Below are 60,948 nucleotides of genomic sequence, written 5' to 3' on the forward strand. Positions count from 1 at the left end.
TAACCACTAGCAGCTATGGAGTAATACTCTATGGAGTATTCTTGCTTTGCCTGCTTTCTACACATCCATGAGCACGTACACATAAGTTTGAATCCACATCCTGCCACCAGTTATTAACTGAGAGCTAAGGAGCCAGGAGAGGCAGTGAAGAAGACAACAGCAAGCTAGCAAAAATGTGAATAAATAATGTATTTTTGAAACTACAAAAAAAATTGATTTAGAAAGAAGGAAACATTTTCAACACTGATCTAACTTTCTGAGATCTGGGAATGCGGCGGCATTTCTACAACAAAATTCATTGTTTTAAAAACACAAGCAGTCAGCAATAAACTGAAACTTGTTGCTCTTTGTCTGAGTTAATTATTTGGATTTGATGCCACGATCATCTGTTATTAACAACCATCACATCCAAAGTGTATTTATAAACCACTTCATCTCTCTGTGTTATTTCTCAGTTTTTTGTGCCATGCCTTCCTCCTCTTGCTGCCACACTACAAAGTCAATATTCTGTCTTGGCTTTCATTTAGACAGCCTTATCCCTATAGTATACATCCCGTAACAAAGACCCGACAATCCATACGTTTCATTTGTCAATGCATTCTACTGGCCACAGTGGATGCATGAAGTATCCCACAAATAAGTTAAGTCACTTCAGAAACAAATGATCAAACTATTATGATTATGTTTTAAAAGTTTAAAAAGTACCTAAGATGAGTAAATGATCATCATCCGTACACTAATAACATTATGATTGTTGAAACTTTTGTAGCTACTAGTCTAAAGTCCAGTGTTTCATTAACCCATTCATCCCCCCCACTGGCTCACCTGAAGTTTACCTGATTCCGAGCTGGCTGCTTTTGCTCCTTGCTTCGCTTCAGAGCAATTACTATTGTAAGTATTGTGTTAATGTAGCTAATAAAAACAATAGCCAACACACAAAAAAATAAACTAAGGCTGCAATCCTAGAACAATGCAACTGGCACTTAAAACCTTTTCCCATCAGTACTTTCTCATTATGAAGACACATTAGTGTCTTGGTGATTCAAGTCTAAACAACATAATCCCATTAAGTAATTATTTTTTGATCACGCAAGCAGTGATTGACATGGATGCTTTAACACTGCATTGCACATGTGAAAAAAGGATCCAGAAGGCCAAATACACACACGCAAACAGCAGATTGCTCGAGGCTGTGGGTCCGGTATCTGACAGGTTGTGGGAGGATCAAAGTTCAGATTTTGAATGCACTGTGAAGGGAAAGAACAGAAAGAATAGAGGGAGTCAGGGAAGAGTAGATAGAGAGACAAAGCATTGATAAAGCCTCATCAGGATTTATACTAGCAGGAAATGAGGAGGTTTACAGAACAGCGTGGGCGAGAATGCGACTGAGTTTAGCAGAGGAGAGGCAAGACAGATGAAAATAAGATATTGTAATAATAGAGGAGAGTTTGGACTATATTAACTCATACTGAGGTGGAAAACTGAGGTCCCCTACGCCCACCCTCCAACTACCCCCTTGCTCGCCTCCCTGTTCTTCATGGGAAGGAAAGCAGGATGTCTTTCATCCAGTTCAGCCAAAGGATCAAAGCCAAAAGGCTAGTCTGCTGAAACTGACCTCAATTTGCACTGCTGCACACTCCGCACTCTCCAACATACACAATCCTATAGCTCTCATTATATCCGCAACACCACCTCCCGCTGAACTACATACATGCTATTTCCCTTCCTGTATGCCACAGCACCTTATCCACTTAACACAGGAAATCTCTCAGTCCCTCCAATCCAATAATAGTACAATTTATAGCTGCCGCATTATCACTACGAAATATTACCTCCAGTAGCTATTTATGCAGTTTTTTACCATATATAACCTGTTACAAACTCTGATTATCAGATACGTGCTGTGCTAACATATAACTTGCATCTGTGGTGGTTAAACAACCTGTTCACAATAGCGTCACCCTGCTGCAGACGTCAAAGCGCAGCCTGTGTTTAGCTTCCTCTGTGTCTTCTTTCTCACTGTTTTCACTACAAACAGCCACTCTACTTCAACCACACACACACACACACACACACACACACACACACACACACACACACACACACACACACACACACACACACACACACACACACAAACTGTTCATCCTGAAAACAAAATGATGGCACTTGTAAACTTTATATATATATTGACATTACATTGCATGCAAAAAATCTCCCTGAATTATTATTTAATGTCGAGTGGACAGCAGTTGTTCTCATACAGCAGTTTAAGAACGACATTCAGTAATGAGTGACTGTTTGAGACTTTGTTGACACTACATCAAAGGTGGCTCTTAGCTTTGTGTAACTATTCCACTGTTTAACTATATTTTCTTTTTACATCTGTTTTAAAGTTATTTTCATTTCATTGTGCCTGATTTATTATTATTTATCATTTCTTTTCCCATTTTTTACCCTTTATTCTACCACCCTCTATCTCGAGAACAGACTTTATTTTTCCATCCAGTTGAAATCGCTTTTTGTTCCTTTAACTGAATTTTTGAAAGGAAAATACTGATGTTGTTATAGATTGCTGTATTGAATACTATTAAAAATAGAATTAAATCGGTTATTTTGATATTAAAAATGGTCAATTTGTGAATTGTCAAATTTTGCTCCATAAATATTTCTTGATTTAAACAGATAGTTTTCAGATAGCTTTACTGAATCATTTGAATGAACAGCTTCTTACAGCTGTTTAACTTTTAACATCTGAAAGAGGTTCTTCATGAAACTAATATAATTGTGCTATATTATGGCTTAGGTACCAATAAAAACAGTTTCTATATATCATTGAATTCAGAAGGAATGTAGAACATAGAAAACATTTTTGCTAGAATTTTATTTTAAATATTCAACGCTGCTGTTACTTAATGTTTTCATTTTGTTCACACCTAAATTTATTCTAACTGTAATCTAAGGCAGTTGTGTTGCTTTATATGTTTATACAGACAGGTTGGTAACACTGCAGTCACTGTTCTTATACCTCACAACAAAGCTTTTCTCGCATTTGTCCACCTTCACTTCTTTCTGAAGGAGCTCCCCAGTGATGAGGCCAAGTTCTGAAATGACATTCTTGGGCGCCCCCTACTGAGTTGCAGCTGCATTTTTTTTCTCTGCATAAAATATATGAAACGCACAGATAGAGGAAAAATCTTGAGGTCACAATGAAGCAGCCTGCCAAGCCCTGGATGCTCACTGTCGTTGATTTAGCAGCGGAAATGAAGACATGTTATGAAATCATAGTTATGTGAGCCAACATGCTACACAATAAGTCCAGTTAATATTCACTGAGGCCAATGCAGTTCGTCCTCAGGGTGTTAAGACTTTACAGAAGGATCCATGGGATAGAAAGCCCATGTGTGGCATTAGAGGGCTCATTCAAGTTAAAACCCCCTCTTCCTTTCACATAGGGGAGCATAAGATTTAAGTTTATTCTCAGCGTTTTCTCCTGCGGTATTTTTAATCCACTATGCGTCCTTTAATTGCCTAATTTCTTTAATATCTTGAAGTAGGTCCCATACTGCTCCAAATACTCTCTGGAATTATTGACGTGCTCAGTTCTTTATGTTTTACAACATTTTTAAAAATCTTTCATGCTGTCAGTATTTCAAATTTGGGTCACTTATTAATTTACACTGGTTTTTACTAGAGGAAATACACTTGCAGGTCTCCTTTTTTCCCCAAAAGAAGGTTTAAAAATATCTAAAATGATACAGTAAAACACATGTTGATGCTTAAACTGAACAAGGTTGAGTGAGAATATTTAAGTCTTTAAAAAGAAATGCTTTGCAATAAGATATCATTTTACATTTGAATTAATAGCTACAATAAAACCCCGCCGAAGGATAAAAAGATGGCAGCATTAAACTGTATAAATATTCAAATTAAAACATCTGACCTACAACAGCAGAAAGCAGAGCTTGAGCACATGACATCAGCCTGCTAACTGTATGATTTTTTAGAATGTCCTCTTGATTGCAATTGGCATTGGCCCATCCTGCACACAAATAACCCCGAGCTGTAACCAAGTCCACCTGTTCGTAAACACAAACAGTTATGAACGCACTCCAGCCAGTCACATCTCATCAGAAACAGAACACACAGTGCAGCATGCATCGACGGCTTCAGCTTGCCCCCGTGGATGAAAGCTGTTTCCCCTCAGCGCTGTGATGCTCATACGAGGGGCCGGTGTACAACAGTAAAAAAACAAAAACAAAAAAAAACAACCAAAAGAGGTGGTATTACACAACAAACTATTTGTGAAGTAAATGTTTCTAATTTGTTTTTACCATCCATGAGGATTTTTAATTTTATTCTTGTAGGCTCCCCCCAGTTCTCAGAGCTGATCTGGGCTGTGCCCCCAGAGACACAGTAGCCTGTTGTCTGGCCTGGGGGGAAGGGGGGGTTGAAGGAGCGTTGTTATGAGAAGGCAAGGAACATGTTATGTTAACCTGGGTGGTAAAAGCCCAAGCATATTTGGGAAAATGCGCCTTTATACCTTCTCACACCCATCGTTTTCGGCCAAATTCCCCCGTAGTCTTTATGTCTTGGTTCCAAATGACTAAAACTAATATTCTCTGACTTTCCTCTTATGGTATTTAGCCATAGCTATCCTGCAATCATATTTAATTTGGTAGCTAATGACAAAATCATCAGAAATTTATTTCCAAAGAAACAATTGCCCTGCATGGATAGTGACAAGGTCTTGCTGAGGAAATGTACCCCAAGCCTATCAGTGAACGTTTCTGAACTCATCACAAATGTCTTTAATAACATAATAGCATTCATAACATTAACAGGGCCAAAAGTAGAGTGCCCACTAGTGATGACCCGTTTAAGGTGATGGAACAGAAATCATTAGCCGTGCAGTCATTGACAGTGTTGAGCAGTGCGTCAGCACTCAGACTGAAAGGCTCTCTGTTCCCCTCAAATCTCATTTTTGTATTGTGTTCATCTGGATGCTTTTCCAAGCTAAGCCTGGCACAGGCCTGGATTTCCGGAGACCAAAATGTGAGCCCAGGGAACTGGACTCCTTCAGAAAAAGGGGGGGAGATAGAGCACTACTCAGAAGCCAAACAAACCCAGAAATCAGAAGTTTATTTAAAATCCCCTGTCTTATATTAACAGCGGTGCTACAGGCTAGTGATTAGCCACACATGGGTCAGGGGTTCCAAAACCTCACTTAATTTCCTTTGGAATACATATTTTATGTTTATTTTGAGATCCATAATACGGGCACGGGTTGGACTCATATATGCTCATTAAAAACATATTATTGGTATTTAATGCTATGAAACAGACTAAAAAGTAGCTTTGGGACAGATAGAAGACTTTTTTGTTTGTTCAGTTGTTTTTTTTAGGAAGCAAATGGAATTGCATGTACTGTAGATACTATACCATAGTATAGTATCTACAGTATAGTAGCACAGGTTATTGTAATGTCAGCACCAAGCATATGATCTCTGCAGTAATCTTTGACATTGAGGGATTCACACTTGTTTGATGTCATACAGTTTAAATGCCCTGCGCAGGAAGGAAGTGCTCACCCACTGGCCGTCTGTTCCATCTTCAGGAGCTCTATGGGAGGGCGGGAGGATTTCAGTGCAATATTTACAGTGACCTTTTCCTCTCACTGGCCAGGGGCCCATGGGAAAAAACTGGAGAAGACAAACAATGAACAATAGGGTTCGGGGATGAGCAATGGTGCCAGCGCAGCATGTGCCATTGCGAGATGTAGATTACAGAAGGTTAGGGGGTCAAAGCAAGGATGAGGGCACCAAACCCTCAGGAGCACACCTGCTCAGAAAGCCTGCACTATTTAAAAACGCAACATGCAATCGCATGTTCCTCACTAAATAAATCATTTTGAATGGAGAGTATATTTCTTTGGCACTTTGGGATATAGATGAGAAGATCAATACGACTGATATATTCCCAGATGGGAAACAGCTAGTCTGACATCTGAGCCAGACTAGCTGTTTCCCCGCTCTTTCCAGTTGTTATGCTGGGCACACACCACCACATGCTGGCATGACCTTCATCTTTAACAGGCAGACAGGACAGTGGTCTTCTCATTTTATCACTGAGAAGCAAAAGTTTATTCCCCAAGATTGTGAAATATTCCTTCAACTAAACATTTGGTGCAAAATTGTGAGTATATTAATATACGTATTAATTAATATGTACAAATGCACAACATTTATATTACAAAACATATATAATATCTGTTCAATAACACAATAAAATAAAATATGTGATATATACTGCCACTTATTTCTGTATTCAGCGGGTGATATGTGTGATATACTGCCAGTGTAGTCATTCATTGGCAAAGACTGTACCACTGAGACTGAGATCAAAATCTTCCACCATCATTGCTTTAAGTAGATGTTTATGTAGACAAACAGCCTCTGTGTTACATCAGCATCTGTGCAAACTCCCCAGTCACAGTTTGATCCCTCAATTATCAGATTAGTCAGTCTAATTGGACAATATGCTTTCCCTGGGGATTGGGCCTTGCCTTATCACAGAAATTATTTCTGCCCTGCACAATTTGGTGAGATAAATGTAATGCCATCAGTGTTCTAGTGTGTGCCTGGGTGGTCTCTGTTGCATTTCTAATGATGCTGCGCCTTTCCCAGAACAAGTGGAAATACCTCAATGATGCACCGTGAAAAGAGAGATGAGGAAAGGAGCAAAGCTCCCAATGGGCTTCAAAATTCTCACACAATGGACAACCAACACTTCAGAAGAGCAGGCTGGTTTTATTGCTGCATGGAGACTTAGATCCACCCTGGATACATGATTACATTAAAACCTTGGTCAGCAAAATTTTGTGTGTGTGTGTGTGTGTGTGTGTGTGTGTGTGTGTGTGTGTGTGCGCATGTAATATAACTGCCTTAAGTTTTCACAGGTAATTAGGATATCTGCTGAGAGACTAAAGTGGCTTCTATAAAGATTTTAATAAATCTGTATGATCACGCTGTTTTCTTACATTTATCCTTTATCGGTTCGTTTATCGATTTTATTTATATAGCACATTTAATTACAACAGCAACGTTGACCAAAGTGCTGTACAGAAATTCAAAATAACTAGTACCAAAGAACTTTATTTATTTATTCATTTAATTTTAACATTTAAAAGGCCTGAAGTGTATAAAACAAAACATTAAACTTACTATGTTACAGAAGCTTGTTTGAAGTTATGGAGATCGCTGAGTTAAACACATTTATAGTCAAAAATATAAATGTGCATTTACAAAGTGATTCGTTTTATTTTGAAGGCTGCATGAAAAACGGAAGACCGGAAATAGTTAAATGATACAGGAAACACCGCAGAAGGCAAGCGACTGTAAGTTAAATATTTCCCTTTATATCTTCTACTTTTTCTACCCCAAATAGCTTGCTATAATTGCCATGTCCTTTTGAAATCTAAGCCCTTTTTATGGTCATGACGAACGAGAATGACAGCCTCTAACTCCAATATCATTCTAGCATAACAAATCCGGTTAATGGCAAACGCTAGCATAAGCTAACTGCAGCTGTCAAATTTCTCAGTAAAGCTTGTATTCTTTTCTGTAACAAAACGAAAGAGCTATTTAATTATTGCAGCAGTTGGCTTTAACGTGTCTGACGAAAAAAAAACGGGGAAATGGCTTATTTGTGTCATTCTGCAGTGTTAGCGACATTACGATTAGCTGTACCAAACTCCGTTAAAATTTCTGTCTTATTAAAGTAAATTTGGTGTTGCGTTGTGTATGTAGCGATACACGTAGTGATGAAACTTCTTACTAGTAATCATTGACTTCTGGTAAATTCGGGAAGCTGATACTACGTTAATAGCGATAAAAAATCATCTTCTTGTCTTGCTTAGCTGTGACCCCTCCTTTGTTTTGTTTACTTTTCGATTAGTGCTGAATAACAGCTGGGTTGTTCATAAAGCAGATGTATTATTAAAACGAAAACCTATGTGATGTTGAAAGCACTAATAGGCACTTCATTTACCAGATGCTGTAATCCACAGCGCTATATTCAACGGGTGCTATTCTCTGCAAATATAGAAATGCTTCATGAAGATTTCATTCACAAACCTCCTTCTTTCTTACGTCGACCCCACCTTGCAACTAATCTCTTGGGTTTTTGTTTTATAAATAAATACATAAAATCTGCAGTAGTGACTCATCGGCAGGTGGTATGATTACTCCTAATTGCCTTTGAAGTAGTAAGAAGTGATTGCTAGTGTGATAAAATTACACTTAAAAACACCTTAGTGGCACTTGGAGTACAAAAAAGAAAAAACGTGGAGAGTGAAAAAAAGAAATAAAGTGATCACACTCAGTTACCTCATGTGACAGAGAAAGGCACTGACTGGAAAACAAACTGATAAGACTAAACATTGGTATATTTCAAATTAGGTAACTTGACTTGTTTTTGAGAATTAATTTGGTATGAGTGTTACGTTTTCTCAGAATGCTCATTCAGTTCATGTGAGAATCATATTCCCTCATTGCCCCTGCATGAATGGCACACTTATCTTGGATGGTTATGAGGTATAATTACATGGTAATGTGGCGCATCAAAGATAATCACTTCTTGTGGTTGAAGCTACTGTTAGTTCTGATTTAGGTCAGTGGACCTGTGAGGCTTTTCTGTCTAGTTAATGATTATTTATTATTGATTTGTGTACTCATTACAGCTTTTATATTTGAGAAGGTGAAATCAGTGAATTTTTGTTTGTTTCCTGAAATAGACCACAAACACACTAATTCTCGCTGAGTGGATTGTAAGATGAACTGATTTAAGTGGTTGTATTATGAAAGCACATCTTGAATTTCAACAGCTAAGCAATTGCAACAATTTGACCCTTAACAGGAAAACACATTGTTTTACTACAAGGCTGTAGTGCTGAAAATTCTCAACACTCTGGTCTGAATCAGTGCAGGATGTAACTGACCTACGATATGTTTAGTGTTTATTCCTAATGCTGCTCGTCTGTCACACTTCAGTTGCACTACAAAGTTACAAAGTGAAAAATCACGTTGTTCAGAATCACTTTTCTCATTCGCCTCAAGAATCCTTAGCATAATGCTGCCTCAATGATGAGCATTGCTTCTTTTTGTTTTCTAAATATTCTAACCAGTCTGTGTTAGTCAAAGATCAAGAAAGTGCATTTCAACATTTCAAGCTGTGGCTGCACATACAATCACTCCTAGTATATGTAAACAGTGAGATACAACTTAATATACATAAAGACCTCCCAGATATTATGTAAACGCTCATTAAGTTTAGTGTTTTCAGACAGAACATAGTTTAAGCCTCTGTAATCCTTTTTCTTGTGTGCTTTTTAATGTTGTTACACATACTTTCTTTAAATAGCTCTATCCCAGGGAAGCAGTTCTTTACGATGTGTGTTAGTTTAACTGATTGATTGTATGAAAGAGTGAATGAGAGCAAGTTGATTGACAAGTCAACAGCAGACTGGTGCCGTGTCATAGAAATAAGATGTCGATCATTCGAGTTGAGGTCCACGGTAGCAATTGTACAGTTAGAGCCTACAGAGCTCTGTGTATCACTTCTCTTTCTTTAGTCCAGAGTCAGCATTGGTGACAGGGGAAGGTGGGGGGTGGCTACACTGATCCATTTCCTGTCCCCTCCTGGGGCTCTAATTGAAAAATTTGGGTGGCCCTGTTGTTTGTTTTGGTGGAATGTGGTAGGCTGCGGTTTTTTTTTTTTTTCTTTTTCTCTTTAGAATTTCCTGAGTGACGCTGCTCCGTAGACCTCGGGGTGAATCAAGTGATGGGGGCTGGGCTAGACTTTGTTTGTAGTGGCACTTTTTGCTTACCCCTTTTTGCTTTCTGCCCCACCTGGCATTACCCAGCCTACACACAGAGCTTGCTGGGCCACTGGTCTTCACTCTGGGGTTTCTGTGACCTTGTCAGATCTAGACAGGCAATGGGGCTGTGGCCCCGTGAAAACAAACATGACATAAGTTCTGTCAACTCTTTTTTTTTTTTAATAATTTTTTTTACGCATTTTAATACAAAATGAATAGGTCAATGATTATTTGTTAACTTGGTAATCAATTTTGTTGCCTGCAACTAGAGCTGGGCGATATGAGATTTTTTTTCATATCACGATATGTTTTTTTCCTTTCAGGCAATAACGATATCTATCACGATATAAGCCAAATAACTATATTTGTAAGATTTAAATGTGCCGTTGCTCACAAGTAAAATGTGAAATAATCAGCAGCTTGTTTTTATTTAAATATTTATTTCCCATAATAAGTTCAACAGGGTAGATGTACTTAAGGAACATGAGACTTTTTCAGATAAATAAAGGCAAATATTGCAAACTACACAAAAGGCAGCCGCTAAAGCGTTTAAGTTTCAAAATAGAACAAACGAAACAGACTACTAAATTGTCAATTCCACTTAGAAACAAAATATTAATTCTAAAAATAAATCTTAGTTTGTTTTACAGAAGAACAGACAAAACTGACTAACTTTTGTCAATATCAAATAAACTGAGAACTAAAAGGAAATTCTCAATCTCTCCTTGTTGTATAGCTTAGCTTTTCAAACAGTTTTAACAGTTACTTTAGTCTGACAAAAGCCGAATGACGAATTAGCGCTTCCAGTCAGAGACCGAGGCTACGTCCACACGTACACGGGTATTTTTGAAAACGGAGATTTTCCGTTTTCGTTTTAAAAAATAATCCCGTCCACACATAAAGGCAGAAATGAAGGAAAACGCTGCTATGAACATGCCAAAGCAGCAGGTGGCGCTAGATTCCTAACCGTGCAGAAATGTTGGCCAATCAGAAGTTCAGAAGTCTAGAAGCCTCGGTGGGAAAAAGTAAACAAAGCTGGGGCATAGAAGCAGAACAGAGTCGTATGTGTGGAGGGACAGTAACTGTGTGTATATGTAAGCATTTAAACACTGCAGAGAGTAGAATTAACAGTAACAGTATTGTAGAAATTCATTTCACTGTGATCTTCATCTACTGTTATACTGCCACTGTTGCTTGTTCCTGTGACTGTACCAGCAGCTATTTATCCTCCTCAGCAGGCTTGAGCCAGCACATGTCACCACTATAATGGTCCATCTGGTTTCTACCGTTCGTAGCACAATCAAGCTGCCAAGCCTGACCGGCAGCGACAGAAACCCACAGTCAGTTTAAACATACACGAGGGCTGTGAGCCATGCACAGTTTAGCATCATCACTGGCAGGCAGTGTTCATTTCCTTAGAGCTGTACACGAGAGAACATTGACCTCTTTTAACGTCCTTTATGCCAGCACGTGTTCAGTCTGCTTCTAAATTTTTGTAAAAGAATGATTTTAGAAAAATCTTTCCTCTCTGGACTTCAGTTTAATTACTTAGCAAAGTCTGTGCTCCATTTATTATGTGAGCGTGTTCACCGTGACCTGGTGAGGACATTCTTATTTGTCGTTATTAGTCATAATAGATGTAATAGCCATTACATCACCAGCACTCAAGTCACCCACAGATTACAGATTTAAGTAAGTAAGCTAGATGGATTTAGGGACCGAAACAATAACGTGGCGCACAGTGTGACGTCAAAAAATGCGCACACCTTTGACGCTGCGTGCAAACGCATAGAAAAATCTGCGTTTTCAAAAATACCCGGGTACGTGTGGACGTAGCGCATGCACCAGTTTATTGTATTTCCAGACTTGCTTTCGGCACAATTTACAGTGCACGCTACTCTGTTTTTTGTCAGACTTGAAATAGCCGAAATACCTTCACACTACGGAACTTCTATGGCTCTTCCGTTCGACAATCTCTCCGGCATTGGAACCATCATCTGTTTTCTCTTCGGTAACCTTCGGTCACGCTCGGTTGATTTTTCTAGTCGGCACACTCATTTCCTCCATTACCCGGGCGGTACGGTGGCTGGCTGCTTCCCAAACAAATACACATGTGCGGCTTGGCACTTGTGCTGTACGTAACAAGTCACGTGACGTGACGCTGCGGCTGTGATTGGTTCGGCTCTGCTCTACATAATTTGGATTGGCTGTTCTTTTTTTTTTCTTTTTTTCTTTTTAAGAGGACAAGAGCAGCGAGGTCTATCGCGATAGTTTAATTTTTCTATCGAGAAAAAGTTATATCGCGATACATATCGTTATCGTTCTATCGCCCAGCTCTACCTGCAACTTTTTATTTGGACTTTAATATATATTAGCTCTATGCTGATTGTTTGAGATTTTAATTTATTTTAGACTGAAATGATATAAACTCTTCTTAAACATCATATGAGACTGCAACAGAGGTGAGTAACATTATTCTCTAGAAGGCAGATAAAATCCCAAAGGCTCTCTTATTGGAGAAGTGAACTGAAACCTGTTTACAGGTTACAATTGTATCATAAAAAACCCAAACACTCAACAATGTATGAACATTTAAATGACCTAAAATCATGCCAGTTGTCTGACATGTACACCAACACAAATCACAGATGAAACACTGGAATCACGTCATTCAGACTCGCTGCCGTCATTCACCTCAAGATTGCTTGCTATATTGCTGCTTTGTTGATTTGTTTATTTTATGAGGTTTATTTTACCTCTTTCTTTTTTTTTAAACTAGTACCAGCAGTCACCAAGTGTAGTAAAAGTAAAGTAAAATAAATGTTAGCTGCCCTGTATAATTGGTCAGTTTGGGGGTTTGTTTTGTTTGTTTGTTTTGTTTTTTGACAATACACTCCCCAGCTATTCTGACAAACGGGGTAAAACGTTTAATGTGAGTTATGATTTGGCGAAAAATATAACTTATTATTATTATTAGTAGTAGTATTAGATTAGCTGCATGATTTTATAAAATGAAGTCTTCCATCAGTATTCACAATATAATAGAGAAATATATATTCAGTTAAACATGGATTATCATCACAACATCATTTGCCCTAAATTCAAATACAAGAATGATGACTCAAAAATAGGAAATTGGTTTTAAAGAGTAAATATTGCATTTTTGGGACAAAACATTAGACTTATTTTATTTATTACATTAAATGAAATGCTACTATTTTGGGGAAAAATACCCTAAATTGCACTCTTTGAAAATTGCTTAAGTGGATTTTGTTTTTAATCATGATTTGGCTTTGAAATCAAGTAATTGTTCAGCGTTGTTCTGTGGTACTAAAATAAATATTTGGGTTGTTTATAAGACAAAATATAGGTTTAAAACTTGAGCATAGGGAAATAGTGATAGACGTATATCAATATTCATATGCTAGACCAGGGATGTCAAACATAAGACCTGGGGGGAAGAATCCGGCAAAGACTCCAGTCCCACCCGCTGGACGGCTTTGGGAAATATGATGGAGGGAGTAAATTTGTGGACTTTTAACTATATTTGTATAATTTTTACAGCTTTTCCTGCTGATAATGACTTCCCCACAGCCATTCATAGTACACCAAAGTAGTCAAATAATAAACAAGTAAATGGCAAAAAAGTTCATGTTTTTCACTGTGTACAGAGATTTCAGTTTAAAAAGTATTCTTTATAAATACACTTTTACTGTAATTTTACACATTTTCATGTAGAAAAACTGAGGTGTGCTGTTGCAATTGCACTTCTCTATCTTATGTTAACCTATCTCAGGGATTAAATGTTCAGTTAGACATCTGTACACTGACAAAAAGGGTAGTTTCACTCATCTAGCCCATTTAAGATCAAAATGTGTGGGGCAGTCTGTTGTCCTCGAGGTAAAAATGAGTTTGACTGTATCCCTGTGCTAGACAGACCGAGTGTAAATTCAACACAATATTGGCAGCTTTGTGAAGCATTAGACATAGTAAATGACTTGATGGTGTAAACCTTAATAATTAATTACATGCCCACCAAAGTGTTTTAGTGTAAGCAGCGGTCTTTGTATAACTCCTGGTAGTATATGAGTGGATGTTTCTCACGCTGGTGATGTGTTGTTTTTAAATGTGAAAAAGCTGGGGCAGCAGTGTTATAACCTGGCTTATGAAGGTTCAAACTGCTCAGTTTCGCCTTGTCATTGGGCAGAGCCGCCTGTCTCCAGCCTGTTAATCCTCTGAAAACATTGTCTTGCATTTGCAGGCCTATACTTCATGTTTGTGTTTATTAGTACAGGATTTTTATATGGGAAATTGGGGACTCTGCTTCATTAGGCATAACTTAGTAAAGCACTTGAGACTGACAAACAAATAAACAGATAGCCCTAAAGATAACAGACCCTGTAGGCAGACATCATGATGCTTGGCCAGTGAACCAGAAGCACACATCTGATCATTTTCTCTCCTCCTCTGTCACGGAAAAGTCTCCGTAAGGGCTGAGACTGGCTGCTCGCAGTAGAAGCGCTGACTCATTATCAAAATGACTGGTCAGTAGTTCCAGCATTTGTTGGAATTTGGTCCCTTTCTGGCTTTGAGCTGCATGGCCATATCTACACCTTAGAGGTATGCAGTAGCCTGGGTGTGAGCAAACACCGAGGAGGTTTTTTTCAGACTCCACCCAGGCTGTGTGATCAGGCCAGTCATCTCAAGCTGGGTGATGTTTGGCCGGCTCTGTGCATTCAGGGGAGTGGGGGGGGGGGGGAGAATCTTTGATGGAATCTGGTGTTTGGGTTACGTTAGATACACAGCGTGAAATGGTGAATGTGTGTCTGGAAGAGGTACCGAGCCACTAGAACAGCCTGTTAGATTTTCTAATGATTGGGGGGGGGGGGGCTTTGAGTGTGATGAGCTGTCTAAATGGGTCCCTTTGTGCCCACTAAACCTATCACACTCTTCCTTTGACACACACATTCACACACCAATCACTGCCATATGTGGATCACCTTTAAATACTCAGTAGCTAATTATCTGCGGTATAAACGCTGTAGTCATGACATGTGTTCATATGCCTGGTCAGATACCATAGATGGTCACCCATGGTAGACATAACTGTTCTGTCATATATCAATAGCAGTTATGTCTAAAGCCTAAGATTTTGGGGGGCATTTCCTGGAAGACTATTGGGAGTACATTGATTCCATTTTCACCAAAGACAAAAAAATTGGAGAGAAATGTTTGGGGTCTGATATGGAGCTAATCATTTAAATTAAAAACTCATCATATTCAGCTATTATTTGGTTTCCTTTATCTAGTGGTTGTATTTCAATTCATAATAATAAAATAATGAAAATGTCTGGGATGGACTCATATATCGGCCTCGTTTAGTGATATTGGCATATCTTCAAATAATTTTTTTGGGTACTGGTACCGGATATCCCCTCCAAATTATTTTTAATATCTATATTAGCCCAGAATTTTGCAGTCATTTGTAAAAATGTTCATACCAGTCATTCAGACGTGAATTAGATGGTTTTACATTCATTTGTTTGTGTAAACCAGTACCACCAGTGAAAAATCCAAATATCACAGAAAAGCTACAAATCCTCACTTTTGAAGAGCTGGAATTAGCCAATGTCTGTTTTCTGTTTTATATTTGCCTTAAAACAACTTCCTGTTTTTTACCTGTATTGTTTATTTGTGTGTGTATATATATAGACAAATACACATCATTTACAGGCTAAGCTGATTTGTAGTTGGTCATTTTTTTATGTTTTAATTGAACACAATAAAAACAGACAATGGAGCACTTAACAAAAAACTGAAGTACAGTGAAACTATGTCAGTTGAGAAATTCTTCTGTTTTTCGAGTCTGTCAGACTGATTCTTTACATTTTGAGCTCATTACAGCTACACATCAGTTCTAAGGTTCTAGTGACATCAGATGATGGTTTATGAATCCATTTTAATGGATTCTTTTTTTCCTAGTACCTTATTTGAAGTAACAGTAAAGTGTAGTCAACATGAGTTGGACTGTTTATGCTTTTAACTGTAATTATGTTAAAACCAGAAACATTCTGCAACAATATTCTTTTATATAATTCTTTAACTGTTATACATTTGATCATAATATATAATAAACCCGATTTAATCCTGTTTGAAAAATACTGGAAATAGTAACATACTTGCTGGTAGCCTGTTGATTTAATGCATCAGATCAGAACGTGCACTCAATAAAAAATATCCACATCAAATGTTCAATTTATATGCAAGACATTCCATTGGGATTCTAAAATGTATATCTTTTCTGGGGTTTTTTGTTGTTGTTTTTTGTTGGATCAAAAAATGTTACAATGAAATGGTTTTATCTGACAAAACTATTTTAGAGATTTAATGGAAAGTCTTTCATTTGTGTCTGCATTTTCCAGCACTGAGCCAAGGAAGGGTGGTCACTTGTTAGTGGTTCTGCAAAAAGATCCTAAACCTTGAAGTTCCACAGCTTCCATACAGATTAGAGCCAACCCTGCTGTTTGTTAGTGAGCCTCCAAGGAAAACAAACCTGCCTTTTAAGTACTAGAGAGAGAAGGGTTGGAGTTGGTGGTATTGAAGGCGGGGAGGAGGTCATTGTTGGAGGAGACTTGAGCAGGACGAAAGAGGCTAAATCTGTTAATGTATCATCATTGTTTGTTGGCCTCACTTGTTAGAATTAAGTGGGGTATCATCTTAAGGATCTTAATGCCCCCTAGAGGCTGATACCTCTGCAAGTCTTGCAGAAAATGTTGCCTGCCTCATAAGTTTCCAGTTGGAGATTAAGATTTTGTTTTTCTTTTCATGCTACTTTAAGGAAAATCCATTCACAGTGAAGCCTCTGCCCGTATGAAGTTATAGTTTCTATTACCTTGTTTGCAGTTTATTTGTAGTGGTGCATGACATGAGACTTGTGCAGAGGTCTCCGTAGTTTCTGTGTGACTCTGTGCATTGCATGTGTGTGCGTGCACGCTGCTGTTATAGAGAGGGGTCTGGGCAGTGTTCCCGTGTCCATGCACAGCCCCCAGAGTAAAGTAAACACAGCGGCTCTTTTCTCATCCAAGCCGTCAGCAGGCTCTCCCCAGGCCCGCGCCAGAGACCACACACCCAGACCACACACACACATGCACGCACGCACACACACACACACACACACACGAGCTGCATGGACCTCTTTGCAGATCCTTCCACACACTTGCATACGCAGAGACCACACAACACCAGCTCGGGCCCCTCGCACGCAACCTAGCTGAGCTGTCATTCTGCCCAGTGTGTGTGTGTGTGTGTGTGTGTGTGTGTGTGTGTGTGTGTGTAGGGCCAGGCTATCTGTGTGTTTGTGCACGTGTATTTCCAAGATTAGTGGGGAAAGGATAGAAACACTCCTGAATGCAAAATTAGAATTATAGAAAATAAAGAGCTCTGTCCTCTGCACCCTTGCTGCTCCCACTCTAAACATGTGGGATTGATGATGGATATACCAAGCTCTTGTTTTAGACCTGTTAACCTCTTATCATCTGCATGTCACACCCATAGCCCCTCCATTTCCTCTGACAAGCACAGGGCAGCAGCAACAACATGAGGTAAATCCCGCTGGAGGTTTTATGTTAACTGTTCGATGTCAGGGTAATTGGGGACAGGGGCTGTAGTGTGCATGTGTGTGTGTGTGTCAGTGGGGTGAGATGAGGTTGCTTTGTGCTCCTGTATTTTTGCTTTTTCATGAGCCATTTTTTAAATATAGTTTCCTTAAACTCTAGTGCTACATGTCCAATATTCAGCAACTGTTGAGTTGTGAGGTGCATGTGATTAGTTCTGCTTTGATGCGTCTCAACCGTAATTGCTGCTACAGAATATGTATAGACATTAATTTAGGTTAGTGATTATTATTATTATTATTATTATTATTATTATTATTATTATTACAGGAAGTTTCACAACTTTTTAATGCTACATGGGCATTTTCCTGAGTTGGCACAGAATATTTTGCTGTTCAATATAGGACTGTCACCATGTCAGATTTTTACTCTTAAGTTATTGTGTTTGAAAAAGTAAAAGTGCTTGGATGTTGCAAAACGGTCATTACTTTACTAAACCTCATCAATTATACATTTATTAACAATGATTGATAATAATAAATAATATTAAGAATGTTATCATATGTGCATTACTGACACTGGCTATCATCAGTACACACATGAAGCACATGTTGAAAGAAAGGTTTATTTGCACTCACCATGTCAAATCAAAAGCTATTGTGAATGTAGATATAACTAATGATAATTGATAAATATGTCTTTAGTTGAATTAAATTCAACTAAATGAATAATAAAATTAAGTTAGTTGAATTTTATTATGTAATCTTTTAAAAGAAAGCAACTTGATTGGGTATCTTCAGCATACATATCAATAGCATATTATTATTATTTTAGGATGGTTTTAGATTTTCAGATTTGAATAAAGAAGTTTGCACACTTTAGATTTAGTTAACTAAATAATTTCATGTAAAGGATAAAGAATTTTCTATTGTTATTCACCCCTCCAGTCATAACCATAAATAAATATCTAATCTTGTTCAATAAGATATTAATAATAATACCTAAAAAAAAATAAAAATTGTTTTCACAAAAAACTCAAAAGCACAGAATTATTGTGACATTAATAATGCTGTGAGTCAGACTGATCTATAACTGGTTATTGTGTCTCAACTATTTTGCATATTAATGAGAACTTTAAATACAAGTGAAAAAAAGTTTGTGAGAGTCTGTAACCTGTACAAAAGCATACAAAAAGAACAGTTAAATTAAGATAAGCACAAGCTGCACCCATAAATGTAGTTTATGGTTCCTGATGTAGGGTTTCTGCCTTTTTTGGCCCCGTGCCAGGATTATGTGTGAATATTTATTCGTGTTTTTATTATTATTATTATTATTAAATTTAACTTATCTTATTATCTTGCTATTCTTGATAAACTGAGGTGAAAAAAAAAATCAGCTTTAAAACTTTAAAGAAGTTAGAAATGGGATTAAAAAACAGGCAGATGTTATTTTATGTAGGCTAACAGAATAAAGTAAATGCTGGAAGTGGGAAATCATCATCTTGTGTCTAACAACTAATAGTTAGCGTTATAGTCATAGATAGAGTTAAATTATTTGAGTGCAGTATTAAATCCTAGCGAATCCCAGCCCACTGCCCCTTGGTGTTTCAGGGCTAACAACTTTTCTGTTGGAAACCTTGTGTCATATGTGGAGCCTGCTGCAGGTGTTGAAAGTTTCACTTTTTTGTTGTAGTCTTTATAACAAGCAGAGTAACCAAATGTTGTGCTCTGTCGATTTTTATTTCCTTGACTTTAAGAGCCTCTGTTCATTCTTGGAAGTCTAACTTGTACACCTACAACTAATTATTGGCCATATAACTGTGCAAAGGGTTACCAGCATGAACACACTGAAGGTCCAGTCCGTGTGAACTCCTGAATTGTTTGTGGAGAACGTGTTTTGGCTGCCGAGCAAAAGGGCGGAAGCCTTTCTCAAGCTGTTTCAGAGAGTCTTGACTGGTCAGCCTTTTTGAGACCTGGCAGTAATTTATTAGCAAACATCTGTGCTGCTGAAATACATCCTTTCATATTTTTTTTCCGTCATTTGGAACCTTTCCTTGTCTTCCTTTACTCAGGCCCAACATGAACTGATTTGCATGGGTGCTCCTTCTTTGGTGCCATAATCTGTTCAGCATTGTGTGGGCTTATGTGGAATGATTGGGGAGGCCAGGTTTATTTATCCTGTTCTGTGAGGTTTACATTCTTCCTTTCCTCCCTGCTCTCTGTCTGCTCCTTCATTCTTGGCTAGCGTCTCTATTTTTCCTATTATCTGAGAGATAACTGCTGCAATGCATACATTGTTTGGAGAAGTTCAGGGTGGAAAATGAACCCTAGCTGCCAGCCAAAATGTTACTCATATTTTGCCAACTCTAGTCAGTACTAAATAACATAATATTGAGCTGCCTGGAAATTTAGTAAGAAATGTTTGGGGAATTTCAGAAAAAAAAAAAAAGCTTACATTTTTTGTTATTAGGATAATGTTTTTACATTCATTTGCTATGGTTCTATGTTGACATACAAAGATGTTTTTCTTCCCCTGATCTTCAGATTCATGCTGGGAATGCTTGTACACTGCAGTCGTTTGACAATACTTTGCCCAGTCGTGGGGCAGTAATTATTTAGTATTATAAATGGTAAATATTTTCAGTCAGTTTAAATCAATATGTTATGCTTTAAATATGTCAAAATGATAGCGGATTGCTTTTACTGTACATTACAAGCTGACAAGCTTTAAATGGTTTTTATGATGAATAAACAGTGGTTAAAAAAAACAGAAAGGTGTCAGACTAACAGTAGAAAATCAGGCAAAAAAAATCACATGTTTTTACTTTAACACTGTTTTCGTTTGAACTAATTAACTGATTGTCCAAACCTCTGTTTAATGTTCGGTCTGTAGGCTGCTTCATTGATTTTTACACAGATTGCTCTGTCAGTGTGCAGCGTTCCGTGTTACTGACCTCATTCTGTTGTGTATGCCTCGCTTTCTTTTGCCATGTCCAGGTGCTGATTGACCCAGATTACCTGTTCACCTCAGGTCACCATGTCTCGAGCCCGGCAGCCCCCGCTCGTCACGGGCATATCGCCCAAAGAAGGTGCAGCCTGGACCAAAGTCACGATCCGTGGAGAGAACCTGGGCACGGGCCCAGCCGACCTCATCGGTAATCCATTTTCTAACCACATAGCTAACCACACTGTCTGTCCTGTACTGTGTAACATAAATGTCTGTTACACAGTATTGATATTTTTATGGGGAGTGACATCCATATTTAACTTGGTCCTGTTTTGCATGCGAATTATCCATATTTCTTTTGTTTTTTTTTCCATACTCAAATGTGCACATATGTATTTCTACAAATGAATATAATACAGAAATATACAGTTTATCAACATTTTTAGATCTGTACACAGAACTGTCTACACAAGATATCAACACATTAACTAATTAATTAACAGGAGTGAAAATAAAACTATAAATAATGAATGATGACTTATTTTCATATGTTTATTTACTATTTGTATTACTATGTGGTTCACTGAGAGAAAGTTGCTGGTTTGAATATTTTGTAATTGTCACTTGCATTCGCTTCTTTTATTGATGTGGCCCCAATCCCTATTTTTAAAGCAGCTGCTGTAGAGTTTTTTTTTTTCATTATTTAGCAGAGGTGTGGACTCGAGTCACATGACTTGGACTCGAGTCAGACTCGAGTCATTAATTTTATGACTTTAGACTTGACTTGAAAAAATGTTCTAAGACTTGTGACTTGACTTGGACTTTTACACCAATGACCTGGGACTTGAATTGGACTTGAACCGGTTTACTTGAAAAGACTTGATATTTCACCCCAAATATAAAATTTAACATACATATTATATAGAGATTGAAAATGTGACGTCATTCAGGGGTAAAACCGCAAAGGATTCTGGGAACTCGTGGCAAGAGGTACTAGCGCACGCAGGCTTTCAATTGAAATCACAGCGATAAAAAAGAAACACAAAAATGGCAAGAAGCTGTTGTATTATTAACTGCAATAGCCGGTCGCATGACAGCCACGGGAAGCCGACAGGTAGAGAAATCGGTTGTTATCGGATTACGTTGTTGAAGAGAAATTGTTCGAGCCATGTTTCCGAAGTAACAAAGAGGCGACGGATGGCCTGGATCGCAGCCATTCAAAGACCAAATATAACGTCCCAGAACACTCCAGCTCACAGGTTAGTCTGCTCCAAGCATTTCCACAAAGGTCAGTCTGCTGTTGTAGTTAATGCGTCATTTTCATAACATAATTGGTGATATAGGTTACAAGCAAGTCTGGCGCTGAACAGAAATTGTCGCTCCTTTGTTTGTTGTGCATAAATAGTGAATTGTCCTGACACAATATTGCGTTTCGCTTCTGTTATTTTGGTACATTGACAAAAACATATACTTTTATTCACAGGATAAAACAGGTTTTTTGTATCACTAATTGCCCAGTACGATTACAGCATACAGTATTGTTGTCACTGCTACATTTCTGTAACGCGTACCAGAAATTATTTCCACTGCTAATTAATTACCGTTGAGCTTAAAGGTCCTATTAATAAACGGTTAACGATTGTGTATTTATGAAGACGATTTGTGAGACTGGTAAACTTATGATATGTACGATGGTCTTTCGTTCTACACGGTGCATTTCAAGGTCCTGCACCCATCCGTCGGTAAACTGTACCTGGGCTTGTTGCAGTGACCTGAAGTTACTATCGTGCCAAACTAGGTATCCCCGACAGAATTTGTTTCCCCTGCGTCGGGAGCACACGCTGGACTGTCCAAATCACGGACAAACAGTATCCCACATTGTTGATTTTTAGTTTACAAACACTTCTTATAATGACTGACTACTCCTGACATTTTTGAGATCTTAGCTCTTTATACAACGAAGTTATAGTGGGATACAAATAATATCAGGCTGGTCCTGCCACAATTTGTTCCCCCTGTGTAAATCACGGACAAACAGTATCCCACATTGCTGATTTTTCGTTCACAAACACTTCTTATTATGACGCATTTCTCCTGAAACTTTGGAGGATTTAGCTCTTTATATAATAAAGTTACAGGAGAATAAAAATAGTTATTAGCCAAAATGTTTATGGTTTATTAAAATAATCCCATCTGATACCCCGTGAGCAATAAATATATAATTTTCTGTTGTAACCCTCAAACTGAATGGTAATGTAACGATACTAATTTTTCACAAAATGAAAACATCAGTACTTCCTGCATGCTCCCAGCACAGGGGAAACAAATTCTGTCGGGGATACCTACTTTGGCACGACACCGGTCCTACAACCGCATCCAAGAATAACATGCAGCTTATCTCAGAACTGTCGGTGAAAATTATCCTTGGAGCTAGGTTTAATTGAGCTGCATTTTAAAGAGGTGCAATTTCACAATTTGTGTATATTTTCTAAGTTCACTATTTTGTCATGTGTTGAGAAAAACACAGATTTAAAAATTACATGGTCTAATATTTACATTTAGCATAACTGCAACATTATTTTTTCGTTTTTTTCTTTTTAAAGACTCGAAAGGACTTGAAATTCAAAATTTCAGACTTGTGACTTTACTCGGACTTTTACACCAGTGACTTGAGACTCGACTCTGACTTGCCTGACATTACTTGAGACTTGACTTGAGACTTGAGGATAAAGACTTGAGACTTACTTGAGACTTGCAAAACAATGACTTGGTCCCACCTCTGTTATTTAGTATGTAAAACAGGAACTATACCTGGTTTTTTTTTCTGCTCTGGAATAAGAAATTCATGACCAGTTCACAACAGTTTCATAAGTTTAGCACAGAGCTGTTTAAACTTTACTCATTTAATCCCCAAATATGCAATCAATATTGTATCAAATTTTTAACACATGTGAGTAACACTCAACTGTTAATTTCTGACAAATATTGAAAGCATTGAAAAATATGGAAAAATAGAAGTCTTTCCAAAAGTAGACCAACACTGTTCATAAAGTCCTTAAAATATAATACCTACTTTCATTTTTGTTGCAGTTGTAATCACAGTTTCTTGTACTGTAAATTCTTTATACATTTAGAATGACCTTTACTTTTTTCACACAAACACACATATGGAAATTCTCCATTAAAAAAGTCCAAATTCGCCAGATAAACTTTGACTTTTGACTTTTGTTTTGCTTTTTGTGTGACTGATTACTCTCAAAAAACATTTTGCTGCGATCACTTTACAAATCTAGCATACACTAATGTGAAAATTAGTTTTCACGTTATTTTTCATTAAACAAAAAACATAATTCCACAGCTATACAGGTGGGCTACCACCATCTTGTTGTCATCACACTGTTATCCTACTTCTGTGATTTTACTGGAGGTGAGGAAAGGAGGGGGCAGTCCAGAAGACTCACACACTTGGCAAGCCGTGAACTGGCCAGTGATAGAGGTCTATTTCTAACCATGAATGCCCCAGGGCCTGGAATTATACAATTAGATATGCACAAATGTGTGTGAGTGCTTATGTATTCAAACAAAGTGGCCAGTAGAGAACAGAGGCAGGAAATGGGGCTCTAATGGGCATATTATTCACGGTTTTATGGGCTATTTGTTGATCGGCTCTTGTGGGCTTTTGTAACGTTTGATTATACACACGTGAAGCTTTCTGAATCCCCTCAGCTGGAAATATCAAACTAATCCTTGTGTATTCCTTCTAGTGCCTAAATAGTATTAGTTAGGGGTTTTAAAAAAGGATGACAGATGCAGGGGCATAGTGCACATTGTGAAAGTAATGAGCCACTTAGCACTGAAGTGGCACTCATTAGCTTAAAGGAGCTGAGTGAGAGGAAGGAAGATCAAGGCCACCCACACCCATCGCAACCCCAACTTGAACTTTGACCCCGGGTGACTAAACTCGCTGATAGACGTCAGAGCTGCCTAAAGTGAGCTCCTCTTGTTTTAGATTGTGTGTCTGCGTGTGCTGCAGTTTGTTTGTTTGCACTGTCACTGCATGTCTGTATCTTTCACTCCTTCCACCTTTTCCCTCTCCCTTCCATCTCAGGCCTGTCCATCTGCGGTCACAACTGTCTGCTGACAGCCGAGTGGATGTCGGCCAGCAAAATAGTGTGCCGCGTGGGACCTGCCAAAGACGACAAGGGAGAGATCATCGTCACCACCAAGTCCGGAGGTCTCGGCACCTCTACGGTCTCTTTTAAACTAATAAGGCCAGAGAGGATTGGTAAGATTGAGATATCACCCTCATGGCATTTGTTATGTGCTAGCCTGGACAAAAGGAGCTGATGCAAGTTTAAACAAGGGCTACAGCTAATGATTATTTACATTAGTTTAGCATTAAATTCTCTTTATTCATTGTGTTTCTCTTCTTGTATATAAAATGTTATAAGATATTCAACATTTGGGTTATTTAGCCACAAATGGCACGCTAAAGCATTTGAGTAAAGCAAAAAACAACCTTAAATGGAGAAAAATGAGTGACCTGAGGGAGAGGACATTAAAAAATAGCCATAACTGAAAAAAACATAATAATAATTTTGATAAAACAATTAATGATTTTTAAGAAAAAGAATAGGACTAACTGGGCATGTGTGATTCTCTAAAGCCAGCCACACATCAGTGATGTTTTTTAGATGAACTCACATTGTTTATTTAACTTGAAACATTCTGACCAGAAACTGATGAAAAGGCACAGGCACGTGTGATTGGCTGAAGTCGACCACACATCAGCGATGTTGCTCAAATGTGCAGACTGTGTTTATTCTTTTGGCTGTAAAGTTGGCATTAGCGTTTAACTAAGGCCGGCCATGTTCGTCAGTTTTTCATACCCCAAAAGAATGTATGTTTTCAACACATGCTTTGTGCCATGTATATGTTGCATGTTTTTAGTGAAGTTGCAAAGTTTTGAGTCACTATAAATTCCTTGACAAGAGCCTCCAAGTGTACTGTGTAATTAATTAGGTCAGGTACTGTATCTTCAGAGTACAGTGGTCAGAATTTGTACTAAATTTAAGTTAAAATAATTTACAACAGAAAAATAAATGCATATTTGTCGTGCATTTGCATGTTTGAGTCACTGTCTGTGTGTGTGTGAGTACATCTGTAGTATGGAGGATATCTCGGTCACAGCGTCTCGCCTGTCCTGTCCGCAGGTATCTTAGATCAGTCTGCAGTATGGGTGGATGAATTAACCTTCAGGACAGACCGCAACAAAGGAATCTCTCCGCTGTCACTGCGCCCCAGCAACCCCCTGGGCATCGACATAGACAAGTATGAACCAAGAGCGTACAAATACACACGCAGAAAAATGGCTCGGCACAATCCCACCGCCATAAACACAAGTGCTCCAGCCATTGAGTCATGGTTTACATCCCTAAACAGAAACAAACTCTCCCCATATGCCAGCGTTTGAAATATTATGCCAGCACAGCAATGGCTGAACAGCCTCTAACCGCTCACACAGGCAGTGGAAACACAATAATTGTGTATAAAGCAGACAGGATGGCGATAAAGAGATAAAAGCTAAGGCAGCAAACCCACACATTTGTAGAGCGCCTGAGAGCAGCGAACATGCTGCTGCCTCCCACGTGCCTGGCAGGGAATACACAAGTTGTAATGTATAGTTTGTGTTGTCATGTTCTGGCATTTCTAGCTTAGTGTTTGTTTGGTTTAGGGGCCGGGGGCAAGTGACCGCTCATGGTCAGGAGCAAGACCCCCATAAACAGGCTGTAGCATTCACTTGCTCCTAGGGATGCATTAAGCAGGCACTATGTGAAGCATACAAGAGTCTCTTTGATTTTAATATACAAACACGCTATCGCTATCTGTGTCCCAGCAGTTGCTCTTAATTTGTGACACAAAGGCACTCAGAAGGTAGAGATGTTTTTGTTCATCATAAAGCATCACCCTGTTGTCTGTCTGGTCTGTGTGTTTGTGTACATTTTTGTGTAGTGACGTCCCTGGAAGGTTACTCAGCTGGGCTGTTTGCACCAGCTGTTCATAACGTAATGCTTGGACTAGTTAAAACTTCCAAGTGTTTGAACAACTTCAGACAGATTGAGCATTAAATGGTTACACTCACTGAATATTAACTGTTTGTTATGTGTGCTGTATTTCCTACCAGGGGTACAATGCTTCGGTAATACCTGTTAATATCCAAGCTTATAAAAAGCTACCTGTGGAGCATTACAAAGACCAGTAAAGTGGGTTCACCAGCTTTGTTGACTGAGCATCTTGTCAACATATTGTCAAATATAACATTTAGTGTTGTCAGTGGTGATATTTCAAGGTTTACTAACAAAGTTGGCCCTAGCTAAATGTTCAAAGGCAACTTGATGAGGAGCTGAAAAACTGCTTGTTTAGTGTTTGCTTGCCACAAAAGATGGAGAAGTTACAAAGACAAAATAAAAGAAAATGGTGTCGGCATCTGTATGTGGTCAGATTCCTGCATACTTAAATATTAGCATTAATAGCAGAAGTAAATTTTATCATTACAGGATGAGCACGGTTTATCACAAGTTGAAGCCAGAGCTGCTGCAATCCATGCTCCGAGTGGAATCAAGCAGGCTAGGAAGTAATTCAGTTTTATGTAGATGCCATGCCCGTTCACAGCAAAAGTCCTCTCTTTATGAGAGATAAAATTTCCCAAGCCATCATACAGGCCCCCAATGAGCAATGGATGGTGCGAAGGGAAAAACCCTTTACAGGAAGAAGGCTCCAGCTGAACTAATAAAAGAGGTGCATATAAGGACAGCAAACATGACAAAACATCAACTACAGCAGAGAATAGGAAAAAATTACAAGACATGCAAAAGAGGCATGTATATTAGATTTAAATAGGTGCATAATGATAGCAACACTGGAGTGTGTGTGTGTGTGTGTGTGTGTGTGTGTGTGTGTGCGCGCGCGCGCGCACGCCTGCGTGCGAGTACGTCACGGAGTGTGTTCTTTTACATGGATTTTGTGTTTCTGTTACTTAAATGCTGCACTGTTTATGTGGGTTTTGTACATATGTGTGACTGCAGAGTGGGTGGTGGTGGTGGTGGTGGTGGGGAGGGGTTTAGTTTGTGTAGGCCACAGGTCATTAGTAAAGATCAAGCTTCCTTAATGAGTACTGGGTCCTCCAGGGGGAACCAGGCGTCACACACTGCACTTCCCACGCCAAGCTCTCCCAGCCACAGTACATCCCCGCCAGATACTGCCCCCTGCTGGAGAACTTGATCTCCCACACGTCACTTTTAAAAATGACTTCAATTGTTTTACGAAAGTCTGCTCACACACAGTTTACTATAAAAACATTTATACGGGTATTTTCTTTATTTTAATTCCACCACAGTTTTTACTCTGTTCTTTTGTTTTATTTAACTGTCGAGTTTTATCGTCATCTTTTTTCTCTCGGTCTTCTTTCAGAGGCAAAATCACACCTAAAGATTTGGAGCTGACATTTCCAGGAATGAGCGCAGACTTCACCAGTGAGAACTTCTCTGCGACCTGGTACCTCATAGAAAACCATGCAGGCTCCAGGTACACAAGCTCCTACTTTGTCACTCATGTTAAGCTACCATCTCTCATAACTAACAATATGAAAGAGGAAAGGAAAATAGAAAAACAAGCAGTAAAATATCTCTACCTTTCACAGAGGTCCACCAAAAATTGAAGCTCATATTTTCTTTAACTCAGTTACTTCGACACAAGACAGGAGCTTACAGCGTAATACATAAGGTGCATCAGTAAAACTCACACTAATACTGGTATAAGAGCAAACTCAAGGCTCGTATATCATTTTCAGCAACTGCTGCTGGTTTGTTGTGCCTCTTTGACTGAACTCATCCAATATTACTCCTTGCCAGTAGGTGTGATTAGTGCTGCTATGATCTTATGACTTTACTAACTACTGACCTGGATAAAATAATCAGAGGGCCACACATTACTAACACTAGTATGTTAACAGCTAATTTAAAAGATGGTTGCAGGTTACAAGGAAAAATATAACATTCCAGTGTAACAATCTGATCATTATGAATGAATTGAGTTAAGTAGCAGTTCAGGCTGGATTTAGGTTGTCTGCAGGCTAGTCCCAGACGCCATCATGTTTGACAATTAGCTGAAACAATTCAAATATTCCTGTATAAATCAGTGCAGTAATAAATATCTGATAGTCAGATGATAATAATCATAATTTGTCACCATATAGTGCAATCTAAGGGATGGCAATGAATAAACTGAAAAATGTACACATGGGCTGAATCTGAAGTCATTCACTATTTACTATATAGTCAGTTTTGTTAAATAAGTTTAATGTACTGTTTATCACAAAATTGCATAACTGTCTTTTCTCTTACTGATCATAACCTGTTACGTTCTAATTGTGTGACAGTAACAACATAATTATTATAGAGAAAATTACCTAAGAAGATGCAAAAGTGGGGTGGGTTGTTTGTTTTTAATTTTACAGATGAGATCACCACAGAGTAATTTACATAAATAGGTAGTAGCCAGTAATAAATGATTTTGTTTTGTGCCATTGAAATGAGGTTATATTTTCTTCACTAAGTTTCTATATGAAGACAAGGCAGCCTGCTGACCCAAAAGGCTGTCAGGGCAGAGAAGAGGAGAGTTATTTTGGACTCTCCTGGCTTCCTCTCCCCCTGCTTAGCCTTCCAGTAACCCAGACCCCGGGATTCAGCATTAGCAGGGGCCTCTGTTTGGACCTCACTGGGTGACTGTTTCTTCCTGTGGAGGAAACCTCACCGAGGAGACTGACACACAGACACACGCACTCAAAGTGCCCCCAGATGTGCGTGTGTCTCTGCGCATACAGAAACACACGCACAAAGTTTCAAAAATATGACTGTATGTTTTGGGCTGTTGGTTGCACAAAACCTTCATGGTTTATGTCTTTATTTAAAAAAAATGGAAAGTAATCATTAGTTGTAGCTTTGATATACTGACAGTGTCATTTTGTTGTTTTCACAGCTTCGATCAGTTGAAGATTGCAGCCAGTAATCTGAAGAAGCAGGCTACTAAGAAGAACGAGGGGAGTCTGGCCTATGTGAAAGGAGGCCTCAGTACATTCTTTGAGGCTCAGGACGCTCTGTCAGGTGAGGGAATTAACACATTTTTGTGTGCTGTGGAAGTGCCCCAAATGATGTCTGATTAATACACTACATTACAAATCATCACTCTTCACTCTCCTCTTAGAAAATGGCTCTTGATTTTTGGAAGAGTGTGTCTTTGGATTTTTTTTCCCCCCGCATGCGGTTTAGCAGCAGTTGATTAAAGAGGCTCATTTGGATGCCGCGTGAAAGCCCTCTACTTGGCACTGAAGTTGCACTGGCCAACCACAACACAGTTAATTCACCTCCATCAAAATGAGATTAGCTCTCACCTGTCACACAGTCTCTCGCTTCACTCTGAAAAGTCGACGTAAACACACACACACACACATGCACACACTCACTGACCTCTGCATGCAAAAAAGATTTCAAGGTAGCAGAGACCGACGGCTGTCGCTCTGCCAGGTACCTCAAATCGATTGTTCACTTCATCATTCATACTTTTGTCTGTTTACCCTTTGCTCCCGCCTTAGCTGCTCAGTTACTTCCCCTTACTATTTATATGTACACTTTTCTGCCTCCATCATTATTATTATTGCTTTCCGTATGTTTGTGCCGCGGTTGGAAGAGAGGCAATGTTTTCATTGTTAGCGGCTGAATCTAAATAAACGGAGCAGCCCAACACAATGCACGCCGGAGTATTAGGACTGATAGTGCCGATAACAGACCCAATATGACCAATGGCAACAATGCGCAGTCATTCTCACGTTCAGACTGAGCGTGCCTACTGTGTGCCCACTGCACCAATGGGAAATGTACAGTTTCCAGGGGTTGAAGGGAAGCAGTGCTCCATGGATGGACTCATGTGACCTGTGACTCACAAGCACATACTATTGTGATGTTTTCTGGCTTGTGTGAATTTTCTGAGATGGATATAAGGCAGCACCTACCAAAGACTTTGTGTCAACTGTATAGAAAATTAATTTACGTGGAGCCAACAGAGAATTCAGGATGACTAAGTTCCCCTAAACATTCTTCAGATGTCTTAAATGGACCTTTAAAATCTTAAATGCTTGTAGTATAGTCACATTACCACATGAATTTCCAGCACACAATACCTTTCTAAAACAGAAATAGAAGAATCTCTTTATTGTCATTGTATGACATTACGGGTGGTGCTCCTGGGTGGTGCATCAAAACACATTTAGATTTCCCAGTAGGACTGTGTTGTTAAGCTCGTACTTCATAGGTTGACTAACTCTTTCTGGCTTTTTACTTATAAACAGACTTAACAGTTGGCTGACAGGATAGATTAGCCAATTAAATGATTGTAGCCAGAAAATTAACCCCCAAAATACTAAAATCCGTCATGATTTGGTTTAGTGGGTATCAATAGGCCTCTGAACTTGTTTGCCACCTGCTTGCTAATCTGTAGAAATGAGAAGCATCACTCTTAATGACAAATGTCTTGAGATTAACAGTTACTTTTGTTGGTTAAAGTTTTGAAATGCTGAGTAAGGAAATTGCTCTGTGTGCCAGCCAATGATATTTCTGTTCTTTGATATTTCTATGACTCCCCCAAAAATGTCACAAGTTCAATTTAAAAAGTGCTTTTAATAAGATTTAAATTTGACTTGGCGGTGATCTGGGCACCCCGAGATTAGCACGGGGCTGTCTTCATCTCCAGAGAACTGAAGACGGCTCAATATTTCAGCTCACCCGACGGTACGCAACATGGCCAACCATTTCATTGCATGCAGACACACCAAGAAACTAATTGCTGAATGTAGTGGAGCATTTCTAAGCTAACAGAAGGTCACAGGTATGTGACTGCGGGAGTATGTCTGTGAATGTAGTATATATAGTGTTACATAATCAGATGGCATGAAATTTGTCTTCAAATTACTACTAATGGTGTTTTTGATCTTCCTAATGTGTAAACTAGCAGTTTTTGGTTTTTGTCATATTAACTTTCTTCCAGTTGACTAAAGAACCTTTTTTTTTATTAAAGAAATTCAACGTCTGTGTAGATTTTTCAAGCTTTGCTTAGAGATATTTCTTTATGTTCAAGCTGTGTGACCACTTATTTTCAAAAGACATTTTTAGTGAACTAAGAACAGAAACTGTCTCATGTTTGAAGAGGAATTATGACTAAAAATTCATTTTTCAACTTCCTGAATCGTGTCTGCTCACTATGACTCATTGCAGGCCTGCAGCATCCTTTTTATGCCAAAATTTGGCTTTCAGTCATAAAAAATGAAGTGGAGGCCCAAAACGGATGGCTCAAGTGGAGCTATTTTGTACATTATGTATGGTCAGCCAAACCAACATACCAGCCAGCATGCTGCTTTTGAGCCTGCCAGCTATACTGCCAGACCTCGTTAACACAGCTGTCAGAGCAACTGTGAATCCTTTCTTTGTCTCTCTTCGATGTTTGGCAGCTCTCTGCAGTTCTGAATTGGTCCAAATGAACCTCATCTGAAAAGTGTCCATTAGAATTAGAAAAAAATTAACAGTGAATAGAAAAACTTAACAGGGCACTTATGTGTTCTCGTAGTTCAGAATGTGCTGCATTAGAAGTTGCTGAATGCTTCCAAGCCTCTTCGTCACCATTACAACATTCTCGTCTCCTCTCGTGTTTATTTTCAGTTCTGCTTGCATGTGAGATTTTTATTGATGACTTTAATAGGCGACGTCTGGAGCTTTTTCTTCTTCTTCAATGTAAGTGTACTGCTGCCGACAAGGTGGAAACAACAGAGAGGAGCCAAATGTAGGAAAAGAAATGAGGCAGCTAGAAAATGTTTAGAACAAACAGCAGGATTCTGACTTGAACATCTGTGGACTTTCTGCCTCTCCCTCTCTTCTTCTTGTCCAAAATAATTGCCTCTTAATTGCTCTCCAGTACAGCTAAGCTTCTCCAGCACAAATGGCAAAATAAAATCTCATATCACCTTATCTAATTTAGACTTTGGCAAATCAAGAAACAAGGTTACCCAGCAGAAAACGAGCTGAGAAGAACATCTAAATAGTGATGACAATAAGTGAAAGCTGAAAAGTAGTCCTGTTAGCTTGTTGAAAACAAAATGTTTCTTTAAACTTTACTTTGAATAAACTTCCTCCTTCACACCTCTGCAGACTAATCAGACAAGCAGCCGGTTCAACTCCAGAACCTTTTTGTTATGAAGCAGCTGTGCTGCACACTGCACCACCGTGCTGCACTAGCATATTGCAAGAGTGCATGTTCACTGCACAAAGGAGCTTAAGAAAAAGCTCACCAACACATAACAAGACCGAGCACCGACAGAAATCTAATGTAAATAAAATGTATATAAATAGATTAAACATGTTTTTAATTTCCATTCGGTAATACTAATTTGTGAAGTCACAACCAAATAAAGTGTCAGTCAGATGCTGTTTAAAAAAACAGATTCATGTTTGCACTTTTGAAACAAAGGCCTTTGAACACCAGCCCTGGGTAGACGTAGGATTAGGTTAATAGGGTATCAGACACAAAGTCATGCTTAACTTTGTCAAGTGTGCTAGTTACCAAGTACAAAGGTAGAAATCTTACGTTCTGTAAAGGGAAATTTTCAGTGCCTCTGAAAAAGGCTTTAGCAGCTTCAAAGGTAAATATCTTCCTCACTTAATGAGGAATAAAGATTTTCTGTTTCTTGTCAGAGGGTCAGAAATGACCAGAAATTGCATGGATTCCTGTAACATAAGCTAACAGTCTAATTGCTTTTACTATACTTGGTGATCAAGCTTACTGCCAGATATACTCAGCCCTGCCAGTCCTGATGTTGGAGGCCACTTGAGTTGGAATGCTGCAAATGTACATTTTTAAGCAGCTCTAAACCCTTGTAAATTTGTATGTTTCAAATTCCTTGACATGTATGAGCTCTGTTTTATAGTTAAGGTAGTGTTTTGTGTTGGTGTTATTTTTATGCTGCTGAAGAAACCCTGTTCACTTGTACATGTTTGTTTGTTTTTTGGGGTTTTTTTCTATACCACCAAATTTCTGTGGATTACAAAGTATTTTGTTTATGTTTAGAAAGGAATTGTTTAGCAGTTTTAAAAAAACAAACAACAAAAGAAACCCACTGCTTGTGAACCAGCACACACATGGATGGGGCTTGGCTGTAGTGAACATTTGGTCATGGAGCCTCAGTGACAAATGTGACCAAGCCATCAGCCAGACGCACACAGTCAGCCAGTTTGTCTGCGTGCTTCTGGGACGCAGACAAACTGGCTGATTGACTGACTGACAGTCTGTCAGGGACTGGGGTTGTTGCCACTAAAATGTTGAAATTTGTGGTTTTTCATTGTTGTGTGAAAAGGAAGTCTCCCATTGACGCAGGAAGCGGAATAGCTACCGTGTTCCAAAAATGCACGATTCCCAGGGCCTATTCCCCGAGTCCCCATCCCCTGCTGGAGTCAAAACATTGCCGACTTTAGAAACCAGGGACACTGTATTTTTATTCTTATTCTTTTTTTGCCTCGACGGTTCCAGGAAGTTAAGCAGGAGCTGCAGCTCTTCCTCAGGTCCTGGCTCGTGTGTTATCCGGACCCTGACCTAATGTTTAGGTTAGCTGTGACGTCATGAGATCTTCAGTGTGCGACACATGCAGAGGACACGCAAACTGGCAGTAGGGCAAGGAGGAGTGTGGAGACGTGAAGCAGCCTTGAGTGTATGCGTGTGTCTTCTTTTGTGTTTAGTCCTATTAATTCAGCCATCTCCCGTATACACTCCCACGTCTCTGAGCTTTTGACCAAACCGGCATCTGGCCTCATTTTCTGCTGCTCAAGAGCAAGAGGCCAGTGACGTCCATACTGATTAGGCAATGGCATGTTTGAACTGGGTGTTTTTAGGAATACCTCGGTCTCTGCCTTGAGGCTTCTGTCTGTCAGAACGGACCCATATATTTATTTTCAGAACGCTCCCCCTTCACTTTGCCTCCCGCTCCCTCTGCTGTCAAGCTCTGCTAACAGCCAGCATCAGAACAACAGAGGGAGGACAGAAATGAAGAGAAGGAAATGGAGAGGTGTACTGTCCTTTTTTGCCATCCGTTTCTATCTTGTCTTCATTCTTTAGGTGTCTGCTTGTCGCCTATTTGAGTTGCTTCACAAGTGCGTATTAGAAAGTCTTCTAAACCCTCTCCAACTCCCTTCTACTCTGTCAATAAACCCACACTGCAGCTCTCACCACCCAGCTGCCCACTTCTTTATTTATATACTGGGGTAGCCCCGCTGCCTTCTCTCCCTATTTTTTTTTCTCCTTTTCTCCCCTCGTTCCTTTAAAAAAAAAAAAAAATTCCCTCTCCCGCGTAAAGCTCTTCTTGCTAAGTGATTGATACAAACCATCAGAGAGTTCCTGCTCCCCACCACGCTCCCAGTACAGTCATTTTTAGTATACAGACCTCAAGCTCTGCTCTTCCCAAAATTGGAAACATTTTAAGATTCACATTACCTCCAGGTCAAAGGGCTCCAAATGTCCCAAGACCACCACACTTTGTTGTTGATGGCTTTGGTTAGGTGAATTGATCCAATACAGTTGTTCGCTGGGACAAGGTCAGGTCCTTGTTGCGTGGGAACAACCATGGGGGTGTGTGGCTTCAGTAACAGCATCTGTGGGTGGAGAACCAAGGCAGTTATCTGCCATCTACCACGGGGGTAGGGCATGTTTATTTGTTTTACCTTTGGTTCCTGAAATTGAAAATGTTCCCGGGGATTGGTTACTCTGCAGCGTTGGGAACGTAAAACCAGTCTTACATTTCTCACCCCTCTATGCTTTAAGTTATGATTTTTAAATTTTGTGAAATAAGCTAATAGTGATTTATTTATTTATTGCAGCTATCCACCAGAAGCTGGAATCTGATGGCACAGAGAAAGTGGAGGGATCAATGACTCAGCGGCTAGAAAACATCCTCAACAGTAAGTGTTCAATCAGTGTGCAGACGAAAACCCCACAAGATGCTTTTTCAGGGGGTGTTTTAATTTAGAAATCTTAATAATACAATAAAAGTTCCAGAATTTGACAACATCTCAGTGACACGGGGCTTTGGTAATACTGCCCAGGAATAACCTACATTAAAAAAGAGAATGAGTATGCGACGAGCCAGCGCAGTGCTGTAGATCACCTACCTTCAGCATCCAGGAGTTGTCGCTGACTCTGATGCACTGTGCCGTCAGACCAAACACGTCTACATTGTTTCACCGTTGCAGATTGTTCTGTTTTTAGCGTGCAGATCCTGCGTGTGCGTGCACGTGTGTCCGCCATTTCATGTCACACATGATAATGGGACTGCTCTAATGGAGGGTCAAGAAGCTGGTCCTTTCCCCTTTTCTAGTATAAATAAACCTCGTAGCCGGACATAGCTTTCATCCCAGACTTGAGGGCCCATGGCCCAGTGGGTCCAGTCTATCGTTCACCCCCAAAAACCAAGAGATTCAAACTACCGTAGGCGCCAGTCAGACTATCACGAAATAGTCTTGTGAAATGTCACAGCTAAGATTGGTGAGGGAAAAATGTTAGATGTTCCCCTGTTTGGTCTCGTGCTGTTTTTCCTTCAGGGATTTTGTTTTGCGGGTGGAGTTTTGTTTTGATTAGAAGAACTCGGGTTTTTTTTCTATTTGACGGCACATCCAAGGCCACCCACGAAGTAAGTCAGCTGTGCAAAGGTCCCACCAAGCAGCCTGACTAAGAGATAGCCGTCACTTTCTCCTTAGCAGCTCAGTCTCTGCTCCTGCTCCTCTCTCTGTGTCAAATAACATCCAGAGCGGGAAGAAAACCAGAGACCAGCAATAAGAGGGAAATGTGGTATCAGCATTTATTTATATAGGATCCTAGTTTCTCATTTTCTCCAGCCTCCTTCACTCTCTCTCACTCTTTCTCACTTCGTCTTTCTTGTAGGAGCGAGCAATACTGCCGATACTCTCTTCCAGGAGGTCTTGGGCCGGAAAGACAAAGCTGACTCCACACGCAATGCACTCAACGTCCTGCAGCGTTTCAAGTTTCTCTTCAACCTGCCACTCAATATTGAACGGAATATTCAGAAGGTACTTAACCCTGTTTTCAGGTGTTAATGGGCACATTTTAACCTAAACCGCAATCATTTCCTAAACCAAGTACTCTTTAGTTCTTAAACCTAACTAGTGAGAAAGAAAAGGTAAAAAGCCTGTGTGGACAATGTGAAACAGCAAAACAAGTGCAAACAATACACAGCTCTAAACAGGACGTGAACCATCCTCTGGATGATAACCCACCTTTACTCAGTTTGTCTGCCCTCAGCACCAACTTTTGTTTTTTGTTCAGTTATGGATTAGATGAACATCTGTTTTGTATTGTGCACCTGAAAACTTTGGCCAATGTTTAGGACTGGTTATTTGTTATACCATTTATTTAATCCTGTTTCAGTTAATGTAACTATCAAAACGTAACAGTCTTGTGACCTATTATTGTTTAGTTGGTGGAAAAATAAAAACTAATGCCCCCCATGAGATGCGCTACCTCATTTCACTTCACTTAAGCTATTTCCTCAGATGCAGCCCTCATCGGCTGAGCTGGATGTGGAAACACAAGCGCCTGACTTAATGTATGCCATAGCAACATCATCACCACAAACTCTTCTAAAACCCTACAGCGTAACCTAACGTGCACCTCTCTAGAAATGTTACTACACGTTGGGTCCAGGCAGTGCACAGCTATTGGGATTAGCCTGTTCACCAACATCAATTCTTCCTGTGCATTTCCATCTGCATTTTTTTTTCGTATATCAGTGAGAGAAGCACAATCACCATCTCAATTTAAAAAAACTCAATATTAACAAAATGTGGGGGCTAACAAATGTTAGCATATTCCTCGAGGGAGATTGCTGAAACTATCAGAATATATGTGAGGAGATGTACACAAGCACAGGCGTGAATGCTGCCAATGACACAGTGCACTCACATGGGTTACATCATAGGCACACTATGAGGATTCGTCGGGCCGTAGTTGAATCATACATTAAATGATCTTAAAGCTGCCAGCTGTCAGCACATCGGGAGATAGAGAAGGTGAATATCAGGAGAAGTCGCAGGAAGCCAGTGGGCTGAAGATTTTTCTCTCTTAGCCTCTAATCAGGCAGTTCCTATTTCTAAAACAAACAGAGTACTTGGCACAGTGATGCAGTGGTTAGAATTGTCACCTCACAGCACTCACACTCTGTGGAGTTTCCATGTTCTTCCTGTGCCTGGATTTGGATTGGATTTGGTGTGGATGTGACAAGAATAAAGCAGGGAATAGCATAAAGTGCTGTAATAATGTGTGAGTAAATGCTGCTTGTAGAATAAAGAGCTTTGAATGATTAGTAAGAGTAGAAACGGTGCTTCATTTTCACTAGTAAGTGTGGGACTACAGCACACTGCGCCCTGCTGTTTTCTAAATGAAAGAAAGGACAGTTTGGGACATTGTCCTGGTTTGGTTCTCTCGAAAAGTTTGAGTTGAGTTTCTGTGGAAATGTCTGTAGTAGGCAGCACATAAGCATATAAATATGTAGAGCAAAACAATGGCTCTTCAACCGTTGAAGCCACATAATGGCACAAAGTACACAATTTTTTTCCCTCTACTTCCTGATTTCCATTTTTTTGTATAAGCAAAGGTTTTAATTAAAGCAGTTTTGATCTTTACAAATGTTTATTATTATTATTATTATTATTATTATTATTATTATTATTGGGGTGTATAGGTGTCCAAATCTGATTTATAAACTCTCCACAGGCTTTAACATGCAGCTTAAATGATTGTCAACCAGAGGGTGGAGCTAGAGAGGCTTAAATGCAAAGTGTGTCTCATGATTGATGAGTTAAAAAACTGTACATTATGAAATGAACTATTTTTTCTTTCCAGGGAGATTACGATGTTGTGATCAATGACTATGAGAAAGCAAAGTCTCTCTTTGGCAATACTGAGGTCCCTGTTTTCCAAAAAGGTAAACTGCTTTAACTTCAACAATTGCATGAAGATCATGGCTTTTTCTAAACTGATTGTTATGGTGATTACCAATGTTTTGACTCTACTTTTCTGCAGTGTACGCTGAGGTTGAGACGAGGATTGGAGCTCTACGGAGTCTCTTGTTGGAGAAACTGCTGCAAACTCCGTCTACGCTTCACGACCAAAAAAGATACATCAGGTCTCTTTACAATTCTATGACCCTGTTCAAGTTTGGATATTTTTCTTTACACGTCTACTCTGTCAGCATCCAGCAGAAAGTCATGACAAGTCCCTCCACTCCCTTTGGTTTCTTTGATGTCTGCTTGTGTCATCGTTTACCAGAACTTCAACCTCCTCCCCCCTCCCTCTTTCTTTTTTTTCCCCTCTCACTTTCCTCAGTTCACCAGTCATATTTCTGTTGTCTGGCTCTCTTATTTCTGCTTCTATTTTTCTCTCCCCCTGTCTTTCTTTTCCTTCTTTTTTTCCACTTCATCCATCTGTCCATTCATACTTGTGGTCTCTGCCTATTTATTATTGTGAAGACCAACCTGTCAGGATCACAGAGACCAGCTCTCAACCACATGGCAAATGGCAACATCTTTCATCCTGGTACATTAGGCACAGCTCTGAACGCCCACTCAGCTCCTGTTTACTCTTCACGTGGATTGTGTGTGTGTGTGTGTGTGTGTGTGTGTGTGTGTGTGTGCGCGCGCGCACGCGCGCTTGTTTTGTTCTTGTTCCTCAAACTTTTGAAAGATACACTGTAATGAGAAACAAATGAACGGCTGGTTTTTAGAGTGACAGCAGAGGGGGTCAGGCCACAGCTTTCGGGGTGAATCATCTGATGTCTTAACTTGAAAGAGCCTAGCTATTCAAACCCCCCTTTGTTTTAATAGAGGATGATAAGAACACATGTTGGTCAGTCAGTCAGTCTCTCAGAATAAAATTGTAGTCCACACACACACACACACACACACACACACACACACACACATATGTGTATGTGTATATGTATGTGTATATATATATATATATATATATATATATATATATATATATATATATATATATATATATATATATATATATATATATATATATATATATATATATATACATACATACATACAGTGGGGCAAAAAAGTATTTAGTCAGCCACCGATTGTGCAAGTTCCCCCACCTAAAATGATGACAGAGGTCAGTAATTTGCACCAGAGGTACACTTCAACTGTGAGAGACAGAATGTGAAAAAAAAATCCATGAATTCACATGGTAGGATTTGTAAAGAATTTATTTGTAAATTAGGGTGGAAAATAAGTATTTGGTCACCTCAAACAAGGAAAATCTCTGGCTCTCACAGACCTGTAACGTCTTCTGTAAGAAGCTTTTCTGTCCCCCACTCGTTACCTGTATGAATGGCACCTGTTTGAACTCATCATCTGTATAAAAGACACCTGTCCACAGCCTCAAACAGTCAGACTCCAAACTCCGCCATGGCCAAGACCAAAGAGCTTTCGAAGGACACCAGGAAAAGTATTGTAGACCTGCACCAGACTGGGAAGAGTGAATCTACAATAGGCAAGCAGCTTGGTGTGAAAAAATCAACTGTGGGAGCAATCATCAGAAAATGGAAGACATACAAGACCACTGATAATCTCCCTCGATCTGGGGCTCCACGCAAGATCTCATCCCGTGGGGTCAAAATGATCATGAGAACGGTGAGCAAAGATCCCAGAACCACACGGGGGGACCTGGTGAATGACCTGCAGAGAGCTGGGACCAAAGTAACAAAGGTCACTATCAGTAACACACTACAACGGCAGGGAATCAAATCCCGCAGTGCCAGACGTGTTCCGCTGCTGAAGCCAGTGCATGTCCAGGCCCGTCTGAAGTTTGCCAGAGAGCACATGGATGATACAGCAGAGGATTGGGAGAATGTCATGTGGTCAGATGAAACCAAAGTAGAACTTTTTGGTATAAACTCAACTCGTCGTGTTTGGAGGAAGAAGAATACTGAGTTGCATCCCAAGAACACCATACCTACTGTGAAGCATGGGGGTGGAAACATCATGCTATGGGGCTGTTTTTCTGCCAAGGGGACAGGACGACTGATCCGTGTTAAGGACAGAATGAATGGGGCCATGTATCGTGAGATTTTGAGCCAAAACCTCCTTCCATCAGTGAGAACTTTGAAGATGAAGCGAGGCTGGGTCTTCCAACATGACAATGATCCAAAACACACCGCCCGGGCAACAAAGGAGTGGCTCCGTAAGAAGCATTTGAAAGTCCTGGAGTGGCCTAGCCAGTCTCCAGACCTCAACCCCATAGAAAATCTGTGGCGGGAGTTGAAAGTCCGTGTTGCTCGGCGACAGCCCCAAAACATCACTGCTCTCGAGAAGATCTGCATGGAGGAATGGGCCAAAATACCAGCTACTGTGTGTGCAAACCTGGTAAAGACCTATAGTAAACGTTTGACCTCTGTTATTGCCAACAAAGGTTATGTTACAAAGTATTGAGTTGTATTTTTGTTATTGACCAAATACTTATTTTCCACCCTGATTTACGAATAAATTCTTTACAAATCCTACCATGTGGATTCATGGATTTTTTTTTCACATTCTGTCTCTCACAGTTGAAGTGTACCTCTGGTGCAAATTACTGACCTCTGTCATCATTTTAGGTGGGGGAACTTGCACAATCGGTGGCTGACTAAATACTTTTTTGCCCCACTGTGTGTGTGTGTGTGTGTCTATATATATATATATATATATATATATATATATATATATATATATATATATATATATATATATGCGTGCTTATGCTCATCTCATTTTCATTCCTGGACTCTGGACTGGACCAGAGTTGCTCTGCATGATTCAGAGTTCAAAATGTTCCTCAATTATCTTATACTGAGCCTTTGCCCAGCCTCTCAGGTCATCCTGTCTTTGAAACAAGCTTGTTTTTGCTTCTGATGCGGTGCCCCATGTCAAGAGAAGGTTTGTACATTAGGTGGGCGGGGCTTTGTGTTAACAGCCAGACCTCTACTCTTATTGATGTCACATAGAATCAAGAAATGAAGCATTTAGAGCAGAGGACTGAGCTTTTGTCTCTGAGGGATTACTGAGTGTCATTATCTTGACACTTGGACCGTGTTTAATATGAGCATCCACCATCCACGAAAATCTAAATTGCATATCATAAAAAAATATTTTTTATAAATGTCATGATGGCGTCATTGTGAATTTTTTTTTATTCTGATAGTCGAGAAGTAAAAAACGGATAATGTGACAGTCATATCTTATGCTTAGTGCTTCAAACAGCGTTTCATTTAAATGCAACTTTCCCTTTCTTCCTGCTTGGTGAGGAGTTTGTGGTGGAATTTATTTTTTTTTAAAGAATTGTGATTTGAATTAGCCGTCCTCTACGCTTTATGCAAAAAGACAAAGTGCAGTAAAACCTAATGGGGATTTTAGGCTGACATTAGTGGGCTGTCCTGCCCCGACTTGAGCTAGAGCTTTTATTGTTTTTGACCACTCTTTATTGTCTGACCTTTGATTTGTCACCCATTTAAGTGTGGATTTTAATTTTGTTGATCTTTTTGTCCCATCTCATCTTCCATCTCCCTGTCCCACGCTTTCGTAGGTACCTGTCTGACCTACACGCTCCAGGAGATCCAGCATGGCAGTGCATCTACGCTCAGCACAAGTGGATCCTGCAGCTGATGCAGAACTGCAGAGATGAGTTCATCAGTGGCCAGAGAGGTGACTAAAAATGCACATTTGTCTGAGTTGATTCGTTTTGCACATGTAGTGAAAAGCCCCTATTTAGCATTTCCAATCAGGCAGCCGGTGGATGTCGTGAGCTGAGGGAAGAGAGCAGTGTCTCAGTCGTTCCAGAGCTCTGCCTACATTCCCTGCTCCTTCGCCGGCCTCCTTCACCCCAGCCTGTGCTGCTTGCTTGAGGCCTGTGTGTTTATTTTTTCATGAATGTATGAATAAGATGAAAGTGATGGAGCACTGGCTTTGGATTTAGGTTTCAGCGCTTGACATGTTACTGCACACACACAAACCCGCTTTCTCACTCACACACACAGCTTCACAGATGGATTGGAACAATTAACCCCAATTAAGCTGTTCCTCTGTTAAATCAGCCAGCAGAAAAATGTGGATCTGAAACCGTCCACTCAGGAAGACCAGTGATTCGCCAGCATGCGTGCACACTCACACTGAGGCACCCGCACAAATCCATTGTGGGGTGGGTGGCTGCTTCACATAGCACAGCTGGAACATAAACATGTCTAATGCTAAAAGTAACAGTGGTTTCCGGGGCTCAGGCTTGATGGATCTGGGGATTGGTTCGTTCCCCACTTCTCCACTTCTCCACATTTAAATTTCATCTTGATGATTATGTCAGGGATGGCCCCTTTTACTTCACACTTACATTCCACTGCAGAGCAACATGTGGTGGAGAGGGAGTCTGAAATCTCATCCAACCCAACTGTGCAGAAAATTGCTAGTTTGCAAAAAACAAAAAAGAGCACAGAAACACACATGCTGGCATGGACATGTATGTTAACTTATTGATAAAGTCCTCATACCTCAAAGCATCACATCAATTGTCAGTGTGTCAGTGTCAATTTTTAAAAACCAGGTTGTAAACAAGCTTCTTAGTGATGTTAGTGAAGTTGGGCCTTTTAATATTGAGGTCTGTAGGATGGCTTGCTTATTGAACCAGCCTCAAGTGGTGATTCCAGGAACTGCATTTTTGGAGCCGAACTTTGAGAGTGATGTCTGTTCTTGAGGTAACATCATTTAAGATACCCGTCTGCCTCTGAGAGGACAGTAGTTACAGTCAGCATGCGACCAAAATGACCTACATTTAACTGTGCAGTCTTCTCATAGATGTGCACAGTTCTGTTGAGAGTTGGTTGAGAGCCTCCTGCAAACCCAACTTTTTGTCCAACCTGCATTCTTTAAATCCGTTTTTACGTTGCCTAGAAAAGACTTGCATGTTTGCTTGTTCCTAGTCCACTGCAAATGGAATCAGTGAAATGACAGGCAGCACTTGTGTGCGATCAGTTAGGGTTTGTATTTTTTGGGGAACAGATTTATATTGAAGATTTTGAAATCCCACTGACACCCAGTGTAACAACCTTTGATAAGGTGGGGGTTCATTTGGTCACAGTATCACCTGCAATCCAGACTGTGGCTGCTGAATGCCTAACACCTTACAAGCCCGGGGATATATTGAGGCTTGGTTAGGGTGCCAGCAAAGCACACGGTCCAAACAAGTGGAAAGCCAAGAGCAACACTACTGTGAAAAAACACTCCGTTGTGTTTAAACAAATTACCCATGCTGTCATTCTTCTGGTGAGCACAGTGTTCACACAGACATGCTGAAAGGTACACGCAATCTTTCCTGTTTTTCTCCCTGCTCTTGTTCTTTGTTACAGCTGTCTCCTGTCTTCTCTGTTGTCACACAGCGCCCCTCTTCCCCTCACATACACCTCTGGCAGATATTCAGCATCTCTGGTCTCCTCTGCTCACTTCTGGCCCAAGTGTGAAACCCGTGCCTCCACCCAGGCAATGCTTCTGCAGCCATCATTATAAAAACCACATCCACTGCATTCCCCCAGCTTCACTCTTCCTCTCCTTCCTTCCCACCCTTACCCTTCCTTCTGTATAGGACCCCCCCCCCCCCTCAATGGTACCTCACAGCTACCCACTCTTCTGGTGGCCTCCTCTTCCCTTCATATAGATGCATTCACTAGCTTTTTTTATGCTATTGTCAGCATCACACATGGCAGAGATTATTCCACTGTAAGCATCAGGCATATTTGCAGTAACTGGTGTCATTTTCTCTTTCAACTGTTGTTCCTAGTCAGGAATATAAGGCCAGAGGTCGTTCTGGTGTAGTCACGATTCCATTAATTACCCTATAAAATGCCTTAAATGTAAAATAAAACCATCCATCTTTGTTAGAAACAAAGGCCTGAAAGCTGAAGTTTTTTTGTGAGGGAGCATAGCAAGTTGCTTCCGTATGTCTAAACACTCCCATCGTGCCCCAGTGTTGCAATCTGACTCTGCCCGATCCAATTAGAAGCTGCAGTATTTTTATTTCTCGAGCGGCACTTCTTCTGCCAATGTCAACACAATTAACAGGAGTTTTTTTCCCTCTGGAAAAATAGGTTTTCAGTGAGTAGTTAGTGGGAATTCACTGTTCAGACACTCTGACGGTGTGTTTGGGATTTTATGCTGCAGAAATGCTGCTGTAAGAGCAATGCCGTGATAATACTGGTTAACGTCTGACAGGTGTTTGCGTGGTCGTATTGACTGATTGATTCATTAGGGAACTTTTTTACTTGTATTCAGAAATTTTGTGATGTACATAAAGCCTGGAATTTCAAAACTTTAAGTCACAGATTATTAATAATAGTGATTTTATTGTAAGTCCCATCTTTACTTTTCCTGACAAGATGTCCCGTTGTCTGTGCGCACATAAAATCTGGGTGAAACACTGGGGTGTTTTTCAAGAGAAGTGTGGTGAAGCTTTTGTATTCTGTAGCGTGGGAATAAGGTTTGTGTCCTCTTAGACAGAAAGCAGGTATGTGTGCGTGTGGTCAAGGTCAGTGACCCCTCTGGAAGAGGAACCCATCCAGCCTGCAGAGAAGCCCCAGACACGATGAGGAAGTGTGTATAGATGACACACATTGTCTCAGTTTATTCAACACGCATACACAGAGGCTTCTATAGTTTCCCCCTGTAAATTTGAGCAAGAAGCAGTGCAGCAGCATAGTAAATCCTTTGAACGTACAGAGCAGCAAAACACATGCAGTCCTCAGAATGCAAGTGCTTGTCCATTCTGAGGATTCGGCGGCCACCTGGGTCAACAGCAGCTCTCATCCCTGTAAAAAGACAGGAAAACTTCAGAGAGACAGAGCCTGTATTGCACCATATGGTGTGTGTGTGTGTGCGCGTGTGTCTGTCTGTGTGTATTTGCGATATAAGAAAGCCTCGTCTGTTTACAGATAGTCTGACTCAAATGAGAATTTCCTTACATTTTCTGGCCTGGATGGGTGTGTTGTGTGCACAGCCACCTCAACCACAATTTTCTCCTCTGCTTGGGGATTTCTCAATTCTTGCTTACACACTACATTCAACATTGTGACTCACCAGTACGCTTTTCTGTGTATGTGAGTGTGTGAGAGACACATGTTTTGGAAATGTGGCTCATCAGTCTCCATTGATTTAGACAAACTGGTGTGGGCGTAGTGCAGCGTTGCACGAACCTGTCCTTAAAGTTTCATTTTCATTGTAGCAATTTTGATCTTCTTAGCACCGCAGTCTTTCACTTTCATTCCTTTTTGCCACCCCTTGTTCTGTTATCATTAAGTTATCTCACAGATTCAATTTGCTAACGTTGTCTCACATGCAGCGATAGGAGTGTGTGGTTGCAGAACTTTCTCATTCATTACCGCTGCATAGCTCCCTGTTGCCATCTAGAGGAGCTCTTAAGAATCAGATGTGACAGAGCACATTGTGGCCAGCGTAAACCCACTTCACCCCAGCACTCGCAAAGACCACTGCTCTGTTTCCCCACCGTGAAAACAAGGGGACATTCTCTCCGCTGAGATGGATCAGAACACAAATAAAGAAAGTAGGGAGGGATTGTTTTGTGTGAAAGCCCGTTAAGCTTATTGAGGAATGTGGAATTATGAAAATGTGATTATTTAATATGTGGAGTATGTGTTTCTTTTCCCTTCAAGCTCATTTCTCATCCCTCCCCACTTTCGTTATGTCTCTCAGTGGGTGCGGGAGCTCTGGACCCAGAGGGGGATACCCGTCCACCAGCCCTCGGAAGGCTCAGCCACACCGCGTCTCTGAAGAGAGGGGGCAGTCTCCGAACGCCACGATCCAGCAGTGAGTAGTGCAGCACTTCACAGATTCGCCCACACACTGAGTTCTAAGGGGGGGCTTCCCTGTCTGTGCTAAACTCTGTACACACGTACGTTTGTTTGTTTGTGTGTGTGTGTAACACTTTTGGTCGTGTGCAGTGTTTAGGGGAATCTTGCATCACACTGTACGGTAAAGACACAAATAAAAAAAACAAAGATCTTAAGCTTTATGTGCCAGGAATTAAACCATTCTGATATGTGAATATTGGAACTGCACAGTCATTATGCCAATATCCTCTATCATGTCATCTGTGTGTCCTTTTTTTCTAGATTGGCACTTTGAGACCCCGCAGCAGGTGCAGTTTGTGGAGAAGCTTTCAGATGTTGTGATCGGTCAGCTGCCCAATTTCTGGAAGCTTTGGATCTCCTACGTTAATGGAAGTCTTTTTAGCGAGGTGAATACTCACCAAGTAGACAGAAATCCTGCATACAGCATGTTTTTATAGCAACAGTGGTCACTTTGCCACACAAGATAATCCAGAGATGAACGTGGCCCTGTGGAGCTGTAGCCCAAAAATGTAAATCTTTGTTTGTGGTCATTTCCATTATTTTTGTAAATATAGGGGTTCAAGGCAGTGATTGTCATTTGGAGGGTCAAGATTAGAAGTGAGTCAGAATATCTCAAGTCAGAGGGGCAAGGCTGAGATGGTGGTAAAAAGCTTTGTGTAAATAGTGGGAAAGTCACAGCACCACAAACCTCTCCATGGCGTGCTGCATTTTGATTTCACACATCACACAACCAGCTGCTTTATAATGCACAAATTATAATCTTCAAAAGTGTGGTTAAAGTGTAGTGAAAGCAAAAATAAAATTGTGTTTTTGTTGAAATTGTGTGGAAAGGAGTGCCATCAAGGGACCGTGCCCTGTCGAAAATCTTTAACCAGTAGATCGATACGCGTGCTAACACCACATTATGGACAACATCTGCAAAAGAATGAAAGGGACATTAGTTTTGTCACATAATCAATACAACAATTGAAATAAATGACAATAAAAACTGGTATAATAAATAAATTGCTATAAATTTAGCTCAATAGTTCAGCTTTGTTTCACTCATATTCATTGAGGATTATCTCATGAAATTCCTTTGGTGAGTTAGGTATTTAATTTGGGATTAAGAGAAGGGGAATGATTTTCCATGAGTCAACTCAGGTTAATGAGCTTCTACTGATAGGCCAAAACGAATGGTGTTCTTAGTAATACACAAATGTCTCCGTGAACAAGAATATTTCCCATGAAAACTTTAGGCTAGGCTAATAAAAGCTTTTTTTAGAAACTCAGTTTTTTCGAAATCCTCTGCAGGTTTACATTCCATATCTGTGTTTTTCAGGGTTTCCATTTAAGAGAAATTATTTGATTATTCTCAAGAAAAGTTGAATGAATGTCATTTGCATTATCATAGTTTGCTCTAATGCAGGCACAGAAAGCAACATAAAATCTATTTTCCGTCAGTAATCTGGACTTCTCAGAGGTGACTAAGTATTTGTGTCTTCCCCTACAGACTGGAGAGAAATCTGGGCAAGTGGAAAAATCCAAGAAGAATGCCAGACAGAGACAGAATGACTTTAAAGTATGAGGATTTCTAACTCCAGTTTACTCTAATGTTAATTTGAGATAATGTTTTTTAAAGACACATTCTGCAGTACATACTGTATGTTGTCTGTTTTGTAGAAAATGATTGAAGAGCTGACCAGTCGGCTCGTGAAGCTCATTCGGGGTGCTCTCTTACCCGCCACCTTGCCGCAAGGGGAGCTGAGTCTTTATGGAGGCTGGGAGAGCAAGACAGAGTTGGCTGGATCATGGCTTACACAAATCATACACACTGTCAGGTCCTCACACTTTGGCTGTAATTAATTTGCTTACATGTTTGGTTAAATGGAGGCATTTGGGAGCCACATGCTTACCTTGCCTTTAATAACAGACCTCTGTTCTCTGGCGTTTCTCATCCAGGGGTTGTCATGAGGCTCTGTCTGCTATGGAGATCCCAAATGATTTGCTGCAGGTGATCCAGGATCTTCTGCTGGATTTGAGAGTTCACTGTCTCATGGTGACTCTGGTGCACACAACAGAAGGTGAGAGAGCTCTCAGTAATGGACAAAATATTTTCATCAAGATCTTCATTTTAATTGACTCCAAGTTACCAAACAGTTTATTTTGTTTTCAATGTTCAGTGTGGCAGGATCATAAAAACTAAAAGCAGCTTTTGCTGTGTCAATGCAATCTTCATGTGTCAGAGCCAATCATTGGACTGAGCCCATTATTGTCCTGAACACCCATCTAGTACATAAATAATGTACAATGGCTTCCTAATGAGAGCCTTCTCATCCAGTTATCCAAAATATCACATTTTTCAGGCAGCAAAAAACATCTAACAATTTCATATTATATGAAGTATTGAGAACTAAAATTAGCACCAGTAATAAACCTGGAGGTAGGTAGGTAAACGACATCCAGTTGCTTTAGATTACAGCCAGATAGATGCCTGTAAATCACTCTAGTCCTAGACTGAGAGGAAAACTGCTTCTTTTCTTTGCGGATCCTAGAGAAGCTAACATGCAAGAAAGTTAACATGCAAGAAACCAAGGTTTTGTCAAAGTTTAACAAGATCGGTATGATATTTGAGGCGAAGCTTGGCATCTGCTAGTGTGCTGATGTACAGTGAAACATGAAACACTCACTCTGGAGGGGCTCATAACATCCTTAAAATCTTTATTTCTAGTGTCTACATTTTACCTTGTTTTTCTGGGTTTTTAAAATAAAGATATGTATAGTATTTATTCATGTATGTATTTGTACCTAATTTATTATTGTACATTGAAAGGCTTTTAAATGTGTTGACCGAGTGTGTTAAGAAGACGTTTACTGGAAAGTATGCCTGCTTGTACCAGATACATGGGGCAAAATATGCCAGGCCCTGCTTACCCTTGCAAATAATGTATTTGTTGGTCTAAGCAAAACAGCATTGGGAATCTTTACCAGTAGAATAAAAAAAAGTTGTCACCATAGACACGTTATTAATCTCCACATGAGAAATAAAAAGCTGTGTCATTCTGAAATCACACTTTGATTATCATCCGTTACTTGTGTAATCCCCTGCTAGACAAGAATGCGAAAGGACATGAACTCAAAACCTGCAGAACACGACAGATTTTTATAAAACCATGTGAATTTGTTAATAAGCGCTTAGTGGTCAGTGTCCTCAAGTGTCACTTTTAGCTAATTCAACTTCCAGGTTAGTAATGGAGAAAGTGTTATGAGACTAAAACCAGACAGGCTGTGTTTCACTTGTGGTTAGGTATGGTCATTTTGAGAAGAGTGACTGTTTTTTTTTCTTAACTCCCCCCACTCACACGCACATTCTCACACACACAAACACACCACACGCACACACCAAATTGTGGTCTGGGAAGAAAGGGTTTGATTTTATATCATGTGGTTTTCCCTCAGAAACCTTTAAATCTGTTCATATTTCCATTACTTACGACCCCTTATGAAAGTCTCCACACTCCACATGTAAACGGCTCTGAGTTCAAAAAACTGTAGCACAGTTTCAAGTGATGGCCCTTTCGATTTGTGCTTTTTATACCCATAGATGTCAACAGGCTTGCTGAAAAGGAAGACTGGTTGGTAGATAATGAGGGAATCACCAGCCTGGTAAGGATTGGTTAATTTATCAAGCAGCACTCTGTGTCTTCATAGAAATCACAGAAAGTTTAATATCTATGTATACTTTCTAGCTGGCAGCGATTCATTGCATTTGTTTAGTCCACTGAGTACTTGTGGGTCTGTTTTAACTAATCTGTGTTGAAGTGTGATGTTATCTAATGTAGCCCATGTTTGTAATCTCTGTTTTTAATGTTTTTGCAGCCTTCACGGTTTGAGCAGTGTATGGTCCAGATGCTGCAGTCACTCAAAGAGCCCCTGGAAATCAAACCCGGAGAAACAAATGTTCGTTCATACCCTGCAAACATCAGAGCTACAGAAGTTTTCACATGATAATCAATAGTCATGAGTTTCTTCATCCATTAAATGAACTTAAATAGCTGACACTGACACGTGACAGTTACTTGTCATCTGTTAGACACAGGCTGTTATGGGGCTGGCATGCCTCCTTTCAATTGCAGTAATTGTCCCTCTGAATGAATGAATGGGAATCCTGCTGTTCCTGGCATTGTCACAAACTTTAGCATCGCTGAGGTGATGTTGAGTTCGATGGCAGCAGCATGTCTTACAGAAAGAAAAAGACTTCTGGATAAGAGCATAAAATCTGTTGTGCCTTTCCAGATGTGCAATGTGTCAGTTCCACTGACTCCTAACGCACACCCATACTATCAGAGGTAGATACCTTTTAAATATGACTGGTTCATCTCCTCTTTAGCTGAGAGGACGCAGCATCAGTGTTCTAATAAAATAATTTCAAATTTTCATTAGTCTGACCTGAGCTTTGTCCCAGAGATGACGGCAGTGTTTCACACAGGCTTCTTCTTTTTGGTCGATGATATTGTAAACTGTTTTCTAAAAGTGTGCCTGAGCCCATGCAGTTATTTTCATTACAGAATCATGCCTGCTTTTACTGCAGCGCCACCTCTGAAACCAAAGTGCACGAGAGTCCAGTACTGATTTTCAGACTTGCCCCTTGTACATAGAGATCGCTCTGTGTTTTTTGGTTTTTGTAAATGATAACACGCAGCGTAGATGATAAGATATTCAGTCTTCATAATTTTACAGTAACAAACACTATTCTGTAGTTGGAGTTGTTTTTGCAGATTGGTGAAACTTTGCCTCTCTAAGACATTTATTATTTTTACCAGCTAACCTAATTAGTTGCAAAATGTTCCTCCAGCTCCTTCTTTAAGTACCACTAACTTTTCAATTTTTTCGTTTCTCCATCCGAACTTTTTTGAGGCATGTTGCTGCCATTGCATTCAAACTAACTAATTGTTTTTCATAAAGTAGTAGAACGTCTCAGGTTAAACATCTGATATGTTTTTGCTGTCTTTTTGTGAAAAATGTAGATTTATGAGATTTGCAAGTCATTGCATTTATTTACATTTTACACAGCATCCAAACTTTTATAGAAGTGGGTTTGTATGAAAAAAGAAAATTCAAATTTTGGTGAATATAAATCAAGCTTAGCCGCATGGTCTCTGTGACCAATGTTAAAAAATTATACTGATATCATCTTTAGTCATGTTTTGAAGACAGCAGTCTTTGTTGCACAATGAGATGGGTTTAAAATTAAGATCCCTGTTGGAATTGTGAAGAAAAGGGATGTAAATAGATTGATGTAGAAAACAAAACAAAAAGAAAAAATTAAATAAAGAAGAAAATGTAGTTAGTTTGTTGTAGCAGAAGAACAAGTAGTGGAGGAATAACTGCTGTGCGTCCTGGCCTCGGTTCAGTGGGTGCTACATTCATCACTCTTCTTGTCCTGCCCTTGTGCATGTCGCACAGTGCAGTAAACTTATAGGAATGAAATTTCACTCTGTGGAGTTGCTTTATGTGATGATCTTTTATTTGAAGCCACGGTACTTCTGTTGCAAACAGAAATGATATCAAAACTTGGATGGTTTTAATTCAGCACTTCGCAAAGTAGTAAAGTATAAACCCTGCTGTTAACAGAAACTATGAAATAACTATCCAGGGTTCAACACAAAGAAATCCTTTATGAATTTTAGAATAAACAGCTTTAGTCACGTCAAGAAAGCATCGTTACCGTTACGTTCTTTTCCACAGGTGTTGCAGTTGGAGCAGGTCCAGGACCAGGCTGCAGAGCTCAGCGTGAGGATCATGAAGGTAAGACGTGTACACTTATTTTCAAGAACATGCATAGGATTTTGTTATGAACAAAGACTGTTTGCATAGGATGGAAGTAGCCACCATGATGTCTACCACTGGTTTTGATTTCCACATTTTGAAGCCTCAGCCTTCATGTGTTTATGTTGTTTATCGAATACAGAAGTGGCCAAATCTGGATGAGAGTCGGGTGTAGTCAGCTACTCCTAGCAAGCATTGTTGGCAAATAAAGAGATACATATAATTAGTGCTAAATAAAAACAATAAAATTCTATAAATGAACTTACTAAAACTTACCTTTGATGATCTGTATCATAAGGCAGGTATATATTTTTAGACAATTCCTTTAAAATGCTTTAAAACGTAGCAACAGCAAAAACGCAACCATCTGGCAGCTACCAGTCACAGAAGGCTTCCTGGCAGCTCTCGCTTTGCGACTACCAGGAGCCTCCACCAAACGGTCAGGAAAGACATCATTTTCCTCTAGTAGTCAGAGGTTGCCAGGGGCGTTGCTAACCAGTCTCTGGGCCTGTTTGACTGAGGCGTACTGTACTTGGATTAGTTGAGGTGGGTCCTAGCAGGCAGCTGTAAGCTACACCTCACTGTCTTGGCTCTCCTGTCAGTCAAAGCAGCCACATCTCTAACTTTTGAACATTTAACACTTGAGCACTTCACATGAATAGAATATAAAAAATAAATCAGCTACTTGTTTAGAAGGAAGAGAATATCCTTTTAATGCTCTAAGTTGGCCATTTTAGCACAGGAGACTCAACTGGCCATTGAGGAACTGCAGTTCATTTTCTGTGTGGAGTTTGCATGTTCTTCCTGTGTCTGTGTGAGTTTTTCTTCAGGTGCCACAGATGGTCCAGAGATGTCCACTTAGTGGGGTTAGGTTAATTGGTGATTTTAATTTGCCCATAGGTGTGAACATGGTGTACAAATGATTGTCTGTGTTAGCCCTGCGACAGATTGGTGACCTGTCCAGGGTCTATCCTGCCTCTTGCCCTGAGGCCCTGTGCACTGATCACCAAAGTCATATATAGACCTGAAAACCTCTGTGTTCTATATTTGTCTTACATCTGTTCAGTCATAGAGCAGCTGCTAAGATTTTATTTGGTCTTTTATTTACTGTGAGGTGAAGATAACCCTACGTGTTGACATGCACACACTGTCCACTTTACTGTTTCAGTGTACCTTAGATCTAAGTCTGTACTAACCTGTTTTGATCACAGAGTAAGATATTAGTGATGCACCTAAAATTGTCTTTTCACATGTCTGATAAATGCGTCTCCATAGGTCTTTGTAAACAGTTTGGAGCAGCTGAGTACTAAGACAGATGGAGACATTAACACATCTCAGTAAGTATTTGGAGGATTTTTTTCTCATCTCTGTGGTTACTGTGCTTCACTTGGACAACATTTTAAAATCTCTCCCATGTGTACAGCAACATTTCAGTGGACCTGTCCTCTCCTGATCGGTTTACTGGCATTCAAGAGGGCTTTACTCCAACATCTGTAAGCACAGTGTTTTTCTTTATTACATTCTTTAAATCGTATGAGGTTTAAACACTCGAAAACGCACATGTGGCAACTGCCAGCGTCACACCAGAGCGTGGGCTCCCTCCTTTACACAACTAGACAAACATGTGTCACTCATTCGAACCACGAAATGTTATCAGTCTGTTTCCTGGTTGTGGACAAGAAGTAGAGACGTCCTTATTTCCTGTAACTTGTTTGAGATGTTAGCAAAGGGGGTTAAGCGCAGGGGAGGACGAAGAGGAGGAAGAAGGGCAGGGCGTAGAGTGCTTCTGGTAAGGGGAAATGGAGCAAGGTGCAGAAGGGGTTTCCCCAGCCTGAATATGCTGCCAGACTTGACTGAGAGCAGATGACCAGAGTTAAGACTAGTGTCAGTCATGATACAAATGGGTGTTTTTGTGAGTTGGCAATCTAGCAACCAGTACATGCAAACTTGGACAGTGCGTCACTGCTATTAACACAAAGACATCAGTTTACTTTAGGCCACTAAGCTTTTGGAGCATGGTTGGTTTGCTTAATTTTGGACTGCAAACTCCTGCCAGTGATGTTGTAGGCATCAGAATGTCATTCTGACAGTGTCTCTGTGCACACGTTTAATTGGCATGCTTTATTGTGTGTTTGTAAGGGTGAATATTAAAAGCATGGGCATTTTAACGAGTGAGAGCTTGTTAAAAGTAGTTTCAGGTTCCTACACTAAGGTAGATTTGTTTTGCAGTTAGGCCAGGCAACCATTCTACCAGACATCAAACACAGGCACTGGACAATATTCACAAAGACATTGTGAGAAAAAGAGCGCTCCAAGCTTCACTGAAACCACAACTTTAAACCAAGGACATATTTTGGAAAGCAAAGCACATTGTGGTTGTAAGAACCTCTCCAGAATTGTACGAGGATTAAAGGTTTGTCATAGGTTTCAGGTTAGGAAGTTTAACCACAGGCTACAGAGCTCAGCCTGATCATCATGGTGGTATGAACGCCACATACACTGTGTATCTTTTGAACATAAATGATGTGGATTGCAGCTGTCATTGGTTAATGATGTCCCCTTGAGTCAGTTGTTGCTGGTTTAGCGTTTTAAACTTTATATCAGGAGAATGGAGTGAATGTCATGATGCTCAAATGCTAGTGTCCCAGCCTAAAGTGTACCCTGCTCACTGGTCCTTGAGCACGCCATAATTTATAAAAATTAACGTCGTGTTGTATTCAGTAAGACTCGAAACTAGCAACTGAGACCCGAAACTCATCAGAAGTGTTTGCTGAGGTCAAAGAGCGAGAAAGGTGAGGACTGTTTTCCAAGAGACGTCTATGCATTGGGGCTGCTTTTTGCAACTAGAGGAGTCGCCCTCTGCTGGCCAATAGAAACAGGCTTGAGGCACTTCTGCATGCACTTTTACATCCAAACATCCAGAATCCAAATCCAGGTCTACAGTCTGTAAATTGAACCTAAGCTGTGACAATGTTGTGTTGTGGCAGTCAAAGCATTCAAGTGTGTGTGTGTGTGTGTGTGTGTGTGTGTGTGTGTGTGTGTGTGTGTGTATAGGAGCAGCGTCTACTGATAATCCTGAGTAACTGCCAGTACCTCGAGAGACACACATTCCTGAACCTGGCCCATCACTTTGAGAAACATAGCTTCACGGGGACAGAGAAGATCACACGGGTCAGTATCAACACTTCTAATCTGCAACTGTGCTTTGAAAAAAAGAAGGAAGGAGCGCTCAGTGTTGTTGGCGAGAAATGCGTTGCGGTGTCATTAACAACAAAGCTGTCCCCTGGTCTCTTCTAAGCAGAGCGATGACTCTTCTTTAAAAGAAAAATACAACAGAAAAAATAAAGGTCGTGGTCTTGGAAGCTCAGTTCACTGTCACCCTAGTTTTTTTTTTCTTTCACACGTACACACTCATCCAGCTGCACACAATGACTAATGACTGAATCACAAAGCAAAGAAGCATTCTGTTGGTTTTCCAGTAAAAACAGTTTACAGCCATTTTCTTTGAAATATCATTTTTAAACCGATTCTCATGTGTCATTTATATTTAGATACGTATGGGTGACAGTTTGTCTAGATTGTAATCTTCAAATGTTAAAATAGCTGCAAAAGCAAATCTGAAAAATAAGAATTCCCACACAACACATCTGCCACACAGCTGCCGCCTCATGTAATCATACTGTAAATAGTTAGAAATGCAATAAACTCTCAATGAATTCATGTAAACTTGAGAAGTCACTGATATATGCACAATCTAAATTATTCATGCAGTTCATGAAGGATACAGGATTTCAACATGGACTGCAAAGTAAAATTACTCACAGCTTCCACACTCCATAATAAAGCCTTTAACGCCACAGCCTGCAGTTTAAAACAATAGGCATGGAAATCAGAAACTTCACTGTTATGTGTTGATGTAAAGGAGAATCATGCATCCTGTTACAGCAGGTTTTAAAGTGTTTCTTTTGTTGTGTGACTTTTTAATGTTTTCAAAAGTAAAGCCATGAGATAGGCAACATCACTGGCTATGGTAGTTAAATATTGATGAAGCTCTTGAGATGCTTTTACATCGGTGTTCCTCACTGTTTCAATAAAACATATCCACCACAGAGACAGAGAAAACTTTGAGCAAAAGCCTTGTTGTATTTGTAACGAGTGAGCAACAACTCCAGTGAAGAGTAGCCACAATTCTGAGCACCTATGAGCAGTCTGGATCGGAGAAGGTGAGCATGAATCCTTGAGGAGTAGGTTTCATCTTATTTCAGACTGGAAGTGTGGGTTTGTGAGATAAAATGCTATAAAGCACTGGTTATCTCTGTTTATGGGGAATTTTCTAATGCACATGTAACTTTAGGCGTCTGTATGCATTCAGACCACTGTTAAACTGATGCATACGGCTCACAAGACAACCTTGGCAAGATTGTCATCGTAACTTAAAGTAAAAGGCAACAGGAGACACTGACATCTTCACGTTATCAACGTTTTAGTGTTAATGTTAGAACCTGCTCACAGAGATGGAATCAGGTTTCTCTGCTCGCAGCTCTGAAGCTAAAATTACAGGCATGTCAATAAGCTAACACAGCAAAGATTCAGCTAATCTGTACAACTAAGATAAAAATGCTGCATTAAAATCCAAACAAGTAGTGCGTCATTGCAAAGAACGCTGAGTAAATAGTGTATTATAATATGGATCTCTTGTTATTGTGTTGTGCATGTCTAATGATGTGTGGATTGGGGATAGAGAATCTGTTACCTAGTATCTAATCATTGCAGTAACATCGTGTGTTCTTGACCTGCCAGGTAAGCGTGGACGCAGTACGGGGGCTGGACCGGAAACTCTTTGAAGCCTACATTGAGAGACGAGCTGATCCGATCGCAGGCTCCCTGGAGCCCGGCATCTACGCTGGCTATTTTGATTGGAGAGACTGCCAAACACCTACAGGTACCCAGTTACCCTGCGCTGATAAAACAGAAGGAAATCACTGTCAGCAACCACTAACTGACCCTGGTAGAATCATATTTAAGCCCCTAGCAGGGCTATGGGATGACAGCTCAGAGTCTCTCGTGTCTAATCTTTGTAGCTGTGGTTCACATGTGTCATGTGTAAAGTACGGCTCTTTGATGACTTACTGTAAACACCACTAACATCATTTAATCAGTCTTCCCAAGGCGCTCATGGCCTTTGTGTCTAGCTGTAGGTGTGCAGCGATATGTGTGTACACTTGAGTTGTAGCTTGACTTTTTTCGCTCACGCAGTGCACCCCAAACCCAGGTGAAACTTGACTGTGAATGTGTGGTCTACCTTAGTACAGGATGTGAAGCAACATGTCAGACTGTGTGAGAGCTGCGCGAGTCGTCTCAGGTGGGCAGCAGTTCATAGCACGGCGCTTAATCTTGATGAAAAGTTGTGAGCGTTGATCTGGTTTGTCGCCTGTGAGTTTGTGTGTTTGGACTACATGTGAAAGAGGAACATTTTGGACAGAAAACCACAGTTCTAGGATATGATACTTTCACTTGGTGCATTTTTTTGTGTGGGATTCAAGTTTGTGTGTGGGGTGCTGCAAAGCATTAAGAATCCGGTTTCAGTACTTTCTTTCTGTTTTTGCCTTTGACTGTTTCACCGTCAACGTAATGTTATATTTTGAAGCTTCCACACAGCACACTAACTCATCTGCCCCTTATCCTCCTCACAGACGAGGGAAATTAAATAATGGAAAACGTTGCACTGGCACAGTGTTAGCTTGGCTAATAATGAATCCTGTTGGCACATTTCTATCAGAAATCCAGATGGACTGTTAATCAAACAGCCACTTGGCTCTGCTGTGGATGGGGCTGTGATCTTAGAGAAACATGGTTTTGCAGTCTTGTTGAGCTGCTACAGGTTCTGGTGAAAACGACTCTGCCCTGAATTTTCAAATAAAGAGAGAAAGATGAGTTTTCAATAGTCTGTTCTGCCAGAGATATAGTGTTAGAATTGCAGATGTTCATCTAAACATGGCCAGAGTTTCAAATAACAAGGTCAACAGTATGTACAAATGCTCAGGCTCACACTGCTGAACATGCTGTCTCACATTTTCTTTTTTTTTACTGTCGCTCTATATGATGTCAGTGAGAACAGATATCCCAAGCACACAGATGTGGCTGTGAAGCCCCACCCACCTGCTGGTTAAACCTTTTGTTTATGAGGGGCAACCAATCTGAAGAAAGCTGGCATAAATTGAGGGGGAGAAAGCTAAAAGTGGGGTTAAACTGAGGAAACTGTGGCCAAGTATAAGATGTATAGTTAAGATGAAATATACATATAAGATATAAGAAGCTGTAAATAAACAAAACAGATTCACTTTCCTTTCATGGCTAATTGTTACATGTCTGATGTTTTGCTTTTTATCTGGATCTTTGTTTGTTCACTTTGTGCCTTCTTCTTTCACAGGTGTAAGGAACTACCTGAAGGAGGCTCTGGTCAATATTATTGCAGTTCATGCCGAGGTGCTTGAATGCCTTTAAAACTCATCACTCATTTGTCAGACACTGCTTCTACTAGGTGCTTTTGCCACCTCGTCCCCCATCGTGACGTTTTTTTTTCTTTCTTTCTGTGTCAGGTGTTCACAGTCTCGAAGGATCTGGTTCCTCGGGTTTTGTCTAGAATCGTTGAGTCCGTTGCGGATGAAATGTGCCGTCTTATGCAGTGTGTGTCCTCCTTCAGCAAAAACGGAGCCCTACAGGTAGGTACACACTCACACGCACATACCCGCAGTCGCAGAGCAGTTTCTCACTCATAGTAGGACCCTGACTCATAAGTCGACCACCGCACTTGGGGGGAATTACCTGTCATTTTTGATAAAGCCATATTTCAGTTCAAGGTACCATCTGGTGTCAGTTGATGATGATTACATGATTACATCTCCGTTGTTGCCCTTTTTCTGTAAACCCCCATACAGGCTCGACTTGAACTGTGTGCTCTGAGAGATGCTATAGCCACATACCTAAACGCCGACAGCAAGTAAGTGCGACAAATACAGATCCCCACAGTGGCAGAGACAGGAAGTCCCACATATGTGCCCAGTGATTTATGGCTGTGGATGTCACGGACATAAATCTTAGCAGTCACACATCCCTCACTACAATCCCTATTTATGTTAGTTGGAGGGTTTTGGAAAGGAAGTGAAAGTAATCTGGTTCTGTTGTGTGCATGTACTGTGATGTGCGCCTCTGTGTGTGTGTTTGAGTGCGCGTGTATGTTCATGTATGGCAGGTTAGTGTGCCCGCATACACACACAGACCCATCTTGAACTGTGTTTTCTAGTTCTCTATCGTTCATAAATGGGTTCCTTTATGTGACATTTTTAACTAAGCTTCTCATTTTCAGCGCCAGCTTCAAACTGGCTTTGGAGTCTCTGCCTCAGTTACACAGCGGCGCCGATAAGAAGTGAGTCTGATTCCGGTATATGTTACTAATTGGAGGGACTGTGACCTTTTGGCGTTTCCTTTGTGTCTTTGAGATTAATCTTTAATTTTAATATTATCTGCAGGTTACTGGAAGAGCTGCTGAACAAGTTTAAGAGCAGCATGCAGCTCCAGCTCACCTGCTTCCATGCCTCCTCTGTCCAGCCCATCAAGAGATAAATCTCATCCACTCCACCACCCAAAACAGAAGTCTGTGTCTTATCTATTAGCTAATGAACTTTGCCTGTATCTCTTCGGTTATCACTTTTTTGTTTACTCATCACTTTCAATTTCTGCTTTACTCGATTAAACACAAGTGTGTATTCATCTAATCTCGAAGACACTAAATGAGTCGATTTCATTGTTACTGTGCAGGACAGTCCCTGTTACGTTGGGTATGCTAATTATGTACGGCCACTCACGTACTGACAAGTAGTAAGTGAGTGGCTAATGTGCTTGTTTCTAGAAAGTTCAGGAACAGTCTGTCAGTGGGATGTGGAGCTGCAGACTCTGAATGAAATGTGTGTCAAAGTAACAAGATTTTTTTAAATGATGATGATGACAACAAGATGGTTTTCATGTACTGTGCCACCTGTATTGCTCAGTAAGTTAACTAAACATCAGCCTTCAGCTAGAGCTGCAAAATCTCAGTCTGTGAGCTACATGGAACTGGATCAGATCCTGATCCTGTCAGGATTTTTAGGCATGGTTGATAGTTTGTTTTTTGAAAGCATTGTACTGCTTTAATCCTTTTCATGCAGCCTTATTGTCCCATCACATTTCATTGAAATCCAGCATGTTTGTCAGTAAGCTTCATCTGTGGAAACCACACTGATGTAACTGTGAGTCAGTTATATTGATGCTTTTCTTCTAATAAAACACCATCATTGGAATTTACCATCAACTCATTTTTTTCTCACCTCATGAGACATTAATAAAAAAATGCTTCTTTAAGACTGCAGTAAATTCTTTTGTATTACCCTGCCAAAAACCCAGTAATACACGAATGCTTGATTTAACATGTGTTTTAAAGAGGGTGTACTAAACAGCTTTATTTAACTATGTATAAACACAGAACCTGCATGTGGCACCATACACATAGATTCGTACAAGCTAGTGGGATTCAGTGGGTTGTAGAACCACCTTGAGAAGCAAAAACTTGATATTTTCTGCGTAGCTTTATCAGTGTCTCATATCATTTTGGAGGA

The 60,948-nt window shown here is 40.1% G+C and overlaps 1 protein-coding gene across 1 annotated transcript; it reads left to right on the top strand.

Annotated features, from left to right (window-relative positions):
* Nucleotides 1-7,348: 7,348 nt before the first annotated feature.
* Nucleotides 7,349-60,616, top strand: exoc2 (exocyst complex component 2). The gene is made up of 28 exons (XM_085376104.1): nucleotides 7,349-7,396; nucleotides 20,487-20,644; nucleotides 24,545-24,721; nucleotides 25,650-25,767; nucleotides 27,907-28,020; nucleotides 29,473-29,597; nucleotides 35,403-35,483; nucleotides 36,463-36,608; nucleotides 38,440-38,521; nucleotides 38,620-38,722; nucleotides 42,169-42,287; nucleotides 46,332-46,445; nucleotides 46,751-46,875; nucleotides 47,982-48,050; nucleotides 48,152-48,309; nucleotides 48,431-48,552; nucleotides 50,073-50,134; nucleotides 50,348-50,428; nucleotides 52,217-52,276; nucleotides 53,573-53,634; nucleotides 53,721-53,790; nucleotides 55,352-55,468; nucleotides 57,098-57,239; nucleotides 58,728-58,783; nucleotides 58,897-59,019; nucleotides 59,236-59,297; nucleotides 59,664-59,723; nucleotides 59,827-60,616. The coding sequence occupies exons 2-28, from the start codon at nucleotides 20,527-20,529 to the stop codon at nucleotides 59,918-59,920; spliced, it is 2,760 nt and encodes a 919-aa protein (XP_085232230.1). The 5' UTR covers nucleotides 7,349-7,396; nucleotides 20,487-20,526; the 3' UTR covers nucleotides 59,921-60,616.
* Nucleotides 60,617-60,948: the final 332 nt, after the last annotated feature.

The sequence above is a fragment of the Diplotaxodon limnothrissa genome, linkage group LG17 (assembly GCF_057381915.1).
Source record: "Diplotaxodon limnothrissa isolate DT_005_m linkage group LG17, D_limnothrissa_male_GT1.1, whole genome shotgun sequence".
Taxonomy (NCBI): domain Eukaryota; kingdom Metazoa; phylum Chordata; class Actinopteri; order Cichliformes; family Cichlidae; genus Diplotaxodon; species Diplotaxodon limnothrissa.

What these genes read in the sequence shown, in the direction of transcription:
- exoc2 (XM_085376104.1), top strand. Translation starts at nt 20,527, where the DNA reads ATGTCTCGAGCCCGGCAGCCCCCGCTCGTCACGGGCATATCGCCCAAA. An exon ending in GGTCCCTGTTTTCCAAAAAG is followed by an intron (nt 38,522 to 38,619) that starts GTAAACTGCTTT and finishes ACTTTTCTGCAG; the next exon opens with TGTACGCTGAGGTTGAGACG. An exon ending in CACAGCGGCGCCGATAAGAA is followed by an intron (nt 59,724 to 59,826) that starts GTGAGTCTGATT and finishes TATTATCTGCAG; the next exon opens with GTTACTGGAAGAGCTGCTGA.